The sequence below is a fragment of the Astatotilapia calliptera genome, chromosome 19, assembly GCF_900246225.1.
Source record: "Astatotilapia calliptera chromosome 19, fAstCal1.2, whole genome shotgun sequence".
In the NCBI taxonomy this organism is placed as follows: Eukaryota; Metazoa; Chordata; class Actinopteri; order Cichliformes; family Cichlidae; genus Astatotilapia; species Astatotilapia calliptera.
In genome coordinates this window covers 9,225,819-9,297,907 of record NC_039320.1, presented here as the reverse complement: position 1 = coordinate 9,297,907, position 72,089 = coordinate 9,225,819, and the positions used below count along the sequence as shown (strand labels likewise).

At 42.8% G+C, this 72,089-nt stretch overlaps 2 long non-coding RNA genes across 4 annotated transcripts; both read right to left on the bottom strand.

Annotated features, from left to right (window-relative positions):
• Positions 1-54,096: 54,096 nt before the first annotated feature.
• Positions 54,097-54,827, bottom strand: LOC113012226 (uncharacterized). 2 transcript variants are annotated; one of them, XR_003270666.1, is made up of 3 exons: positions 54,631-54,827; positions 54,351-54,557; positions 54,097-54,271 (listed from the first exon to the last, which is right to left on the bottom strand). It is a non-coding gene; the product is annotated as an uncharacterized LOC113012226 (long non-coding RNA). The 2 variants fall into 2 exon arrangements; XR_003270665.1 differs by lacking the exon at positions 54,631-54,827 and having other exon boundaries at positions 54,351-54,604.
• Positions 54,828-59,251: 4,424 nt separating this feature from the next.
• On the bottom strand, positions 59,252-59,960 carry LOC113012500 (uncharacterized). 2 transcript variants are annotated; one of them, XR_003270703.1, is made up of 3 exons: positions 59,786-59,960; positions 59,506-59,712; positions 59,252-59,426 (listed from the first exon to the last, which is right to left on the bottom strand). It is a non-coding gene; the product is annotated as an uncharacterized LOC113012500 (long non-coding RNA). The 2 variants fall into 2 exon arrangements; XR_003270702.1 differs by lacking the exon at positions 59,786-59,960 and having other exon boundaries at positions 59,506-59,759.
• Between the last annotated feature and the right edge of the window lie 12,129 nt (positions 59,961-72,089).

Sequence of the window (72,089 nt, the reverse complement as noted above, 5' to 3'; positions counted from 1 at the left end):
AAAATACGACTGATAGCTGCAAGATCAGCAGTTTAGTATACTGCATGGTTGAAAACAAAAAACCTTATTAATAGATAGAAACATGAAACTATTCCAGCCTAAAATAGATATGCTTTTAATGTGTTTGTGTAATATTCAGTCTAGTATAGGAAGTGCTGTATTTACAGAGTGTTCAGAATAAACTTTACTTGCTCGTTTGCAAATTTCATGATATTTATTCCAGTAGCTGTTGAAACATTTCACTCAGAACCACAAAATGACTATCTCATGGTGGCACCGGAGATCATTCAAAGTCACCAGTCTCATCTGATAAAACACTAAATTCTGGCTAAAACTTTGTGCCAATCCATTGTTTAGCTACAGAGATGTCACAGTGTCTAATCTTGAAATGCTAATAGAGAAAAGGTTAGAGGATCACCAGATACAATAAATTTTATTCTCCGAGTGGAAAAAAAGTCATGTACAGAATTTTACAGACTGTGTATAAAAAATCAACACAGCCACCTTGATGTCACCAATTGGTTTAATATTCCACACTTTCAGACACAAAATGTTTAACAGACTAATAAAGAAATTCACCCACCAAAACCGGGGCACAAACTTCATGGAGGTGCTATTAGCACAATTAACCACCATATTACCTGTCAGATAATAACATTTAAAATGCTCGAAAACATCAAAGGTGAGGCTCTAGCAGCCTGTGTTCAGACAAATGTCAAGTGCCAGTATCCATTATCCTGATAGGTAAATCCCATCTTGTAGATTTCTTATAAAGCTGAAGATATCCACAGTTTTTGTTTTGTTTTTTTAAGCAGGTTTTAAAAATGCCTTTTAATCTTGTAAAGTTGACCAGCCACAAGTGGCCACTAAAGGAACTACAGTTTATTAAACTGCAAAGGCTTCACTTGTTGGAGTTGTTACTCATTGTTCTGAACCAAAGCCAGTGTTGGCACACCAAGAGCATTTCTCCCACGTAAGGAGGAGATGAGACTGACCACTCCACATAATCTTAATAAAACCACTTTCACTGTTATCTTGGACAGAGATGCAGGTGACAATGAAGATGTTTGATGAAATCAGATCACGTTGGATAGCTCAAATATATGAATGTTGCAGATAATAGTTCAGTGAGTTTACTGTTAGCTTGGGGTGCATCATGTGGAAAATATCCTGACTAGGAAAAGCAAAGGTTTATGAGAAAATAGCTAATTTCCTCTTTTTCTAAAATCTCTGCACGGGCAGTATAAAAAGGGGAAAATAACTAAGGTTGGCAGACAGTTCACTGCATAGTCCAATGACTGCATGCATCATCCTCACTGCTGCAGCGTGCAACAATGTCAAATTTGTTCTAAGCAAGAAGCTAAATTTAGATTCGGATACAGATGCATTATGTAAATAGGCAAATCACCAGATGTTCTTTAAAAGGAACTTTTAATGTAGACGTGACACTGATGGAAATGTTTATTCTTCCTTCCATTACTGAGCTGGTGGTTTCATTTTTCATCATATTCAAGTGGTCAGGCTGTAGCGTGACATTAAATGCACCGTTCTTAATGACATTTGGCATTTCTATAAAATGAGGGCCAGACCACTGTTTTAGAAGCTCAGCATCTTTTACATGTTAAGTTCCAGATCAGAGGTTTAGTCTTCCCAAAAGGTGCCACTGATAGTCACAGTCCGCTATTGTCCCGTATGCTACAGAATCTTTTTTTTTTTTTTTTTTCGTAAAATGGAGTTCAGTGTGAAAGAAATTGGTAACAATTTGAATGCATTACTGGGAAAAGATACGAGCAGAGCTAGAATATGATATGATACACTGAAGCTCAGAGTTTCTGTCATACTCATGAATATTTTGGAAGGTACTGCTCTAAATATGATTTTTTTTGGGCTTTTGGGATTTCAAGCAGCTTATCGAATGGTGAGAGGGAACAATTACGCCCATTTAAAGCTTCTCTTTTCCAACTTGGATTGGACACAAACATGTATATGGGTTTCTGTGGAGTCCTGTGATCTTCAACTAAAACAGTTCTACTCCCTCCTGTGCACAGAGAATCATAAAGAAGCAAAACTTAAAAAAGGTTAATGATGGAGAGATGATGATTAGAGAATGTCTTTGAGAAGGGGATGAAGAAAACTCTTTTTTTCTGTTAAATGTCTTCACTATCCAAATCCCAGCATTCCTCCAGCTTCATCTCAAGATGGAGGAGGACAAGCAGAATCTGTATCAGCTGTTTGTAAACATGCAAAATCCGAGGAATCTGAGTTATGAGAGGTATGAGCGAGGTGCTGTTTAAACATGCATGCAAAACGCGCATAAACTCACCACACCACTGATAACATTGTAGTGCAAACAATCCGACACTTTTTCTGGGTGCCACTTTTCATAGAGGGCATGTGCGTGCCTGACTGCATTCTTCCTCGGGTTTGAGTCAGAATGAGGGTCATTTGTGGCACTTCCTCGCTAAGATTGGAAATCTGTAAACTTCACTTACTCAGTGAGGATTTTCTTTTACAGCAAAGAGGAGTAACCATGTAGTAATTATACTGTCCATCTGTAAGTGCATTCTTTCTTTCTTTGGAGTTGCTGTAGATGACGCCCGAATGAAACACTCACAGTTTGTAAACAGTGGAAAGTGGAAACTCCCTTGACAACCCTGAAATCCTACATCCTACTCTTAATCCCATTAATGTGCAAAAAATCACCTTCATCATTTATTAGTTAGCGACCTTTACCAAAGAAGAAGAAAATGAGGGACAGACCTCGAATCAGTCGGTGAGTTTGCAAGCTTCTAGTTTCGTCTACAGGTGGTAGGGTTCCTTTTCCTTTGGCAGGTTAAACAAAGGAAAAGGAGGGGCAAACTGTAATGTGTCATTATAAGCCACATGAGCATGTTCAGTGTGCTTACTGGTCAGATGTGTCTCTGTGGGGACCAAGTAAAGTAAATACAGGAAATACAAGAAGTTGCTGTGCTCGGGACTTTTGGAGAACATGGAAAATGTAGGTTTTATTTCACCGCTAGTTACTAGACCCTAATGACCTTTGCTATGGGACGGTGTATATAGCTTAAACCTGCAATGTACACCTGGTAGTTGGGTTGGATCGAGGAGTCACACCATACACAAACTGCACCGAGACCCTTCAGAGGAGGAGGTTATTTTGGTCCAGTGCAATTGCCGCACACTAAACTGCACCAAATTCAGTTCAACGCACCAATCATTGCAGGTATGAAAACTCCCTTTGAGTCAAGCCAGGATATGGATCCAGGAATTAGTGCAAGGATCTTTTGTACATTTGGTGCCATGTCTACACATACAGATCAAATAGAAAAATAGAAAAGGTTACAGAGACAAGCGCAGCCCACGGTGCCAGTTAGTGATTACACAAAGAGCAAAGTATATAAGCTTCTTTATCTTAGAGTTAGAGTTGTTGCTGCTTTGCAACCCAGTTCCTCCTTCTCGTGAGTTTGACTAAATCAGTGTTTTGTCTGTTGTCACTGATGCTGTCTTGCTGGGTCGGCCCTTTTTGAACAGTCAGGAGGAAGTCAAATATAAGTTCCTGCTAAAAAATAATTAGTCTTCTCTAAATGAAACTAAATAAAGGTCTAGAGTTAATAAACTTGAGTGAGCAGTTGCTGTTTATTAATTTAGACAAAAGGCACTGATGCATTTTTATTTTAAAATATGTCTATATGTAAAATATTGTCCCCTTATTACTCCATTTCCCAGTGCTTCCTCTGGTAATGGATAACAATCCCACCCAGTGCTGCTCTAATATGACGCACTATATTAGAGCAGCCTGTTTTCCACTGTGATTATAATCTTCTGTTAAACAGTTTTACCTAATCGTCACTCAGCCAGTTACATTTCTGTTCTTTTTGTCATTGCTGAACTTCAGCTGATCCTTTGTTTCCCGTTTACAACTCTCTGTTTATCTTCTGATATTTGCCTCCTGCTTCACCCAGATTTTAGTTTGACAATCAGCTATCAAGTTATGAGAAAAATAATAAAGCTCTAAATCATTTACAACCAGAGATTAGATGAGAGAGCACTATAACATTGTTTATTGTTCTGTTAAAGAAGTCGCCCCGATTTTTATTAGGTTTTCAGGAACACCCCCTGTGCTCATTTTTGATTTATTTAATTTAAGAGAACGAGGAGCTGAAACAGTCACTAGGGAACCGAGGCAGTTTTTCCCCTCAATCATTGCCAAACATAATGGCTGCAGCTGGAGACATGCAAGTGCCGTTTGAGGCTGGTTCTGACTAAGCAGGGGGAAAGGCCTCAGGAGGATGTTTCAGTCATTGATTTTCCCTAAACATGCATTTCATTCCTGGTGTAAATGTTCATCTTGCTGAATAACTATCAGCAGTACACAAACAAAGTTCTCTAAGCAGAAACTAAAATTCCAGCCTTTGAAACAACACGACATGATTACTCCAACTTCCTGGATCATTTTTCATTGTTTAGACACCAAGCTCATAAAAATCCTTCCACCATATTTGCTGCTATTGAACTTATTGTGCTGTTTCTCTCCGATGATGTAAACACAGTTAAAACCCTTCAGTAAACTATCTCCAAATCCTTTAATGGGGCCTGTTATGTTAATTTCCAAGTCGAGATATTTGTTCTTGTCAGAGTAGCTTTGGAGCCTTGGTGTAGCACTTTAGCCATTATATCCCCTCTTTTTTCAGCTAACTTTCTCGCCATTGCTTGTCGAAAACTGCTTGCTTACTTGCTCACCAAGGAAAACTGTGTATCTCCCAGCCAGTGGCAGCAAAGAGTTTGGCAGTAAGCTACACAAAACCTCCTTGCGATGTCTGGTCGTTAGCAGTGTTGCTTTGTAGTGAAACTTGAAAAGCTGAAGGTAAATGGTCTGGTTTGCATCACAAAGTAAAAGTTGCAAAAGAGCAAGATGTTGGTTACATCAAGCATGACAGTTTCTTAAAGTTTAACAGAATCTCACAAAGTAGTTGGCAAATGTTTGGAGTCAGCATCTTCCATGCAAACTATGGGTGAGCTGCTTTCACAAGAAGGGTTTTGGGTCAGCATCCACAGAAATGCAACCAGGTGAAATTGCTTACAACCTGTCAGAGGAAACACATTTTTTCCAGTGACCAGGAGGTTGCCAACTCAACTGTAGGCCAGGGTGACTGAGGCCTTAGAAATATCCGCCCTCTCTGACATCACAAAGCACTCAGATTTGGAAACAGCTGTTTGAACCCAAGCATTCAGGGTGACTGAGTGTTTTGCTCATAGTTATTACATGTATGTATGCTGGCCTCATTATTTAAAACATCGGTCATGATTCATTTAAGGATACACCAATGCAACAGTGTGCATAAGACAGATAATAAGAAACGTATAAAAGGTCCAGTCGAGGCTTTATCATCTGTCTGTGAGTCATGCCCCCACTATATATACATAGACATACTGGATCTGCAAAGCACATTGCAATGTTATTTCAACCCCTGAATGTGGGGAATTACTTTATTATTTTTTCATTTTAACTGGTTATAGCACATTAAGAGGGTACTTAGTCAATTATTACTTGCTAAAATTAGTATTTTTGCTTCAACAGGAAGCAAGTTCTTTCCATTTTAAAATAGCTTCACCGCAGCTACAAAGTGGGACAAAAGCTTTGGATCTGTTCCTGAATGAAAATGAACAACTAATGAGCCACTGCATATTCATTATTTTCCCTCTCAGCCTCTTTGGGGATTTTAAAATGATCCCTTCATCATGTCATAATGAAGATTTATATTTAGGCGCGCACAACACCTGGAACGCTGCTCAAACCTTGAATCACATTTAGATTGTTTTTACCCTCTCAGACACTTTTGGTTCACTTCAGCCCTCTGTGCCCTCAGGTCATGCAGGAAGTGACAGTAACCCGCTGGGCGGCGGAGCACACACAGGATGCTGGGTCAGTCATCTCACAGGAAGTGCCTTTACACGTTTTCCCCAGAGACGTGACTGGATGACACATGTGTAAAAGATTGTCAGAGCGAGATAGGGAGAGATTTGAAGAGTTGGAACGTCACGCTGATAAACTCCCAAAGAATTCACAACGTCGGCAGAATCTGAGAAGACCAGAGAATATTGGGTAATAGTGGATGTGCTGACGCTGAGTCACAAACTGATGAGACTCTGAAGAGCAAACACAGGCCATTTATTCTCTGCGACAAAACACATTAACCACACAGATAAGTAGGGTCAGTGAAGTTGGAGATATGAAAGATGAGGGTATGTGGCTAAGATTGCAGACGCTGCGGCTCCTTAGAGGAAATCCTTTCATGACCAACAAGCTTCCACTTAATACTAACAGCACAGTCTCATACCTGAACGGCAGATTAATCATCTTTCATCATCATTCCTGAGTTCGCAGAGTTACATAAAGCACATAGAACATACAGACTGTCTTAGTATGGATGCTCTCTTGTCTGTACTTTTTTACAGGATATTGACTTTTGTCCCTTCAGGTTTAACACCTCATATAAATCTAGATATTTTTGTGAAAGTGTTAATGGCCCTGTGACACACTCCTCCTGGGGGGATATCCAGTCAGTGTGTTTGTCTGCTCCTACCCCATTAACCCACCCCCAGGAGAGATCAGAGGAGTCTGCGTCATGAATTCGACCCCATCCCGGCTGCCTCCTAAAGGCAGCCTTCAGCCAATTAGGACCTCGTAAATAAGAAGAGGACAGAGGATGGGGGATTGTTAGTCTTTAACACAGCGTGTTAAGGTCCTAGCATGTTACTGCATTCGTAGTCTATAGTTGCCACCAATGACCCAACTCTGCATGTTGTAGCTGTTTACTTTCACGGATCCTGCTCTTGCTTGTTGTGCTGAAGTGGTTGAATCTACACAATCCTTCTCTCAAGGTTCAAGGTTCTTTATTTGTCACATGCATAGTTATACAAGTATAACACACAGTGAAATGTAGCCTGACACGCTCCTCGACATGTGTAAAAATGGGGCGGGGGGGGGGGCGTAGAGGAAGAACATTATATATTCTCTCTGTGTCGTATCAAATACGGGCCATGAATTTCTTTCACTTATCCATTTCAGGGTAGCAGGAGCCAATCCCAGCTGTCATAGGGCAAAATGCAGGGTATACCCCGAACTGGTTTCCAACCAGAAGCAACTTAGAATTGCAAGTTAGCCTTACATGCATGTATTTAGACTGAGGAAGACTTGGAGAGAGCCCATGCAGACACAGCCAAAACATTCTATCTTCACCCAGCCAACCACTGGATTTGAAAACTGAACCTTCTTGCTGTGAGGCAACAGTGCTAACTACCATGTCTCCCAAATCTAGCACGAGGCTAGATTCAAATAATCGAAGTTTTATCACTCGTTTCCAATGAACTGATAGTATCGAACACGGAGACTTAATGTAACGCTTGAAAATCATAAAGCAAAAACTGCACAAGCAAGAAAACCCCAACACTCAGATGATATAATTTTACCCAGTTTTTGTTTTGCACTAATTTATTTATTTTTCACATTTTTAAAATTAGTGTAATTTTTACTTTGCTTTTCACTATAGTTGTTAGACTTTAGATTATTTGGGTTTTGGGGTTTTGTGTTTTTGCTTTTAGACACCTGGAATGTTAACATGTTTGTGTTAACTATAAATCACTCAGTCAGATACTGTTGTTTTAAATGTGCTTAATAAATAAAAGTGACGTGATCTGACTCTTTCAGCTACAACCCCGTCATCATAATCAAGTCAACCAGAAGTATTCTTGAGCCCTGTTGGAAGTCACTTCAGTCTCTCTCCTGAAAGTTGAGAACTTGGGACTCACCCACTTCATGTCTCTAGCAGTTATTTTAACCACAAGTTGCCAAATTCGACCAAATTGCTGCTAATCTCTAACTATGTGGATGCGCTTTTTATTCTTACATATAACTGCATTGATTATGCTTTTCTCTTTTTTCTGATCAGTTGCATTTTTTATTTTATAATATGTTATATAATAACAAGACATTCTTTATGATACAATATAACTGTTCCTAATGCAAAAAAGCCTGTGCATGCACGTACACGCTGGTGTAGAGATCTAAATGTTCAAATATCTGGTCATACGTCACTGCACTCTGTGCTAATAACACTCTGAATCACAAGGTCTGTTGCAAGTACTGCAACAAATGCATGCATAACTTGGCCCTTCATCAGCTTGATCTCTAAAAGGCAGCTATTCATTCTTTCACAGTGAAAATGAGATGACTATCACTCCAGCTATCTCAACACATATACACATCATGTTCTTCGAGTGGGAGCTGCATTTTTTCCTGAAGACGCAACTCTGGGGGAAAGGTGAGAGATCAGGGGGGTGTTTAGTTTAACAGAAGCCTCAAACAAAACAACAGTGCAGCTGAAATTTTTTTATATATTGATATTGGACATATCCATTTAAACTTCTGGAAATTGAGTGGCGTGAAGCTTCGTTGCTTCATACTGAGCTGTTTTGAGAACTGAAGCATTTAAGCCATCTCCATCCTTCATCCTGTGTATCTTTACATTCCTGGAATGCTTCAGTACACCAATGAATGCCATGTGCTTTTGAGAACGCTCTGTCTGTCTTTGTCACGTATCTCCAGGAGTTCCAACAACACATGGAAAACAAGCAGGGTCTTGAAAAGAGAATTAAATGAGGTATCTTTATTTCCTCCTCATGAAGAATTTCTTCAGAACAGGAACGTCAAACTTCATCATATCAAGTGAGTGATTTTTAGCTTCCTGTTAGTATTCCCTATAGCAGAGGGTGTTTTCCCAGATTGCCTCACAGCCTAGCTGTGTGAGCATGGGAAATCACACATCTTTTCACAGGAAGTTCCATCCATCCACACACACACACACACACCAGTGAGACAGGAAACTCTGCCAGGCTTTGGTCCACCAATTCATTCATAAATCTTGCAAACACACAAGAGCAGAGCATAACCAGAGAGCTGGGCAGATGAAGTGCAGTGTTTCAGAGATAGAACAACTTCTGGAAGGATATGTGAAGGTCAGAGGTCAACATAGCGCTAAGTGTAAGTCAGGATCTGTGCGGCTGTTTTTAAAGCTCGACAAAAATATGTACTGGATCATTGTTTGACTTCGGATGAATCCTCTTCATCTTCAGATGGAGCTGAGATAGGCTGTAAGATGGAAAGGAATTTCCTGGAAAGATGCGGATCACATTGTGGGTATCTCAGTTTTTCCTCTTCTTCTGTTCACTCATACACAGAGAAAGAGAGAGAGAGAGTAAATGCTTAAGGTGACCCTGAAGATAAAATACATTTTACTGCACATGCAGGGCAGTTGATTGTAATAATAAAAAGATTCTTATCGCAAGGGCCCTTTCAAAGTTATAGCACATTCGGGAACTCTTCTGCAATTATATTTTGACCAGAATCTGACCGGCTGTTTAGAGAGTCCATAAAGGACACAATAACCTCCAATGTTAGTGAAGAAATATCTTTGAAGAAGTCCTGAACCGGCTGCCTTGTACATCAACACCCACACACAGAACATCATTAAAAGCTCACACAATGTGTTTCACAGAGTTTTGCCCCTGAAGGGAAGAAGCGTAAGACAGACAGCGAGAAGTGTAGCAGAAACATCAAATGAGAGGCCTGCCCGGGCTCGTGCCTGACATTGCCTGTGGGTAATGAACGGGTTAGTGTATGTGGCAGTAGATACAGTATGTGATCATACATGAGTCACATCTGTCCCCCGTCACCAGTTTCCAACTGACAGCTTCCAGGTAAGAAGAGACGTTTGGTGTCAGTTGGAAATCTTCTGACAGAGTTAATGACGGGAAACAAACAGGAAGGTTCACTTCATCATCGTCCTGCCTCATGACCTTTACTCATCCTGATGGGGTTATAGACTGTGGCTGTTCATAAAGGATTCCAGTCATTTCTGGTTATTCAAGAAGTCCTGTGCTGATTCATCATTGCACTTATTGTCATTATCTCTTGGTGTCTGCAATGGTGAAAGAAAAGTGAACATTTGAATGTTTTGCTATTATTGGCTGATGTAACATGGACCCAGTGGCCTTATTCAGTAAGAAAGGTACACAGTACGGTGCAAAAGTCTCAAGCCGCCCAACCTCACATTATATTTTGCTTGGATAATATGAAATAAATTCAGTGATTTAGTGAAACATATTATAAAAAATGAAAAAAAGGAAATAAAGTATAGAAGGCAAAAACTGAGTTTGCACAATTCTAATGAGCTTGGTTAAAAGTCAGTATTTGGAACGACCACCTTTATTCTTCAGTTGTGTTGAACTCTCTTAGGCAGCTTTCTTGTAATTTCTTGTAAGTAGATGAAGGGCCATATCCATCTGTCAGATTCTGTGTTAGATCTTTGCTCACTTTTTCTTTTCCAACATTTCATAAGAACATGACTTTCAGATGAACTATGCTCTTCATCTGTTATCAGTAGTTTTTGCTTAGGCCTGCAGCTTCATTTGTCCAGTCTCCTCAATTTTTAAAAGGATACACTGCACACTATACTGAGATATTTCAAATCTCCAGCTAATAGCTCTTCGTAGAAATGAAATCATCACGTAAGCATGCAGTTAAAGACACATTTAATGTTTTTTATCTACCTGGACATAGACATTGGGACCAAATAAAAACTGTGTCGCACACTACGTGGCACAGTACGTGGTTAGGTCACCTTCATTTAAGCCTTTGTGTTAAACTATTTGAAAATAACATATTCACTCTTATGCAAACAAGCCCTGATTGGGTCTCGCCACTTATCTGAGGTCCTCTCCACTATTTCCTGGGTCATCACCCCCTTCTTCCACCTCACCCAGCTCTTTGTGACCCTTCCCGCCCTGGATGCTCATCCTGTTTCCTATAGTTTCCTCTTCCCTGCGGACAGGAAATGGCTGGAGCCCATGAATACGCACACAACAGGGAGTCGGCAGGAAGTGATCTCACAGCGGCACCTGCAACCAGGAAACAGAACAGCCCCAGCAGGGAGGTGGAGGAACAGGCCACGTACGCTCACACACATGCAGGTTGTGTATATATACACAGACAAGTGCCGAAGCCACAAACACCCTCTGACTTCCCCTACAGCTGTTGGCATTGGAACCACAACACAGGAAACAGAATGTGAGCACATTTCTCAGACGCATAAGCATAGCTCCTCATCACCAGAGTCTGTCAAACATTCACACACAGGAACTAAGATAAGTCAAGAGGCTGTGGTGCATCTTTACGTCTGCTTTGTCTTTGCCTGGCTTTCTCAGGGTTAGACAGACTAGAGGTAAATAACTTCTTCATTAAAGTTCTAATTCAATTTGAGATAACGGGGAGGTCTGGGGGCGGGGAGCGTGCGCATATGCCGGTAATTGTGTTTGTGCTGGGGGGATATTCCCCCAAGTGCTGTTGATAATCTAAAAAGTTTTAAATTTCATTACCTATTGAGGAAATACATTCCAAGGTCTCATTGATCGCACAGACGGCCGGATAATTGGTGGTAACGAGGAGTGGCGTCCCATCTCTGAATCTATGAAATGGGGATGAATGTCCCCTCTGGCTCCAGTGTCAGTGTACAACAGGATGCTCCTTGTTTTTCAATATCCGCTTTGAAATCTGCTCAAGGGTTTGGAACAGTCTGGGAATAAAAATTAAAAGTGAAGGAAATTTTGTTGTCTTAGCATAAATAATGCTTGCATGGCTTTCTATATATTACTTACTAGCTCCTTGTTGTTAGAGTAACCCAGTAACTGCTGCTGGTCAGGAAAAGAGACAGAGCATTACTGAGTCCTGATTCAATGACCTGTTAATGTGTTGCAGTCCCTCAACTGTGTGCTCGAGCAAAAGACATAAAAAGTAAAAGAATGCCCTTAAGTTGGGGCCAGTATGTTAAAGAAACCAGAACTTGGATTTCAGAATTCCTTCAGTTTTCAGTAACTAGCAGACAGAAAAACTGAGCTTTTAATTTGACGGGGCATTCACTAAGAATGGGCCAAACTGTGGGAACCTGGTACTTGGCTGTGGGTGGATGTGGCTCAGGATGTAGACTGGGTTATCCAGTAAGGTTGATGCTTTTGCCTTTAGAACTGCCTTAATTCCTCATGGCACAGAAGGAACAAGATGCTGGAACCATTTCTCAGAGATTTTCTCTGTATGGACATGAGAGCATCACACAGTTTCTCCAGATTTGTGTTGTCAGGTGACAGGTACACTATGGTCATAATGGGATGGACATGGCCAGAAAAATGCTCAGGTAGGCCCATTTGGTACCATGGAGCCCAAGTGGTGCCCAGAGAGACCTCTTCAAATCCATCCATTAGCCAGTCGATGTGAGCGTGCAGTGTGAGCTGTGCAACAGTGTGGAGTACGCACTCTGAATATGAATTGACTGCATTGGCAACAGACTACTGTACTTCACTGCACTGAATCAGTCTTTCTCCCAAAGGCTTAGAAAGTGGAAGCGAGAGATGTGGGCCAGGCAGATAGTGCAGCCTACTGACATACATTCTCCAGATGGAAAAAAAATGGAGATTTACTCCTTTTCTCTCTCTCTTTTTCGCTCTCTGCTTGCCTGCCTCCCCCACCGTTTAATCAGACTTACTACAGTCTGCTCATTCCTGAGTGTGAGTGAACCGTTTAGTATTCTGCGCAGGGAAAGCTTCATCTCTCTTGAGTGTTATTGCTTGTCTTGTATGTTGGAGAACCTCAGTGGAAACAAATCCCAGACTCTTCTTTTTTTCCTAATTTCTTTCTTCCTTCACAATCTGCTGCTTATCTTTCCGATAAATCTCTTCCATTCTCCCCCCGCAGCATATTTATTTTCACCACACAGTATTAAAAAGTGCAACAACGATCCTTCTTCATTGCTGGAATAGTGCATTCTGGTTTCATCCCATCCTCCAAACTCCCATATCCCCTCTGCAGTGCTCTCCTCTGTTATCTCAGGAAGGAAGGAACCATGTGATTCCTGAGATTCCTGCATGGCAAATACAGAAATATTTTTCCACTAGTGCTCTCGTATATTGGTATGTATATATTATAAACATGCCAGTGTTGTTTTTAAACTGCAGGCAGAGGAGGGAGAGAGTACTTTTGTGCTGCCAAATAAACACACTGCAAAATATTTACAAGATGGGTCACCCAGTGTGTTCCCCTTGACGTCGTACGCGGGATTAAATACAAACACACGAGCGATGCCGCATCAGGAGAGTGGGCGATGTACTAATCTGCTGCCTTTGAAGGCTTAGCACGCTGGGGCTCTACTTTACAACACTGTAAATTTGTATTAGCTGCAGTTTTTCTCACAACTGTTTAAATTTAATACCAACTCTCGTTTTGCCGTATTAGCTATGTAAACATATATTGTAGCTCAGCATCAAAGTCTTGCTACTTGATACTTTGGGTCAGACCACCCGAAAGCCCACCCGAACCTGCTGCAGTCTGTCTTTCAGCAGAATGTTGAGTGAAGCAATGCATCTTGGGACTTCTCTTGCAAACCACTCCATGTAATGAAGACTGTCCTCTCAGGAAAACACAGCCCTCCCCAAAAATGGGTGCACGTCTATAAGTCTGCAACCAGTACTGAGTTATTCAACACACACATGGAAACACAGCTATTAATTTCAAATAAAATGCACATGTTTATACATCCATGACAACCATACATTTGCATGCACACTTTGCTCCGCCCCCTCTTTCACGCTCTGATGTGTTTAGTTGTCCTGCAGTCACATGACTCAGCAGCAAAAAGAAACGAACTGATGAGGAAGTAAATCCCTTAGACACACCCAGAGCCCAAGCACAGAGGTAGAGGTCAATGTTACAGAGATCCAAAGATTGACCTCTCTGAAGATATTCTCTGAGAATAAGAATAATGCTTTTTATTATTTGAAAGTACTGAATTGGTATCTGCAATTCTGGCCCTAAATTGCAGCATCAACCACTACTAGCAGTGAGTGGTTGTCTATTTTCATGTTTTTGGTTCTTCATGTGAAGCAGTAAACTGTAGCACCATGCCCTGAAAATGAGCCAAGAAGATGCAAACAGCTGGTTCACATGATTTCTACACCTGAATCTAAATTATTACCATTTAATACTAAATATGCAAATGCTTCTGGAAAAATGCCAGCAGTACATGTCGTTTAATTGGAGGGACTTGTTTTGGGGGATAATGACTTAAATGCAAGGCTTATGCTGTAGTTTTGGACACAAAATCCATCCGGTGATTATTTTATTCTTCCTGTAAACAAACAAAGGTCAATAAAATAGAACAGTGGAGTCAGAGACACTTGACCAGCTCTTCGAGTGCCATGAAACAGGGCCGCCTGCCAAAAGAAGGCAGGGAAAGGGACGGAGGGTCATATGACTTCTTTAAACCACTTCCAGTGTGGCCAAAGGCAAAGGAACTGAATACTGTGAAAAACAGAAAAGAAGTAAAAGTAATCTCTCAAAAGCGAAAGGACAAAAGGTTGCCTGGCACACACTTGCTCATGCAGTTGCTGCGTGTTGCTGCTCCACTCCTTAATGTTATTTATCTGTCACTATTATTGATTTCTTTTGCAACTTCTGCAATGTTGTGCGCAGTCAGAAAGGTGATATTGGAATTTTTGACTTGTGTTGATATGTATTGACCCCCACTCTGCTCGCCCTCCCTCGCTTTCTCCCCGCCGCCATTTATTTTCCCCTCTTTCTCTCTCCCAGCTGTCAGCATTGGCAGAGGGCCACACAGACGCTTGCCGCTCGGCTAGTGACAGATGCAGCAGCAGTCAGGCAAAGAGGAGAAAAGGAACAAGAGTTAAAACAGACAGAGATCGAAAAAGAAAGATGGAGAAAGGGCGAGGTGGATGGGTGGGAGGGGAGCGAGCAAAGAAAAGAGGTAGAAGAAGAGGGATGAGTGACACAATAGAGAACTGGCCCTCCCCATTGTGTGAAAAAGGGACACGGTGCAGGATTAGGCCACGGCCAATAATCACAGCCAGATGGGCTGTGGAGGGGTGTGGACAGAGAGCGAGATTGAAAAACAAGATAGCCTGGGACATTTTCAGAGTTGGGTTACAGAACAACTTTATTCTGACATTTCCATTCACAGCCTTGTGTACAGTCAGGACACAGAGTGAACAGCTTCCAACACAGCCCTGCGGTTGAGAGCACTACAACTCATTTCCTTGCAAGATTGCATCACCGATAGGCCACATCTGTGTGGCATTTAAATCATGTTGCCCTTTTTCTCTCTTATTAACATTCCTGAGCCCATTCCTGAAGCACTCACACTGTGGGATTACCTTGACCAAAACATGGCTGTTTCTCCCCAGCTCCAACGCAAAGGACTGCACTTATTTCTGTTTTTCTAAATAGCAATCTGCTACTCGTATAATGTTTATGTATCAAGTATCTGGGCGCTAGGGTCACTCTGAGCCTTCAAGAACCCCCACAGGACAAGAAAGTTTGCAAAGTGGGATCAGAGGGGAAAAACGTGATATTAGAAACAAGTTTTGGGCGAACACCAGTGCGGTTGTTATTTCTTACTCACATGAGGCACCCTCTCCCTGAGTGCCAGCGGTATCTCCACCTTTTCAACCAGAAAACAAAACACAGTTTAGCATGTTTGACCAGCTTTGCTTTGCACAACACATGTAACATTACCATGAAAATGAGAGGTGTTACACATGAGATCTGGACTCTAAATGAGTCCCCGAATGGGTGTAATCACAGTTGACAGGCTCGTGAACTTGGCCAAGCTCTGCATTGGCCCAACAAAGGCTAAAACACCCACAAGCAAACAAACAAATGAGCCCAGAAGAAATCCTCACTGCCCCATCCCCCTACCCCTCGCTGCCTTTATGCCATTGTTTTTCTCCCCCAGTTTCTTTGTCTCTCCTTCTACCCCCATCTGGTGCATGTGGACGAGGCATCTCGGTGCTAATTCACTTCCTTGGACACCATCTGCTGTGTGACTTTCTTCAGTAAACTGAGCCTGACTGGCCATCTAAGGGAGGGGCCAGGCAGTGTTGTCACCTGTTCTCCACACCGCCTTCTACCACCCGGCATCATTTTTCAGTGAGCAACATTAGAGAGTGTGACGAAAAGGGTGTTTGTCAAGCATTAGCACTTGACTAATCAGATTTTTTCTTTCTTAGTCTTTAATGATTACCTCATTTGTCACAGTCAGCGTCATTTATTAGTGTAAGCTGATATCTTTTCTACTCCTGCATGGACTCTGACTTTAAAGATAAACTTTGGTATAATCGGTCTCATGGGGAGATGGCACTACAACTGGCAGTTCTGTAATTAATGACCCTCTTTACCTGCAGGTGCCACCAATCTTGGGCAAACAAAGAGACTGTATCTGACTAATCAGTAACTAATTCAGACATTCAGAAATGACATTTGGCATGTACATATAAATTTTCATCCATTTATGTTACATAGTTTAATAATAACAGCCTAATAAATTTAATGCTATGATATTTGTTATTAAATAGATACACTTGGTCACATGACTGGCAGTTAGTTACAATTAAATGACAGTTTTTTCTTGCGCGCAAGGAAGGTCCTGTCCTGTTTCACTCCAGGGTGACCGAGCAATTAGAGTGAGAAAGAGACTTTGTGAGACGCTTGGTGCAGGATTAATTGGAACTCCTGGAGACAACCCACACAAGCACCATCAGAAGAACCCTGCCTGGGTTTGAACCCTATACCCTCTTGCTGTGAGGCAACAGTGCTAATCACTGAACCACTGTGCTGCCAAAAAGCTGCATGTACACGCTCAACATAAATTGTAATGGTGCTTTCAGAAGTGAAAATTTAACTTTGGAGGAGTCCAGCCAATGGATGGAGTCAAGTTACAGTAACATATTTTCAAAATGTACCATGAAATCACGCTTCTCCGAGCTCTCTCCGTTTTTCCTTTCACTATGTCCCCGCCCAGATGTGCACGGATATTTTGTTACAGTTTTTTTATGACTTTTGTCCGCATGCAAACTTTTTTTTAGCTTTTAAAAAACTCCTTCCAGGGTAAAGAGTGTCAGAAACGGCATCTCTGTGTGTGGGATGCCATTTTTATCAGATTGTGTGCCGTGTTATTGTGTGAAGGCTTCTTATTGGCCAAGATTGCAGTTAGGGTTATTTTGACGTCCTCTTGGTAGAGCCTCACATAGTTTTTGTTTTCATTTGGAGGGAAATACTTTTTAAAACAAAGGTGGAAAATCCTTCATTCAAACAATACCAGTGCCCTTGTGAACCTATAGCTTTTTTAAAAGCACAGTTGAATCATTCGCCTCCTGCTGCCCTTCATGCCAACAGTGAAGTTTTCCAAATGCACCTCATTCCAAAGACTTTTATGTGAACTTACTGTAACATGGAGAGGTGAGGTTTTGGAGCTGATGGCACTGAAAAGTAATGTATAAACTTTTTTTTATGACTTCCCCAATTTATTGCTTAATTCACTCACACAGGCTTGAGACAGGCCAGACTTTTGACTAGTAGGGTAACTTACTGCTAACACGGCTCAGCACCCTGCCTTTCTTGGATGTGCTTGATTCTAACACCTGGCAAAACAGCTACGCTAATCACTCTGTTGGAGATGAAAGAATTAAGGCACTTTTTAATCCTTAGCGGTGCCTCGGTGTTTGTTTACTTTTGGGATCTGAAGGAGTCTTTGGCTCCGGAAATGGCTCTTACTTCAAACTTAACAAGCAGATACCGAGGGGCCATAGATTAAGACCAAAAGGGATAACAATGAAACTGAGATATTCCTCTCGACTATTCTCTGAGAATTTAATTATATATCAGGTCCCTAATCAGCTGACTTAATTAACAAAGACTTCATTATTAAGCATGTCAGCGTCTCGAAGGTGAACCAGGATAATAATAGAAGAACAGAGACGTTCAATTACCGAGCTCAGCAGGTGATTTTCTCACAGTGCAAAGAGGCCAGACTTTAGTTTAAAAATGTCAGTGGATTAGATGCTTTTCCCCCCTCAAAGGTGCTTTTCATTGCTAAGAAAGATGTCTAGTCTAGGAACGTTTTGATCTTAGTACCACACATCACTGCAAAGTCAACACTGTCAAAACTTGAGCCTGAAAATTATGAATACGCATGAAAATGAATATGCTTTGAAAGAATATCTCATGATCTGCAAAGCAATAAAGATTCTCGCCTAATCCTAATGGATGTGTTCCAGTGTGTGAGCGCTGGGTTGTGGAAACAAACGGCCTGTCTCTGCTCCGTTTCCTCACACATTTCTAGCCAGATCCATTTCTTTTTCCCCTCTCTCTGCCTTTTTGACCTTCTAGCTCTCCAGCTCTGAACAGAGTTGGATTTCTCCAAAGCACGGCCCAAGTTCTGCCATCTGTGGCTTGTGCTTTGACCCTTTTCCATGGCTCAGGAAGTAAAGGATCCGAGCCATAGCTTCGTCTAGGGGAAGAATACTGCTGCTGCTTCGCCGGCTGACTGACTGGCTGTCTTTTGACGTGACAGCTGGGTGAGGAAAACAGAGCTGTTCCCCGGCGAAAGGACTGGCTAAGGACAGACCAGACAGTGCGCTGGATTGTATGATTTGGTACAGGGAGCAAAAATGTGAGTGGCACATGCATATGTTCAGAAATGAATGTATATGCAGTTGCAAACGAGCAGACAGTAGCAACTGGAGTCTTGCAGCTGTTGACACCGATGCATAAGAAGCTTGTGTGCCTGGGAGCATGACCCAGTGGCAACATCCCTGCTGATAGTGAGGACAGAAAGCGACTGTCTGCTGAATATCTATCAGTGGAGGCCTCAGCACTGTCCCCCTAATCCTCCCTCCCTCCTGCTGTCTTTCAGGAGTTGATAGCAGCCCTTCATCCAACCCTTGTCCAAGCAGCCTGTCGCTGGATTGCTCTTCTTTTCCCTTTAATCTTTTTTTTATCGGGGCCAGCAGAGTGCAATTTATGACGCTGCTTTCTTGTTTGGCACTGCTTTGGGCTCTGGCTTGGTTTAAGGACGGGATTGTGAACAACTTCTAATGATGAAGCAATACTTTTGATGCTGTGGATTAAATTGAAATATTTCATTGGCAGTTGTGCTCTGAACTGCTGTGTTTTTATAAGGGACAGTAAAAGTGTGCAAAGTTGTCTTCTCCATCATATGGTACATCTGTATATAAAAGATGGCTGTAGCCACTGTGAAGTCACTGTCATAGTCCTCGGGTTTTGTATGTATCCTAGGGTCTTATAAGAGACCGCAAAGACAGTCAAGATGTCAGTTTCAGTCAATTTAGCGGAAATGAGGTCTTACAGACAGCTGCCTGTGTTGAAACCAAAGTGGCCACAAGCCTATATTGCATGACTCTTAGTACAATTTAAACAGTTATGAATGAGAGTGTTGGCTAGAGAGCAAAACTTTTTGTTTTTTGTGTTGTATCAGGCTGTGATACATGTTTATTTCTCATTTAAACACAACAGTCTGAGGATTGACTCACTTTTGAAGCCAATAGATGAAAAGCAGTTTTTGGCCCTTCCACGTTGGCTTCATTTTTCAGCACCAGTTTGAATATCATAGTATAAAATACTCTTAAGTATTATTGGTTGACCTTCCACAAACCTTGTGCATTTACAAAGAACCGCAGCATCCCGGGGATCTTTAAATAACATCCATTTTCCCTTTTTTTCCACTCATTATACCGCTATCCATGTCTGTCCACATGCTGTGGGTTTGCACAGCGATGTGGAAAATATGCGTCTTTCTTGCTGTGGTAGCACGTGACTGATTTACACAGTAGTCTTGAATAAATGGGAACACTCTTGTCTCTTTTTCTGCTCACTGAGAACAAGTGTATAAAAGTACCACGTGCCTGGCCACATGAGTAATAACTCATTTACCATACCCTCCTCCTGTCGCCAGCGATCGATTCCCAGTGCTCATTTAGCCCAATCAGTTGTTATGGAGAATCAATTGACAACTGATGCTGCACTGATTCAAACTCATCCACATCAGGAATAACAGTAAGGATTCTTTTATGGCCATTTCTCACACATTAAATGGATCGGCTGATCTGACAGACGCTGGCTGGGCCGAGTGGGCCGCCGTATGTGTGTTGAATTTGCGTGATGTTACATGCCTTCTGGGTGGGTGAGGCTTGTTAGGGTTGGGGGGTTCTGATGTGCCCTGGTGTGGTGAGTTAGGAGTCAGGGGAGAGTTAAAGCAGAGGGATGGTCTCCATCTGTCAGCTTGGCTCTCTCTAAAGTGGCCATCACTCAGGATTGATTAGCCACAAGCCCATTAGCCCCCTGGCTTTTTCTCTCTTTTCACTTCTTTCTTTTTTTCATGCTATTTTCTCCCCTGTAACCATCTACCGTTCTCCGTTTCATTCAAAATCATCTATTTCTATTTTAAATATCTCTCTTTATCTTTCCCCTTTGCTTTCTAAAGTCTCTTAGTTCACAGTGGTGCCAGGCCACTTTGTTCATCTGCTCAAGGTTCCAACTTTCTCCCCTTTTCTCACGTTTTCATTTTCACTCCCTGTGTCTGTTCCTCTTTCTTTCTGTCTTGCTATGCTGCAGGGAAATGCTTCTCAATGATTTAGTCTTCACCTCACTTGTTTCATTTTCTCTCTTGAAACCCACTGGTGCCATCGCACCTCTTTTCACCCCTCCCTTCTTCTGCTTTTATATCAATTGCCTCAATCAGTTCAGCAGGCAGACGCACCCCGATAGTCACAACCATTCTGCTGTCATGACAACAAGATGCTGTGGGGCATAGAGACCATTACTAAGTCCACCCATTTAGGTCATGTCCTCTAGGTCGTGGAGGGATGTGGTAGCTGGAGGGGTAGAGGATATTTATATAAACAGAATATTGGGTTGGCGATGGGGGGATTGGGAATGGACAATTTAGTGATGAAAAAAAATGGGTATGGGGTCACTGTGGTACTTCATGTGTGGTTATACAACAAGGCTATGTGTCTGTAAACATTTCCTTTACCGCCTACAAGATTAAAATAATAATTTTAGCTGCATGTATCTGCACCTTTGGGTTAATACGCCCTCACTTGGTCCACCACGCTGTGCCACTCTCAAATATCTCAGCAAATACGACGGACTACCTTATTACTTTTTTATATTTCATGGTCCACAGGGGATTTACCTCTACTAGTTTTTGCTCTTGTTCCTAAATAACTGCAGTGAAGATCAGGACAATTTTTTAATTTGTTCAGTACTCTGGTTTTTGGTCAGATTTTTGCAAACCTACAGAGACACAACCTCTGAAAAATGAAGCCAATGTTGAAGTGCTGAAAACTTCAATTTTGAAAGCAAGTATCCACAGAAAAAATACATACCCAGTTTTAGGGGTAAAAAACGGTTTTGGTGTCTATAAAGTATTTTAGTCTAAATAACCTAAAATGTTATGTCCACATATGTGGATGCCAGGTCCTAGGAGGTTAACACATGCCAGTAGCTTAGCTAATTGTATTATCTGGCTTCATGGAAAAATATAGCAGGGTATCATCTGCATAGCAATGAAAATGTATGCTGTGTTTTTCCATAATTTTGCCTAAGGAACCAGTACTCTGTGAATAACTTTCATGTGGGAAGAAAGCTTCCCATGAGTACAAAGTGCTGAAAAGAAAACTGGGGTTGTCCCTGTCAGTGACAAATCATAAGATGTCCTAGCTTTAGAAATGGATTTTTCATAGAGTGAAAAACTCTGCTTTAAGGCCAAAGATCTTCTAAATGTGTGAAATCCCAATTTCTTTGCAACAGATTGGAATGCTTTGAAGTGTGCATATATCTCATTTACTGTTTGATAAAAGTCAGTTGAGTCTAATAATAAATTAAATACAGTGTTGAGGTTATTATTTTCAACATCTACATGAATGCTCAAATCACTCACTATGATTATTTTATCTGAACTAATCTGATTTGAAAAGTCAGATATATTAGATAGAAACTTTGAGTAAGGGCCAGGTGGACGATCGATAACGACAAACATAACCGGCCCTTGAGATTTCCAGTTAGGCTGTACAAGGCTAAGAGTTAGGCTTTCAAATAAATTAAAACCTCTGTCTGGGTCTTTGGTTGATTAATAAGCTGGAGTGAAAGATTGCTGCCTCTCCTCCTTGGTCTGTGCTTCAGAGATTCTGACAGTGTGACTCAGGGACATTCATTAAAATTAACGTTCATCCTGCTTTAATGAGGATTTTGTAATGCAGAGTAAATCAGTATTTTGATCAGTTATTATTACAGGGAGTTAGAAGAGAGAGAGACCGAATGTTTAATAGTCCACATTTAGCTCGTTTACTCCTCGGTGTAGCTGAGGTTGTTATGTTGCTTTTGATGGTCTGGTAGTAGATGCAGTCACTATGGTTTTGGGAGGAAGAGAGAGCTGTATAAAACGGGTTTTATACTTTCCGAATGAATCTTATGCCACTGGGACCCTGGTGGACCATGACTCATTTGTGGAGAATTTACATTAGAATGCAGAAACTATGCATGACTTCAAAGAAGTGTAACAGGATTGACTACTCGGCTGTGGTGTCTCCAGCTATCCTTATCCATGTCTGCAATCCAGGCTTTAGACTGCAACTCTACTTCAAGGTCTCAACTCTGGAGAGTTACATTTTAAAAGTTACTGTAGCAGTAGAGAGGCATGTAGTTACTAGCAAACTGGAATATTTTTAAAACTCTATGTTAGGGCAGTCCTTTTTTGTTTTTGTGGGTTACTGGTGACACAGAGTGATTCATGCAATCTTATCAGTTAGTGATAACCACAATAATGACAGAAGGTGGTCAGTGCGGTCACAGATAAGGTGATCCTGTGCACACAGGCTTTCTAAGAGAAGATGTGGCCTTGAGAGCTCCTGACCGTGGCTCCACACCAGGCCTCTGATAAGCTGGCAGAGTGCTGATTGAGTCCTTAGTGATCTGTCGTCTACTTCTGCTGGAGTGCTGACGGCCAGCTTCAACTTAAGAAGAAGCTCTTCAAAATCAGACCTTTCAAGCGCATTGTAAAACAATGGCAGCAGACACATAAATATACACACACTCCCCATCATCAACAGTCTACTCACACCAGTGTGGAGGTGGCAGTAGCCTGCGTTTAGACTCGAGGGCACGTCCGAAAAGCCAGTGTTTCCAGGAAAGACCACACTGTGTCGATGGTGTTCCTGCAGGCAGCTTCCACTTCCTGGTACCTCTGAGGACTCCACCAGTAGCCTCCCTTCCCCTGGTGTGGGGTGGAGAAGCTGTGCAGCTCTGGCCACCAGAAACGCCTCACGTACATGGGCTTATACAGGCTCAGCTGAGGCTTCCTTGATTGGGAGGTGGTGGTAGAGAAGAGCAGAAAGAGACGAAGGCAGACAGAAAATCAATACAGCCACAGCATTACCCAGTGTACTCATTTCCTCGCTGTGTGGCCCTAATTAATCACAGACATGATCAGTCTGTACATATTTCAGTCTAGTTTAAAAAGATGGCATATAGATATTTTTTGTTTTTGTATGTAAGTGTGCCCACAGAAAGCAAAAAAATAATTAAACTCCCCTTTTCCCCACCACCCTACACTTCACTTTTTGCTCTTTGTTAGCAGCTTCGTCACAGTTTCAACTCAGCCAAGTGATGAGTGATTTACCTTGTAGCCACCTCACATCTCTCATTAACCACAGTGGAACTGTAATAACCTAGTCTGTGCTCTGGCATGGGAAAGAGGATTAGAGGTGGTAAAAGCAGCTCAAGGAGAAGAGGTGCAAGGATACACAAAGAGGAAGAGTGTATATGTGTGACTGACACAGTATGCATGCTGACCAAAATATGACAGCAATGCAGGACCAGTTAAAGCTATCTAGTTACAGAGAGCCTTTTGTGAATATAGTGATGTGAGACCTGCTGGCTACAGTCACAGACAGTGGGTAACTTTAGAGGGGCCGCTGGGGATAAAATGGCATGGAAGGGGCCCCAGACCCGGACACCCTCTCACCCCCACTCCATCTAAACACCTAGAGGCCTGCATGGCATTAGCCTCAGTATGTTGTTACACACACACACACACACACACACACACACACACACGTAAAACCTCCTTCAAAAAGAAAAAAAATAAAGAATACGGTTTTAACATAAGTAAGTCGTAGATAGAAGTGTCGAAAAGTGACACCTTAAAACGTTTTTTAACGGCCAGCAGGGGACAGCTTCCCAGGTTGCAAGAAGAAGCCACATTGTATAGCAGGGGTAGGCAACTCCAGGCCTCAAGTGCCGGTGTCCTGGAGGTTTTAGATGTGTCCATGATCCATCACAGCTGATTTAAAGGGCTAAATGACTCCTCAGCATTTCTTGAAGTTCTCCAGAGGCCTGGTAATGAACTAATCATTTGATTCAGGTGTGTTAACCCAGGGTGCGATCTAAAACCTGCAGGACACCGGCACTCGAGGCCTGCAGTTGCCTACCCCTGTTGTATAGAAATGCATTAGAAAAAGACTATACTGCTAACTCGATTTATGTCCTCTGCCAACACGTTCCTAATGAGTGTATGGTCTCAATCATTAGGGTTAAACCTAAATAAATACATCATGCTTATTTTGTAAATTATGACCCCTGTTTAGGAAAAAAAGAGTCCACAAACTGAGCTGGTGATGTCACATTGGCTATTTAAGACATTTCACATGTTATTAACTTTAAAATGTTGCCACTTGATGAGCACAGACATACACGTCTCTAGTTGATTTGTCTCTGTGGCGGTTATAGCCTATTTCTCGTGACCCAGTCCCAACCAGCCAGCTATCTGATTTCAGCAGCCTTCAGATGAACTTGCTGATGTGTGCGTAGGTTTTTGTGGGAGAACGTCTCAGCCCTTCCCTCCAGCAGCAGCTGTAATCAGACAGCAATCAAACATACTCTGCAGAGCATCCATCCTTCTTTTCTCTCCCTCTGCTTTGCTACCTGTGCCCCCTTCCTCCTTCCGTCTCACACAAGGTGAAAATGACAGACACTTTCAGAGACAACGTGATGAGCTGCATTTTTTTTCATTTCAGACTGGAAAGAGAAACAGGTATTGACAAGACTGAACAAAGGAATTGTGTCACGAACGAAACTTTATGCAGCAGTGCTGGTTTGTCGTTACATTTTCAAGGAGGAATTTGAGACACAGAAGCAAAACAATCCCATCAAAAGCACAAAAGAAACACATGGTGAGCTTATTGTGCTAGCAATAATTAAAATCTGCTCTTAATTTGTGGTATTCTAAAAAATGTCAACTTGTTTTTTTTATAATTCTTTTTTATTTGAATCAATGTCACCATGATCACAAACCAAACTGTCACACTGTGATTCCTCGCAGCAAGAATGCGAACAAACAAACTGACATTCTTCCTGCAAAAACCTGCTTACTGACATCCAATAAGCAAACATTTGAGTCACCTCGCCACACGCCGCACCCTGGGTCAGTAAAACACGGCTTCCTTGTTGAAAGCAACCCATGTCCTCAATTACAAACACAATGACTTGGTGTAGTGCTAGCATAAAGCATGAGGCTGCAAGTGGTAAATAAGGTCTTGTGTGGGGGAAGGACAAATATGAGCTCTGACCTCCCTCAAGATGTAATTAGACACATATTCAGCTGTTTCTGGATACATGGCTGCCTGTTTTGTCTTGGTTCTGGCGAGTGCTGCCTGCTTGGTAAGTATGTGCATTTGCTGTGAAGTATTTACATTTGTGCCTTTTTGCATCTGGGTGTGTTCCTTAGCCATACCAAAGGGACAATACGTATCTGTTTTAGCATCTAGAATCTCCTCAGGTGAAATCAGCCTGAGCACATCTCTTCTAAAACAGAGTCTCATTCAGAGCTGCATCAGAGAAAGCCATGCAGGTACTAGCACCACAGATCCTCAGGCTGGTTCACCCTGAGGCCAAATGACCATCAAAAAAACCCAAAACTTCTTCTTTGTCACTTTTGTGCTTTATGCTAATTTTAGCCTTTTTCCCACATCCCCAGTGCATCCCAGTTTTTTTCCTCTTGTTTTCCAGATATGAGGAGAATTCTTGAGTTAATGATCTCTGAATAATTGTCAGCGAAAAATAGCATTGTGACTCGAACTAATGCACTTCGGAAATGAAAAGCAGGCTTTGAGATTTAATGCAGGGTAAGCCCACTCAATGGGATTACATTCGGAAAACAATCAAACATGATTGCTGTGACACGCAGTAGATGGGACTCATTTCTCTGGCCTTCATCCCGCTGTTAAGTATCCACAAAATCCACTATGTTTTACAATTGAAAGAAATCGGACGGGTTGGCCTCAATAACGCCGCGTTTCTTCTGTATGTCAGAAGAATGGAGTTTGTCTTTTGAAGAGAGTGTAGCTCTGCTGGAGGAGCAAACATAAGCTTGTCATACAGCGCTTTTTTTGGGGGGGGGCTCATTAAATCTGCAGACGTGCCCTACTTTCCTCTTCCTCCTCCATTGGACTCTCGTGCTAGTGAGGATATTTACTGGAGGATGAGAGTGGGGGTGTTTCATTAAATATCCATACACCCCGAGCCTTTCTGCAGTGTTACTTGACATTACGCAAGCATGTGTGTAAGAGAGAAGCCTGGCAAGAAGGTGCAGTACATATTATGTGTTTATCTCCATGAGCTCCTGCCCTTTGGAGTACTTCCCCATCCTGTTGTGGTTCAGACATCCAGCCTGCTCCCATCTATCTCCACAAACATCCTGATAAGCCTGTCTTTCTAACCTTCCCCCATCCTCCTTTTATTTCCCTGCAGCCCTCCTTCGTGTGACATTGGACAGCCCAGGATTCCTTCTCTGCCACACCCACCCACCTCCCCACACTCCTCTACTCCTTTCCCATCCCCCTCCCCTTTCTCTCCACCATACTCTAAAAGCTGTCAAAACACTGTGCTGCCTTCTCAATATCAAAGCCTGCTGAAAAATATAGGCCCATGTTACTGGAGCTCAAACTGAATTCCAGAAACACGCAGAAACATGTTTTGACTCTAAACTAAAGTTAAAATAAATTATTCACAGAATAACCACACACAAAAAAACGCTGTCACTCTCCAGTATCATGCTCTGCACAGGGCGTGTGTGAAAGTTTCATATGGAGTGAGCAAAGAGATGGTCAAATCCAGGAAAGTGCATGGAAACCCCACAGATTTTTCTCTTCTTTCATCATATTTCAGAATAATTGAAATCCTCAATTGTGCCGCGACTAGTGACCTGGACTTTTTGTAATGAAACTGAAGAACGGAAAGAGGAAGTACCAAGGTCATTTTCTTTTTGCGTATTTCAAAAATGAAAGAAACCACAGAAATTGTCATGATGTCTCAACACAGAAGTGTTGAGCCACAGTTCTGTTTTGTCAGTTATATTTCCCTTTCTTTTCTATTTCGCTTGAATTTCAAAGGGGCATCGATACCGGTTTACATGAAATCCAAACATTACAGATGGAACTGGATTTTACTTGATTTTACATTTGCAGTTTTGATCAGTTGCATCCCAGAAGGAGGAGAGGGCATCGACTTAGACCCCTATGATGAAAGCTCCAACAAAGCTAAAACACTGGGGTCCCACCCTGGAGCCAAGCCTGGGCTCGGGGTGTTTTTGAGAGCACCTTAACCTATGGTGCCAAAATCAGACATTCCTTGAGGCTCACTGACTGTAGGAGGAGCTGTAGTGGTTTGGTGTTTTGTGGATTGGACAGAGGTCAAATCCAGAGGCCTTTGTGGTTCGAACCCTGTCTGTTTAAACTGTCTTTGGCAACATGGAACCTCACCTCTCTGATCTTTCGGTACTGTTCACGAGTGAGAAAGTAGCTGGTTATAGAGTTTCAAAACCTGTTTCTTGTTTATCGCCAGTGAAAATCAATGGCACAGTTGCTAAACAGGAAATGAGGTAATATCTGTGCCACTGTTTCATGTGCTGACACCAAATTAAGTGTGATTTGATCAAGCTGTCAGGATGCCTCTGTCCTGATAAACTGCTTGGTTGTTTCACTGCCTTATATATATGCTATATTCTAATTGGACTTTGGATTAAGAGGGGCCATACAAACCTAACCCTACCTGAACTGTAGTCACCTGTGTAGAACAAATATTTTTTAAAGCTTAAATTAACTGGTACTCCTCACTTATTTTTTGGCATAGGTAGAAAACTGCAGTGCTTCATCAAAACTAAAAAAAAATGCTGGGGCTGCTGTAAGTGCAGCCTCACAGATTTCTTATGGTACATTTGTAGACTCCACTATTTCAAGAAGTTTGACAAAAGGAAATGACAGAGCAGATTTTCAGTTGTAGCCTGAGGCCACCTAACAAGGGCCACATATCCATCCTGTCATGGAGAAAGAAGAAAAAAATCACACTGGCAAGACTCCTGCACTATAGACTCAAACCCATGAATGACTGCTTGTGTGATATTTGCTCAGACTTGATGTACATGCTGGTAGATTCAGAGCCTCTGCAGACCGCAGACCCTCTTTCACTAGAACTAGGGAAAAAAACAGCATACCTAAGAAAGATCCATCACTCTCTTGACTTAAAGAGCATTTGAGGTGAGCGATGACTGTGGTGTATTCTAATAAATTTATACAGTGAAGCTTCACCACGCAGTTAATCTTGGTGGGCAAAATTGTATTAAGGCAGAGATTTTTATCACCAAACAGATAAAAAAAAAAAGTTTATTGTACTTGGAGCCAAAAGCATCAGGTGCACCAACCAGTTTGTAATTTAATGGCCAGTGGAGGCTGGAGGCTATTCCAGTGCTTTATTTAACTCTGGTAAAACAAGTTTTGATAAATGACAGGCACCGGAAAAGTTTTAGGCTTGATTTCAGATCATTATCAATAAGGAAACTATCTCACTCTGAAGGTATCATAAACAAAAAGTTGCAACCAAAATCTGCCGACTACTGTCTGCACTGCAGGTTTGTTTTGAACCAAGGAGCCTGCATATTGTTAAAAAACCCATTAAAACAGATGACAGAGACACAGTGCTATTCTAACAGATGCCATCCATCATATTCCAGCAAGACTTTACTGAGCTGCTAATTATCACACTTAATAGAAGTACTTTTTCATTTTCAGTTAGACCTGTTACAGTTTTGGTGGCAGCGACGAGGCGTAGCGATACATAAAACAGGTGATGTGCAGTAACTTGTTCATTTCTGGCAGAATGAAGCTGCTGTTGACAGGAATATAACTGGAATCAATGCTGCCTTACAGAGTGACATTGGGGAGGGTGAGAAGAACAAATTGAGTTGCCTCATTTGTAGTGATTGATAACGTTCACCCATGTCTCTGCAGGTCTCTATAAAATGAAAGAATGTCTCTGTTTACCAGGAAATAGTGTGAACCTTTAAAATTCCTCACGTTGTGTTTTTCCATCTGTCCAACTGGATACCATTGTATCTATCCAGGTATAACCCTGCATCCATAGTATTAAGATTATGCAAAGTCTAAGCACCACAGACCTCAAGTAAAGCAACACATAACCGCTGCCACTTATTGCAGAGATGTCACTGTTTTACTGGTAATAACAGAAACATGCAGGCTTCTCGCTGTCAGAGGAACATTCTCAAAGGAGCCACCACCAGCCAGATAACTGAGTCAAAGCCCATCCGCCATGCAGACAAGACAGCAAACAGGCACCTCCCCCAGCACTTATCTGTCACTAGGCACACCAGCCTGCACAAGAAGGGCACATGACTGTATTTATCTATGAATGTGTGTGAGATATAATTGTACACTCTGATGGGATTTCATGCTGATTCTCGTACAGCGGTTTCAGTGCCAGGTTGTCAGATGCATTAACTGTAATGTACAATGACTAACACAAGCCTGTTCTTATGCCCTGTCACCGACTTACCACACGTGGTGTTTCCCTCAGCCGTCAACAATGACTTCTCTTGTGAAATGTGGGGCAGAACGTCTGTCACCACCTCAATAACAAAGTGTCTTTCGCTTTAAAGGTTTGTTTTACACTCACTCATTGTGTAACGCACTGCTAGACCAGGGGAAAAAAGGAAACTGAAAGCAAAAAGAAGAAGTGCTTTTCTTTTCCACCTTTACTGAGGAATTTACAAATAGGTGCAGTAAAAGGCGCTAAAAAATCCCCTACCTTTCCCAGCCTCACAGAGAAAAGGAACTGGGTAATCCAGCTACATCTATGAGTAAAGAGTCCCTAATTTAACAAAGATTTACAGACAGTTTACTCTTTCTTTGTCGTATGAAAAGAGGGGACAGACAAGGACAAAAAAGCACACAGTGGCTTACGAAAATCCCCAAATCCCAAATGCCACTTTTTTTTAACACAACAGCCGAAAGGTCTGGTGTTAGAAGGACTTAAGGATTTCCTCACTCTCAGGTCACCGATGTCACAATTTAAAAATGAGAATCTCAGGCACAGAAAATGATGATCCCCTCTTTGCATTCAAGTACGAGCTTTATATAGCGAACAGTAGATTATAGACTTAAGCCACGCTCCCCATCATCATCATCAGTCAGTAAAACGGTGTAGCTGAGCAGCATCAGGGTCTTTGTTCCAAACACAGTCAAGTTTAGGGAAGGTTTAAGCCCAGGAGAGTATGTGGAGTCTCACAGCTGCTGCTGGGACCAGCTTTTATCCACTTCGCTAAAGCAGTAAATGCGGCCTCCTGTTGTGCTCCCTGTGAGTCTTTGTGGGAAGCTCTCCAGGAGTCTGGTTAGTCAAAGATTGTTAAACATAGTTTCAAAGCTAACTGATTCATCAGTGTCATGTTGAGGGGGGAGTTTAAGTTTTTTGTTTCCTAATGAAAAATCAAACAGCAATGACTGGAAAACAGACCTACTTTGTGCTGATAAAGGACTTTCTTCCTGGAACTGGCTTGTAGGGACCAAAGCTTGTGAAGGGCAGTCCATCAAGAGGTGACTCACTTATAAAGCTTCTTTTGGAGATTTTGCCTTTTTTCAATCAGTTTGGAGCACACTGGACATAAACACACAAACACAAATCTGCATATGTGGTGTTTTTATGGATAAAAACCCCCAAAACAAAACAGATAATGTAATTTGGAGCTGTCACGTGTATCGGCTGATATTTATGATATAAATCCCGCTAGTTAATTTATAAGCACATTTAAAAACTGCAAGAGTTGACCAAAGTATTACACAACTAAAAGAAAAGGAATAAAAGCAAAACAGTCAAAATAACACACTATAAATAAACAGACACAAATAAAAAGCAGAAGCCGACACTCAGTCTGGTTTAAATGCCAAATAATAAAAATGAGATTTCAGGCAGGTTTTGAAAATGTCGAGTATTGATGAGGTCCTAATGTGAAGGGGCTGCTTGTTCCAACTCTACTTGGTGTGGGATATTATAGCAACATAGATAAAAGTTCAATAACGTAATTTGTATGCACTACAAGCACAACAATGAAAGACGTTGAGGCGGTGATAGACCTGCTGTGTGGTCTGTGGCTTTTTGTCGGACTCGGGACCACGGTGTTGGTTTTCTGGAGTCATTTCCCTCATTGGTCTGGATTTTTGTGAAGGAGTCGCTCTCATGACTCATTGAGTGACACCTCTTAAAGGCCAATTGGTCGCATGTGGTATGCTGACGTGACATTTTTTGATTGACCAACATTGCTTGGAAACCTGTCTGAGTAGGTACTAAACAAGTTCCTACCACCTAATGGAAACCCCAAAAAACCGAGTTGAGCCAAGCAGGTACTGGGATGCGCTCAACTTGGGAATGACGTCATACCCAGCTCCAGCATCTGACTTCCAAGACAAATGAAACGCACGATTAACCTTCACAAACTGGCTTTGACGACAGCATTTGTTTATTTATCAAATATGAAGGTGTCAAAAATCACCCCTAGGGTGTTATAAAACTTTCCAAAGGGCCAAGATCACTGTAAGGCAGGCGTGAAGGTCAAAGGGTCTGAAATGGACAACTTCAACTTTTAAAAAAAAAATTCAGGCTCAGAAAATTTAACACCATTTGTGACTTTATATCATCAAAGGGGTTCTAGTTTTACAGTGCTGACTTCCTGTGGCAAGTAGGTTGTGGTTTGACTCGTTTCGTAGCGACACATCTAAATTCTCTGTAAAACATCCTAGGACATAGCGCCAGCATCTTGGAGAGTAGCACATGTGTCCCAAATTTCATACATGTATGTGAAACAGTGGTCAGGCTCCTTTAGTGCAATTTTGTAAGAGGCATTATGGAGTTTTTCACACCCCTGTGTGCAGTACCCATAATATATATACATTTTAATCATGCTTGACATGTGTTCAAGATTTAATTAATTTTTTAGCATCGGGCCCTAAAAAAGCATAAAAGCGTCTTTTAAAAGGAGCCAGGTGATGTGATTCAACATCTGACTTTGTGGTTGCCTCCTCGCTGTGGTGTTTTGGGCATGTCCAACAGGGAGGACCCCCCCCAGGTCTGTCCCAGGACACGCTTGAGAGATTACATCTTTCAGATAATTTGGGAACATATGGATGGGAGGTCTGAGTGTCATTGCTTTGATGGCAACAGAAAATGAATGGATGGATGAATGAAGACAGATAATAAAAAGGAATTCTAACAGGCCCTTTGCATTGTCATTACTGTGGGCCTGGAAAACAGTACGTGAATATAACAGTAGTCGGTTGCGATTCACAAGTACATCTGATGAGACAAATTACAACACATTTCATACATTATTACTCACCGGACGGACAAAAGTTAGTTAAGGGTGTGTGTCTGTGTGTGTGTGTGTGTGTGTGGGGGGGGGGGGGGGGGTGTATGTGATTCAATAAGAAACAGCGATCCAAAGCACAACCACAGCACGTTTTTTGATTTAATCTCAGCTGCTTCACATCCTTTTCATCTGCTGGATGGAATGAAGGTCCACATCCCCACATCGTATGTTGTGTGTTGTTTTAGAGTCCAACAGGCATCTCTCGGTCACTGGCTAAGCTCCACACGCTGATGTCACCTCTTGGCACTACTTTGTGATCTTTGGACCCGATCAGCAATTTTGCTGCAGCTGACCAATCGGCTGGAGGGGTTTTGACCCCAGGCGGTGATGTCATGCAGCAGGCAATGCAAACAAATGGTGCGGTGGAGTGCACGAGCTGGGGCAGGGGCAGTACAGAGGCATTGTTTATAGAGCCTGACGGTTGTCTGGGCAGCGCAAACAGGCTGCCAGCTGTGACACTGTTGATTTTGCACTGGACAGGCTGTATATTTAGTGCACTCACCGGTGGCTGTGTGTGAAGTTATTGTGCCAAAGTTTGTTATGGTTACTGCCAAAGCTCTTCAAACTCTCCTGGATCTTATCTCTCATTCATTGCCCAGTTAAATTACGTTTTTCAAAAAATTATAATTTTAAAGAAGCTTCTGTGCATAATAAAAATCTCCACAGCAAAAATATCAGTGAAGCGTGAACACCAATAAACTTTATTACACTTTAAGTAAGCGCTGAGTACGCTGCCACTTCCTGTCTCGAAGCTGTTGCACAAATGTGAGTCACTTGCTCAGCAGCAATGCAAAGTGGCATGAAGTGGCATAGTTTTGAGCTGAATGTGTGAAACATCCCCTGTATCCTGAGGGTGGGTGGGAGGTTGGATGTAGCTGAAAGGTGGAAGAAGTGAAGTAATTTGAAGATTAAAACTGTTGATATCGAGCCGCTGACATCGCGAACCTGGCGGGGGAAAGCACTTCTCAAGTTACGCTGTTTATCTAATGGCTTCTTTATACGTGACACCCTGTGTGTGTGTGTGTTGACTCGTGGCTAAACAAACGAGCTGTGAGGTAGGGAAACCAAGCCACTGAGGTAACCAGATGACAGAGGACTCAGGGAAACACCCAAATAAAATAGAAGAACCATATGTTGTTTGTATGTAATCTCTTCACACAGAAACCACTTCACTTTATTTTTCCTGCCTGCTTTGGGTTACTTGAGGTTACAATAAATGAAAAAAAAAATGCTTCCTGACAAAGCCGCGGTCTCCCCCTTACACTTCTCAAAAAGAATAATTAGCTCTGTGAGTAATCACTCTTGTTATGCATCATAAAATACAAGCTATTTATCACAGCTCTACACTGAGAATTTGCAGCTTCTTGGAGAGAGCAGAGATTAGCGGGGTGGGGTTGCAAAATGGGACCCCAGGGCCTCTGAGCCCCTCAGGAGACAGACGAGAACCACAGTCTTTGGGTTTGAACACCAAGACTGTCTGTACCTTCTCCTCCTTTGTGGTTATTCTGTGTAAGTGGCGCTCAGCTTTGGAAAGTCCTGCTGCCTGCAGTCTTTGATTCTTGGAAGGATTAGTAGACCAGAATCATGTGACCTCCAGTTTGTGTTGGTTGGCAGTTGCAACGTGCTATCTGTGGTATTCAAAGTACAGCTTTATAGGCTGTGCTGTATTTAACAAAGTGCTTGTAAAAGCTGTGGATCACAGTAAACATTAATAGCACTGTGTTAATATTTGATACACACTCAGGTGCCAGTTTATGAGGAACAGTGTTGCTTCATTCGCGTATAGAGCTGTGGTGCTATTAAATCAACCTGAATAGTGCTCTACTGAAGCCAAGGAGACAACTGGGGTCCACAGACTCCTTGGTGAATGGACTTACTCCCCATGCATGTTCGACTCTACCAAGACTGCCCTTTGGCACCAAATTGAACAAAATATTAGTGGGAATTAGTGCTAATTGTACGACCACTGGTTTGAAGTATAGATGAAGGACAGATGTTCGAAATCCTCAAATGAAAAATAGTTGAGTAGAAAGTTAGCAAATGGAATTTGGGATTCTTGTGACGTTAGCAGCGCTGTAGGGTAAAAAGGGCAAAATTAAATATTTTATGACATAACTTAAGTAGAAAGGAAAAAGAATGGAAAAGAAGACAGAGAAATTCATATGCATCAGTCAAAAGGAAAACCCCGTTAGTGTCAGATGATCAATGGGAATGTGGAGTTAGATGGACTGATTCGTTCTGCAGTGGGCCGCAGACATTTCCCCTGTTTGTATGAAATGTGGCATTCATAGCAGTAGAAGTAATCTGATCTTCTGATGTAAATCACATTTTATAGTTGATGAAATTATATGACTTATGGATAACCTTAAAAGCAGAAATGAAGGAGTTTGAATCTTTTTTTTTTTTTAATATTTTTATTGAGAGACAAGTGTACAGTAGTTTACAATGACAACACAATCTGTTCCCCTCACATATTTTTTAGTTTTTCTTACATGAACAGACACAATAACACACACACAGGCACACCTACACACACGCTTAAGTAAACAAACAAAACAAAACCTAATAAGAAACCCAAAACAAACACAAACCCCAAAAGGGGGGAAAAAAAAAAAAAAAAAAAAAAAAAAAAAAAGGGGGGGGGGGGGGGGGGGGGAAAGAGACATGATATTAATCAGCTGGTAGAGCGTTTAATGACTTGCAATAGTCCACGAAGGGGCCCCAGATAGAATAAAATTCTTTGTATTTGCCCTTCGCCACAAGGCCTATCTTTTGCAATTTAAGAGATGACATCACATCTCTAAACCAAAAAGAAACTGAAGGTGGCTTTGAAGATTTCCAAAGGAGTAAGATGCAACGTCTAGCCAAAAGTGATGTAAAGGCTAATATTTTGAAGTGTGTAGGGTCGGTTAGACCAGTGTTGACTGGAAGCCCAAAAACAGCTAGAAAAGGGTCCATGCAGATTTGGGTCCCAAGAGCTTTGGAAAGAATAACTGAATACTGACTCCAGAAGCCATGGAGTCTTGGGCACAGAAAGAACATATGGCCTAGGTCACATGGGGTGGCATGACATCTCTCACACTGATCCATCACTTGTGGGTAAATCTCAGACAGACGAGACTTTGAATAGTAAACCCTGTACAACACCTTGAACTGGATGAGTTGTAACCTGGCACAGGACGTACTATAACGGACATTGGATACTGCTTTCTCCCATTGCTGATCCGAAAAAATTATTCCTAACTCCTGCTCCCAAGCCCTCCTAATTTTAGCAACGGAATGGACATTTAAATCCATAAGTTGTTTATATATTAAAGATATAATTGACTTCTTATTGGGTTTAAGGGATAAGAATTCCTCCCATGGTTGGACATTTGGGAGAAGAGGGTAGGAGGGGAAGAGAGCAGAAGTGCAATGCCGTGCCTGAAAATAACGGAATAGATTGGTAGCCGGAAGATTTGTTTCTGAACACAGGTCTAAAAAAGTTAAGAAAGTGCCATCTTTATAGAGATCCTTAAATGTATTAATACCATGACGCTTCCACTGTACATAGGTACCATCAATGAGGCCAGGAGTAAACAGATGGTTCTGCGTGATGGGCATGTGTACTGATGCAGAGATGTACTTAAAATGACTCCTGAATTGTGACCAGACCCTTAGGCTAGACTGTACCACGGGATTTTGGGTGAAATGAGAAGGCTTAAGTGGTAGTGGAGAGAATAATAAAGCTTCTAAGGATGAGGAAGTGCACGACAGGCGTTCCAGTTTGCACCACAGCAGGTCTTGAGATTCAAGCCAATGGGTCAATTTGTGAACATGAGAGGACCAATAGTAAAATAAAAAGTTAGGCAAGGCAAGACCACCATCAAATGTCAGTCTCTGTAATAATGATTTCCTCACCCTGGGGTGTTTCCCTCCCCACAAAAACGATGTAACTAGCTGGTCTAACTTTTTGAAAAAAGCTTTAGGTAAAAATATAGGAATACTCTGAAACAGAAATAACAATCGAGGCAAAATGTTCATCTTTACAGCATTGATCCGACCAATTAGGGACAAAGGTAGCGATTTCCATCTCTGAAAATCTGATTGAATTTGAGTCATTAAAGGGGAGAAATTGGAAGAGTATAGAGAAGACAAAGTACGAGTCATGTTAACTCCCAAATATTTAAAGCCAGCAGGGCTAAGTCTAAAAGGAATGTCAGATTGTTTAAGTGTAAGACTTAAAGAATTTATGGGGAAACATTCACTTTTAAGAAGATTTATTTTGTAACCTGACAGAGAGCCGAACTTATTTAGTAGAGACACAATCGATGGTATGCTAGATAAGGGATCAGAAACATATAGAAGCAGGTCATCTGCATATAAAGACAATTTTACGTCAAGGCCTGACCGGGAAATACCACGAAAATGAGGAAGGGCCTTCAAAGCTACAGATAGGGGTTCAATTACAATAGCAAAAAGTAGGGGGGACAGGGGGCAACCCTGTCTCGTCCCGCGTGACAATGAGAAGTAGCCAGAGGAAACACCATTTGTATAGACACTGGCTTGGGGTGCCCTGTACAACAGTCGAATCCATGAAATGAATCTGTCCTTGAAACCAAATCTTTGCAAGACCGCAAAGAGAAAGCTCCACTCTACACGATCGAAAGCTTTCTCAGCATCAAGTGAGATAACTACTTCTGGATTAGTGGTTGAGTGTTGGGAAAGAATGACATTCAAAAGCGTGCGGACATTAAAGAACAGCTGGCGGCCTTTAATAAAGCCATTCTGTTCATCTGAAATAATAGTAGGAAGAACCTTTTCAAGGCGAATTGCTAAAATTTTAGCCAAGACTTTAACATCAACATTCAGCAGTGAAATAGGCCTATACGAGGTGCAAGACGTAGGATCCTTACCCTTCTTTAAGAGAACAGTAATTAGTGCTTGAGACAATGTAGGGGGCAATAGACCACGTTCAAAAGATTCATTATACACTGAAAGAAGTAGTGGGGCTAACTTGTCTATAAAAGTTTTTAAAAATTCAACTGAAAACCCGTCAGGTCCTGGTGCCTTACCATTGTGCATGGTCTTGATTGCATGCACAATTTCATCCAGCCTAAGAGGGGCATCTAATTGTTCAGCTATAACAGGATCGACAGTGGGCATTGTAAGACCGTTAAAAAAAGAATCCATCTCTGAGGCGTCAGCAGCAGATTCAGATTCATATAGGGAGGAATAGTACGTCTTAAACACCTCGTTTACTTCCTTTGAATCAGAGACCGAGTTGCCTGCCGCATCTTTAATCTGGGAAATTAATCGAGACGAGGCCTGACGTTTTAACTGATGGGCCAAAAGCCTTCTGGGCTTATCACCATATTCATAATAAGTCGCACGCGCACGAAGTAAAAGACGTTCAGCATCTGCCGTAGAAAGTAAATCAAATTCAGTCTGCAAGTCAAGTCGTCTTTTATGCAAATCGGGAGTGGGACTGTCAACAACCTGTCTATCTATGTCACAAATTTGTGTAGTCAAAGTTTGAAGTTTGGCTTTGTGGCTTTTAGTGGAATGGGCAGAGAAAGAAATTATTTGCCCACGCACATATGCCTTAAGAGATTCCCAAAGCAATGACCTCGTAACAGTATTGCTGTCGTTAAACACCATAAATTCATCAATTGCGGATTTGATAAAGGTAACAAACCCCTCATCCGAAAGCAACAAAGAGTTAAATCTCCAGGGTGAGGAAAAAGAGGACTGGGCTATGAGCTTGATGTCAACGCTAAGTGGTGCGTGATCGGAAATGACAATAGGATGATATGTAGATGACAGTACTTTTGGAATAAGGGAACCGTCCACAAAAAAATAATCAATCCGCGAAAAGGACTGATGTACCTGAGAAAAGAAAGAGTACGCTCTGGCAGTAGGGTTAGAAAACCTCCAGGGATCTACAAAACCATTCTGAGACATAAACTCAGAAATAGACTTGGACATAGAGGATTGGGTCAGGGTCCGAGGATTCGAACGATCTAAGGCAGGATCAATAACACAGTTTAGGTCACCACCCAATATCAAAAGATGAGTATCAAGGGAAGGGAGACTACTCAAAAGTGCATCTGTAAAACCTGGATTATCAAAATTTGGCGCATACACATTGACTAAGAGGACGGGTACATTGTACATGGTGCCTACAACAACCAAATACCTCCCGTTTTTGTCAGCTTTAATCTCAGAGGCTGTAAACTGTACCCTTCTGTTTATTAAGATCGCCACCCCCCTGGCTTTTGAATTAAACATTGAATGGAAAGTATGACCCACCCATGGGCACCTGAGCCTAAGATGATCCCGATCTCGCAAATGGGTCTCTTGCAAAAACATTACATCACTCTTTAAACGTTTAAGATGCGTAAATATTTTAGATCGTTTAATTGGGCTATTCATACCTTTGACATTCCAAGTTAAAAATCTAATACCACTATTGCCTAAGGACTGACCTGAAGTGCTGATCATTGCAGAAAGACAAAAGAGAAAATACTTATTTCTTCACCCCCAAAGAAAGAACAAGTGGGAAAAACACACTCACACAAACACACAACGCAAACCCACAACAACAAAAGTACAGCTTCAGAATAAAAATAATAATAACACGTCAAACACACCCACCCGCCTCCCCCCTGCACAGCAAAAGCCCCCATCCCCAAACGACGGAGACGGCAGTGCACGCTCCCACCCGGAGCAATCTGAACAAAAACGCTCCCGACTACGAAACGAACCGTGTCAAACCAAAGCTCCAACAGAGTCTTTTCTCAATAGATTAAAAGGCACAAATAAAATAAAAATAACCCAATTATATTTTACTATTAGACAGGTAAAACAAAACAAGTGTTTGGCAGAGTAACAAACTTAGCTTACCACAATGATGTTTGGATTAGGATCATACGCTATTTCAAACAGACAAACATTGTCCTGCTATATCTTTTATCTTGTGGTTATTGTCTTAATATATTCCTTGGCCTCATCTGGCGAGACGAAGTCGCGCTGCATTCCTTGATAAGTGATCCGTAGTCTTGCCGGATAGAGGATCCCAAATCGGACTCCCTGAATGCCGCGAAGCTGGCGACGGACCTCATTGAAAGCCGCACGGGCCCGCGCTGTCTTAGCGGTGTGGTCGGGGAACACAGAAATGGTCATATTATTTATCTGCACTCTCTGCAGCTCCCTGGCCTTCTGGAGAATCCTAGCACAGTCCGCGTAATAGTGCAGCCTCACAACCACAGCACGGGGACGTTCACCGGTGTTAGGTTTGGGGGCCAAAGTTCGGTGGGCTCTGTCTACAAGCGGCTCCTTCCCAAGCTGAAATGCCTCCATCAACAGCACGGACACATCTGTAGCGGACAGGACGTTCTCCTCTGGCACACCAACAATGCGTATATTATTGCGGCGAGACCTGGACTCCAAATCCTCGCATTTATTCTCCAATTTGGCCAACTCCTTTGACATCGCATCAACTTTGGCTTGGAGGTGGACAATATCATCTGTACATGTGGAGAGAGACTGCTCCATCCCCGTAACCGTGCTCCTGAGGCCAGCGAATTCCTGCCGCATGGTAGTTATATCTGAGGAAAGATCCGTTTTTAGTTGCTGTATGTCGGACCTGATAGACGTGAGATTCTCCGCAAACGCTGCCGTCAGTTCCTTTTTAAACAGTGATGAAATTTCTTCACGAAGTTCAGAGAGGAGTTCAGCCTTCGTGAATTTTTCCGTATCGACGAGCGGCGTGTCGGGTGACCCAGGCCGTGGCGAAGTTTTACCACGAGGCGGGGATGCAGTGTTAGCAGCAGGCCGCAAGTTCGGCTGAGAGGTGCTTGCGCTCTTATTAACCTTACGCGACATTGTAAACACAAAAGGCAAAAACAGTCTTGTCTCGGAACTATACAAAAAGAAAAAAACCCGTCAAAAAGTGCCTGGAAATGCTAGATAATAACTAGACTCTGCAGGAGCTACGCTCGGTGCGACCTACGCCATAGTCACATAAACCGGAAGTCGGAGTTTGAATCTTTTAATTAGATTGTACACAATATCATTTCAATTATGCCTGCGCGACTAGTTACACAAAGCAGTCACGGCTGTATTGGAGCTGATTAAGCCAAATTTAATGGGCATCTAAACCTGGCTTCGCAGTGACTTCTCCTACTGCACTCAACAGCGACAAGTAAAGTAAAAGGGGAAATGCACACCAGAGAAGTTGGCACCTGGCATCCCAAATATTAAAAAGGTTATTAATGTTTTATTTTTCCCTATAAAGATGCACGCTTCCTGTTTTTCCAACCATAGGAAAAGTATACTAATGATTGCTTTGTGTTTTTCTCCCCTCTGTGTGTAAAAATGTCCTGAATCATTAGGATGAGCAAAGTGGAAATAAACTCATCGGCGTTTACAGCCTGTCTCTAAAAGCAGCAGGGACTGGACTCTTTTGTCGCTTTTATGGACTCTCTTTACCTCGTACACCCGACGGTTCAGCCAAGGGGAAAGCACTGCTTGTTGGTGCATTTTCAAAGCTGCCACCGATTGTGCTTTTATAATGGATACTTACAGGATCAGAGATATCCAGAAGAACAGGGAGCCATTACGGTTAGAGACTGCCACTGCCATCGAATCAAACGTGCACTGAGCGCTAAGTAAAATATCTATAAAAACTGCCATAAAAAGAATAGCATGCATGAAATGAATAATACATGCACAGTCCAAACACCTAGATATATACTCATTTTCACTTTTCTTTCTCCTAAGAGAGTAAATAATAAGATGTGAAACTAGAATAAACACCAAATATTACCTCAAAGATGAGAAGAAATGCAACAAAATCACTCGCACTTCCTCTTAAAGATATGAAACTCAGATAATGCTATCTGGTCCAGCAGAAGAAAGAAAACAATTTTGAGCAACCCCAGTTTGATGTCCCTGATCATTGTGGCCTCTTTCATCAGCAAATAAAAGCCCCATTTATTCGATTAGACCTCCTAGTCAAACAGATTTCCACTTTCTCCAAAGACATACTATATATGCCAACTACTGGTTTAAATAAGTTGGTCCAAAATAGCTTCTGAAGTAGTAGTTCTCTTTTCCCATTAACTGAAAATATAATAATTAAGAGGCACATCCCCCCCAAGACCCAGATTCTTTTATTTGTTACCAAAAATACACAAACCCCCAACAGACTGGCCAATCCCAGGGAAATGCCCACTAATACGCCCAATCATCTCAGATTGTGGCAGCGAATCATACGGATCAGCGGAATACCTGGACCACTTCCGTAAAACACAGGAGCTGTATCAAGGACACAAATTACTTCATTGAAAAAGTGAAATTCCTAACACAAATACCTGAATCGTATTTTCTGTTTTCCATGGATGTAGGAGATCTCTACACAAACATCGACACACACGGGCATGACAAACTCTGCAAAACAACCCAGATGAGAAAAGACCAGATGAACACATATTGGACCTGCTACACATGAATCTAACCTGTAATGACTTTGTATTCAACCAAAAGACCTACCTACATATCAAGGGAACGGCCATGGGCAAACGTTTCTCGCTGGCCTATGTAAATACGCCTATGGCAGAATGAGAGGAATCTGCCTTTCTCAAATGTTCCAGACTCCCTCTAATCTACCTCAGATACTGTATCTGGATGATATCTGGGGTATCTGGACCCACTCTGCCAAGGACTTTGAGGGATTTGTCCAAACCCTAAACAACCACCACCCTTCAATAAAACTCAAACCAACCCTAGACCCAACAGAAATCAACTTCTTGGACACCACCACATTCAGAACACGTAAATTGGACATCAAAATATACTTCAAACTCACAGACTCCAATGCACTATTACACAAAACAAGCTTCCATCCGAAACATACATTCAAGGGCATTGTCTACTCTCAACTCAGAGTTCATTCTGAACATGGAATGAAGAGTGAGAACAATCAACCGCCACATTGTTTCGAGCCCTAAGAAGCAGGGGCTACCCCCAATCCCTACTGAGGCAGATAAAGAAAAAGTCTAACACAGAGAACGGTCAATGAATCCCGGATAAGGGAGAAACAAAAACTAATCCTGATCGTCTCAAATTATTCTTCCTACGCAGTGAAAGCACATCAGGTCTTGAAGCAGAACTTTCATAGGACACTTCAAGGGTCGGTCATGCAGGAAAACTGCAAAATAATTTCAGCATAGAAGAAAAACCCTAATCTCCAGGATCTACTGGTAAGGGCCAAACTATCGGAATGGGATAAGTAGATCCCACTGGCAAAATACCCCACAGTGGTAAGAAATTACCAAAATCGAACGGCCTTTCAACAGAGAGCGGGTAATCTATCAAACTCTGTGCACCTGCTGCAATGTCGGAAGTGACCCATAAGCGACACGTGTAAGCCCGCGCATTACCTAGTAGCCATCCACTCCAAACCAATATCTGGCTACTATGCCAAATTTGGGGGGAAAATTTCCCAAACCCTAATCCCCCCTAACCCTAACTCCAGTAGGATGAAGGGGTTAAAAATTGAAAATTAAAAATTTATAAATTTGGAGAATATGTAGGGTTGATAAAATTGTTGGAGGGGATTAGAAATTTGGTCTGTTAAAGTCTTTAAATATTCAAAATTTAGAATGAAAAATTTGCAATATTTACAAAGATAAAATTTTATGATTAAAATTTTTTCATGTAAATATGATGAGCAAACATGATTTGGGGGTATAAAAATTTGCAAGTACAAAATACATATTAAAACATGTGTAAAAGTTTGGGAAGAAAATTTTCCATATTAAAAAATTCATTACAAATTTGTAATGCCAATATGATGTGTAAACATGAGGGGGTATAAAAATCTACTACAAATAAAAATATATTGTAATCCATGGGGAATCTATTATTTAAAATTGAATGAAAGGGGCCACATACACAATAATGGGCTTCTGTGACTTGTGAATGAGAAAGGAAAAAGCAAAGGTGAAACTTTACTGAACAGTGATTATAAAAGGAGCATGACAGAGAGCGAGGGCATTTCGCTTAAAACACCGAAGCAGCAACACAGAGACAAAGGCTACGTTCACACTGCAGGCTCAAGCGCATCAAATCCGACTTTTTTGACCCTATGCGACCCATATCCGATCATGGTATGACAGTGTGAACAGCACAAATCAGATATTTTCAAATCTGACCTGGGTCACTTTCGTATGTGGTACTGAATACAATACATACCTGATGTTTTAGAAAGCGACTGCTGTTTGAACGGTCATGTCGCATTAAATACATCTTTTACGTCACTGACACAAGACAGACGCCAATTATCAGTGCCAGAGAAACGCATTTTTGATCAAAAAATCGGAATTGAGCATTAAGACCTGCAGTGTGAACGTAGCCTTAGAGACACAAAGTATTATTTTTTTAATTGTTTTTGTGCCATAGCCTGAAGAAGCCTCTTTTCACAGCCGAAACGTCACGACGGCACAAATTTAAACTTAATTACATTTAATTTAATTTTACTGAACTTTTATTTCTGTTGGTTTATTTTATTTCAATTTATTATAAAAACAATTAAAAACATTTAATTTCATTTAAAATTGTTTTATTTATCATTACTAGATAACATAGGCGGCATTAAAAATATTTCAAAAATCAACAGAATAAAAATTAAAAAACAACAACAAATAAGTGTAAAGTCACAAACCCGGATGGGTTATTTTGATAATGAGGATGGATGGATGTTGGTGCGTTATTGGAAAAGCCAGTGTCGCTCAGGGCGCGCCAGCGGGTCACCTGAGGGATGGACTGTGCACGTCTTCCTGCCTTCGACTGAGGGGGGAAGAGTCAGTCTTCATTCCCTAACCATTTAGTAAACCATATAGTAAAAAACATTTACCAAACCTACATAAAAATCACAAATAACACTTATTTAAAAACCTTTTAGTAATAGGATAAAAACACAAAAAATACAAAAAATACAAAAAAAAAAATAATATTAAGGCAATTCTTCATAAACAATAAGCATTTTACTTACAAACATCATTTAAAAAAAAATAGAATTCACGTAGGTATTCATGTTGCTCTCCAAAACATTGGCTGTTATGGTTATGAAGTCCATGCTTTTGAAAATGTCTTAATAGTGTGGTGTTCGTCTTTGGGCCCCGCTTTGTGTGGTGTTGGTGGGCATACAGTTTTGTCCCTAGGGTGTTTCCCGTTTCCCCCACAGAGTGTTTGTGACATTTCCAACATAGTAATAGATATAGTCACAGGTGGTCGAAGATAGATTTCCACTCCATTTTTGGAAGAAGGTCCTTTGATCCTGGTGATTCCTTAGTACTGGTGGATACTTTGGGGGTGGGAATGAGGGAAAGCAGAATAGTTAATAGTTAATCCTTAAGGAAACAAATATCATTCTGTGTTTGCTTTCATCTTTACATCTGAGAAACCTTGCCTCTCTTAGATACCCTTTTTATAACCAGTCATGTTACCGATCTGTTGATAATTAACTAAATGTTACTCCTGCTTTTTTTTAAAGCACTCGCGTTTCCAGCTTTTTGCTGACTCTGCCCCAAGTTTTTTGAGACATACTGCTGCCATTAAATTCAAAATGACTTCATCATTTCCATGAAACAGTAAAATACCTTTGCTCAAACATTTGATTTGGGGTTTTTTTTATGTTTTATTGTGAACAAAATACGGGTTTGTGAGATTTGTGAATCACTGGATTCTGTTTTCATTTTATTATTACTATAATTTTTACATTTCAGCATCCCAACACTTTTGAAATTTGGGTTATATTCCTACAACTTAAATTTCCCCTTAATGTTTCCCAAGTGCCAGGCCTTTTTGGAACATTAGATGGTGACATCCTGAGAATGGTGCCGTGTTTGTAGTGATGCAGATGGTGTACCGGTGTGAAAATGAAGCTGTCAGTTTACCACCCCCACCTGTGGCCAAAAGAATGAGATCAGAGATGAAGAGTACGTGCCTGGGCTATCCTTGACAGGTAGGGTGAGGAATTCTGTAATTCCGGAGAGACTTTGAGTAAAGCTGCTACTACTTCACATTGAAAGGAGCCAGCTGATGTGGTTTAGGCTTCTCCATCTTCAAGACAAAGTGTTTTGGGCATGTCAAACTCAGAGAACAAAGCCAGGGCACGCTGGAGAGATTATATCTCTTGGCTCGCATAGGAACACCTCAGTGTCCCCCTGGAGGAGGCAGCTGGAGAGTAGGGATATGATGATATGAAGCAGAGGATGGGTGGATGGATGGGATAGCTTTTCCATTATTTACAGTTTGAAATAACTCTTATTCATCTTTTACTGCCCCTCAGTTCATCCTGTCTTAAACAAGTCATTTTGGCTCTCTTTCCTCTCCCTTTTTCCCATTTTCAGCTTTGGATTGGCTGTTCCTTACACACAGAAGGATTATCAGGCATGGAGCCATCTGCTGCGACCAGTTGGGGTGAGAGAAGGAAGAGAGGACTAAATAGGGAAAGCAGAGTAATTCTGTTTGAAAGAAAGGTGATGGTCTTTGTTAATAACGTTTGAACAAAGTGACTTAAGGCACATGAAAACGTTTTTCTAAACCTTTAGGAAAGTAAACTATCTTTTGTGTTTGTTTTAAATCTGATTATTCCTTCTCGGGTTACCTGCATTTTCTCCTCTTGCCACCGACCTTGCCAACTTTAGAGTGTAATGTCATTTTAGCAGGCTGGGTTACAACCTAACCGGGCGACTGTTGCTTATGTCCACCAGTAAGGAAGTTTGCTTGTCGGTGTGGTAATTCAGCTGCCACCAGCAAACCTCTGCATTTGATCAGTTTATCAAATAAAGTGTTTTTGGATCGAGCAGTTGATCTGATTCTTTCTGTTCTCTTTATAACATTAGACAGAAAGCGGAAAGAACACTGTAACAACATCTGGAGTCAAAAGGAAGGTAAAGTTGTAGTGAAACCTCGAACTAAAACATCAGGACTTCCACCCAACAGCATCCTTAATGCTTTCCTTCTCTTCCTTATTGTCTGCTCCCTTCTTCCCATGCACACTGACAATTTCTGTAAGGAGGCACCACAAAGCAGAAGAAAGAATCTTTCTGTAAAGTCTAATCCTGGGGAGCTGGAGAAAAGGGTCGGCTGAGGTTTCTCTCTCTTTCTCTCTTTGTGCCTGTCCAACAGCCCTGTTTCTTGATGAAAATGTCCCGCTGGATGAGAGCATTAGACGCCCGCTCTAATCCCGTGTAATTTCCCACAATCCCCTTTGCTTGCATCCTGCCAAGGAGGCCTTCGGCGCCCCGCTGAGCCCCTAGCTGTTGGCTTTGGCGTTCCCACACCCCTGCTCAATCAGTTTCCTCCACTGGCAGAGAGGAAACAAGACACTCAGTCTCTCCTTCCCTCCTCCCTTTCATCTTTCTTTTCATCAGAGTCAAAGCAGAGGCAACTAGCAGCCTACTGATGAGTGCGTCCTCAGATGGTGACCTTTGGCAGAAGCGAGCCATGCTAAAGAGACAGACAGATTTTAGTCATTAGCAGAATTAAAACCTTGGTCCACTGCTGGTTGACCCAAATCACATCTGCGTGTGTGTGATCTTGTGCCATTGTTCTCGTCCACTGCTAACCATGTGTTTATGTGCAAGGCTGTGTACATTTGCCATCGTCATAATCCTGCTCAATCTCTTTCTTACGTAAAATGCTTTATGATCATCTTTTGTTTCTTTTTTTGTCGCAGCAGGGGAAAGAAGTGAGCGACACTCTGCTTGTCTATTTTAGAAATATGGAGCACTGGAGATGAATCTATTATACATGCTAGTAGTTGTGTAAGTTGGAGATGAAAGGGGCTTTGAACAAAAGCACATGACTGTGTAAATAGCACATTGGTTGCTCATCAATGACCCATTCAGGGGATGTTATCCATGCACGCTGCAGAGATTTCTACTTAAGCGCACTTATTAAAGTCAGCACTTTTAATCTAGTCCCAGACTGATGTGTCTGCTTGGTGCTTAGTTACTGGATTTGGCATCCTATTGTGAACTTTGCTCTTACTAGACATGGTTAAAAAAAGCTCACTGTGAAATGACCCATTATTAAAGTGTGTGTACAGTGTACTACGGTGGGTTTATGCATTTATGCAAGTGTAGCAAGGGGCTGCACCCATGTTGCAGTTCAGTGTACCCGCTAAAAGGCAACATCTTTATACCAGAGGAATTATGAGAGAGACATGGCACACAAACAATCCTAAATTGAATTCTACAACAGCAAATATGGTGTCCAACTTATTAAACTTTATTTATCCTGATTCTACACATGCAGCATCTCAGGATTCCTTCTGTGGCCAAAATGGAGCCAAATGTATTGGAAATCATCTGAAAACCACCTGTAGTGTGGTATATGCTAAAGATATATGCTAAAAGCTTTCTTTGGGTGCCCCCCAAAAATAAAAACATAACAAAGGGTGGGTGTTAAAGTCAAACCCTAACCCTCAAATAGGTTGCCAGTGAGCTGCCTGATGTCAAGAAGTCAAAAAATTTAAAGAAAGCAAATGGATTGGCTCACAAATTAATAAGGGAAATTACTTCTCTAAATATCATGACTATACAGTACAGATGACAATAAAATCCATCCAGATCTCTTCAACCTCATAGTGATGCAAACTGAAAACGGCTGGAATATAATAACTGCTATGCAGGGATTGCTTTTATATCATTAAAATAATCGTGCATTGGTTGGTTAGACTGAAGAACAATCCTCTATTGTAAGAGCTCTCTGTGCATTTGTTCGTGATGCCTCATCATATGTGCGAATGCCACAAGAAGTGTGAACGCGTGAATGCGCTTTATGTAGTCTAATATAAGTGCTGACACCTACAGTACATGCGCACATGCCATTTATTTACTCTCATACATCTCCAAAACATTATTTATTTTTCTAAATGTCTTTGGTGTTGTTGTTTTTTTCCAAATGAGCATTGCTTTGTTGGCACTAAATTTCAGTTGTGTGTCCCTCTCTATGTAAGCAAGGGGCTATTTGTGCATGTGTTTTAATCTTGGTGGCAGGAAGTGACACCTCTGCTGCCTCTCAGCTGCTCAGCTCCTGTAAACACAGGGGTGACTGCTTAGTGTCGCACAGGAAAGGGGAAGGACACACACAGGCCTCACCCAACTTCCCATCAGCACTCTAGTCATCTACTAATGCATGCAGTGAGTGTACACACACACACACACGCACACGCACACGCACACACACACACACACACACACACACAAAAGACCGTTAGCTTCCCTCCAGCTGTTTTCAGTACTGACTGAAAACAATGCTTTCAAAGCTCAGTGCAAACAGAAAAACAATGCCTGCAAGTTATTATTTGTCTCATATTCAGCTTGTTCCAGTTCCTAATTAGTTCTTTAATCACAGAAAGTAATCCTGTGAATGTAATTAAGTAGTTCTATACATCAGAATCCTTCCAAAGGCCTTCATTGCAGCTCTGTTAAACTTTTAACCTTCATTTAATTTTCAGCCCCAGGCTGAGTGTAAATAAACTGCAAGAAATAGTTGAAATGGTGTTGCTGGTGAGTGTTGACGTACCAGTGTGTAGCCTTCTGTTTCCCATGGATATGACGCTTTAATTATGGTAGCAAAATTAAACAAAATAGTGGGTACTGGGTTTAAAAAGCCTGCTAACTGTTTCTCTCCTTTGTGGCATTGGGGTTTTGTTTGACATAAGAGCTGGGACAGGAATGATTCACTATTGTTAAGAACGTGTGGTTGTTGGTGTTTGTTTTGATCAAAACTGTAATTAAACGAGGTGGAGAAGTAAGTTTGATTTATTTTACGGCTGTGGGAGCGCCCCATTTGTCACACACTAATTTGTTATGTTGACATGATGCAACGATGCACTTCCATGCCTTGCAATCTGTGGCCTTGACCTTACCTTGCTCGAAGGTTTAAGAACGTCTTCACTTTGCTTGATCCAAGTCGTCTTGGGCGCGTCATGCTTGATTCTCCAGTGGGCGGGGTGCTGCTGCAGGCAGAAGGTGCTACGGCGGGCATTGGTTGCTCATGCAGCAGACATGGCCAGACCATTGCTGTCGTCGCTTCTGGATCAACTCTTCCATTGAGGGCTGTTGGTGACATTGACTACGTATTGTGCCCTAAAGTCTGGCGCATATGAAGTGGCAAACAAAATGAAGTGACAGTATTTGACAAATAAGTTTTATCTTTTCTGGCTGAAAAGATTTTTCTTTTTTAGATGCAGGGAATAAAATATGGCATTAAGAATGTGTGTATGAAACACTAAAAACTGTTAAAATTGCACCAATCTATAAATGTATCCCAACTGAAACCCAAAGTTAATTACAAGACTGAACAGCATGTGAAATAACAACTACCATCAGCTTAAGGGCCTTTATACACTGGGTGCATCGCAAAGAAGCGACATAAAATTCAGAATTTTTAAGTTCCAAACTTTGGTGTGTATATGCATTATACAACAAAGTGTTGCATTTTTATAGAAAATGTGTCCTCAGAAAACACTCAGTTGAAAAAAATGAAGTCGGCATTGAGCCGTGATGAGCCGGTCCTGATGTGTCTGAACAAGAAAGGGAAGAAACAGAAACTCTGGGTTCATCCAATTCTCAGGAGATGACAGCACAAGGGAGAATTTCATGGTTTGATCCAGAAGTTAAAGACGTATCACAAGCACTTTCATACATATTTCAGGATGTCAGGGGGCAGTTTGAGCTCTTGTAGGCAGAATTGGGACCACAACTGAGGAGGCAGACAAATCATTTTAGAGCTGACTGACCTGGAACAGAGTCCAGCTGTGTCTCCATATCACTGCATATTCAGTACTGGTGCACGTTTTGACCTATGAGTGCACTTGTTGCCAAATGCAGTGATCTGATGATCAGATGTGTGGATTCACATCAAAAAAAGGGAAAAAATGAAGCTTTGTTTGAAAAAAATTAATGCCTCAAATTTATCTAGCAACATGACACGATTTGTGTGAACGACTGCACTGAGTCTGAACGCATGAAATAGAGCTTACACATTCACAACATGATTACATGATGTGACACCCTAAGGACTAGCTTTTGACCTTAAAATGACTCGTTAAATAGTTTTACATCTTCATAAGGCCCATTTTAGTTACAGGAGATGAGAGTTCTGAAGGCTCATTGGAGGAAATTACTTTGAAGTCTCTTTTCATGCATCTGTACCATCAGCCCTCTGGCCAGTGGTGCAAAGGGTGGGAAGAGTATTTCATTACTTTTCTTGCCCCGCTGAGACACCAGGAGCTGCCCACTGCCCTGCTGATGGATCTCTGGGTGGAGTCAGTGACCCTGTGCGCAGCTTTCCTGCCTGGCACTGAGCAGCTGGCAAACCACTCACAATGGTGGAGCAGTAGTACTCCAACAACAGCCTCTGCTATATGTGATTTCTCCACAGCACTCTCAGGAAATCTAGTCACTGTTGGGCTAATTTATTTATTTATTTCACTAGGTGGGCCCACGTCCTCATTTTAGGTTTGACAGTGTTTTAGTAGGTAAAGGTGAATGCTTGGACATGAATTGAGCTGCGGTTTGGGGAAGGCCTCGAAGTGGACTGGCAGCAGCTCCCGGGCCTGGCAGATCCCCATGCACTAAATAGAAGTGAAGAAGTTAAAAATTGTAAATGAGAATGACAGCTTGCAGAACTGGGGGAACCTATATAGATGAGAACCGGAAGGAGTGTGTTTGGAGGTGTGGTCCCACTCCTGACATTCCGATACATAATCTCCAATTTTGTTACCAACGCCTTTGTGTTGGCAGACCAAAAGAGATCCTACCGGATAAGGGATTTAAAGGAGGAAGCCCTCCTGATGTTGGCTCCATTGATGTACAGTAGCGCACCTCTTGTAGGCAATCTCCTTGGTTTCACTGGTGTTGTGAATCTAGTTAACCTAGTTTTTATGGACATTTATGCAGACAGTGTATGATAATTCATACCTTTTTAGAACTACTGACCCTAAAAAAATTATAGTATATAGTAAATATGGTCGTACATCTGGAAACACTGAAAAGACCAGTGAGTAGTAAGAATTGTGCTATAAACTTGCTGGATTAATGCAACAGTAGGAAAGTAGCATTAATTGTAAGTGTTTGCTAAGATGATGGCGTTAAAAGCCCAGTGTGTTAGTTCACAGTGTTAGCTCTGCTATGCAGAGACGTGCATGCATATTTTGCTTTACTGCTCTTGATATTATTTTGCTGACACTCCTTTGAATTTGATGAAATTGATGAAACATGAAAAGGAAAAAGGATTTATATAGTGCACCATTGAAAAGCTATTTCCTTTTAACTTTTAAAATTTGCATGTAGTCACTTTCAAGAATTGTTCAGTGTATTAGTGAAGAGCTTGATTTTAAAAACACCACATGGAGCTAAACGCTTCCCCTGTGCTTGGATTCATTGAACAACCCTACATGATAGTCATCTGTAGATCAATAGAGGATAACTGTGTCTCGTCTGGACTCTCTCTGCAATACCAATCAACACAGCCAGGCCAAGTGAGGACAGTCTAAAATGGATAACATTCAGTAGAAATTCATTCAAATGATGCTGCACTGGCTGAGCCAGGCAAAGAAAGTTTACTATAGAGCAAACTCACTGTCATCACTTCCCTCTTATCTTGAGATTCTGTGTCTTTCTTTAGAAGTGTTGGAAAATCATGAGCTCAGCAAAAACTAAATGTGGCGCTCTCATTTCCTTCGAGACTGACTGCAATGGTCAAACAGGACTGCACCACGGGGCCCTGGTGGTTTGAGAGTCAGTATTTTAATTCTGGTTTAATGCAAGGCAGGCGATTCAGGTGTATTTTATTTACAGCTGAAGTAAGGACCCTTTCAGTGTTTTCACCATGTAAAATGGATTTTTCTCCACTTGAAACTTCCAGCCATATGTGCCAGCTGCTAATGGGGATATTCCAGTGCCACGTGAGGCTTCAACCCCGTGAGATAACTCGGAGCGCTGTTGGAAGAAGATCTAATCACACAGCCGTCGAGTCTTCTGTGTGACTCAAATCACTGAAACCATCTGAGAATTGTGACTGCAGTAGACTCCACATGTGGCTCTTTCTCAGTGACAGTGGCGCAGCGAGCGACTGGAACAACCTCCTTCTAAACGTCAGTAAGACAAAGGAGCTGATAGTGGACTTCAGCACTAAGCAGGAGAGGAACTACCAGACCCCCGTCATCAACGAGTGCCCAGTGGAGAGAGTGGACAGCTTCAAATACCTCGGAGTTCACATCACGCAGGACCTGTCATGGTCCTGTCACATCAACACCGTGGTGAAAAAGGCCCGACAGCGTCTCTACCACCTCAGACGCTTGAGAGACTTCCAACTGCCCTCCAAGGTGCTCAGGAACTTTTACTCGTGCACCATAGAGAGCATCCTGGCGGGAAACATCTTAACCTGGTTCGGGAACAGCACCATGCAGGACAGACGAGCTCTACAGAGGGTTGTGCGGTCAGCTGAGCGCACCATCCGCTCCGAGCTCCCTGACCTGCACTCAATCTACAGCAGGCGGTGCTGGACCAAGGCCAGGAAGATCGTGAAGGACCTCAGCCATCCCAACAACAGACTGTTCTCTCTGTTGAGGTCAGGAAAGCGATTCCGCTCCCTGAAGACCAACACAGAGAGACTGAGGAGGAGCTTCTTCCCGCAGGCGATACGGTCTCTCAATCACACCACCACACAGTACTGACCCACACATACAGTTCTTACACACACACTGGACTTTCTGGACTTTGGTTTTGCACAACACTGGTCACTATATTCTTCATTTCCGGTTAATACTTGTACAGCTGCTGTTATTGTGTATATATTTATTTATATTTAGATTTCTTCATACATTCTTATATAGTTCTATATTGTGTATTGTGTATTTTGTTGTACAGTTATTTTATTTTCAACTTTAATTTATATATTTATCTTTATCTTATTCTTCCCAGTTAAATTTACCCTTCATTCTAATTTGTGTTGTATAGTTATTTCATTTTTAACCTTAATTTATATTCTATTCCTTCCTAGTTAAATTTACCCTTTTTAATTTTTCATATTTATTTCCTATCTTATTCATAGCCTTTTCCTTTTTTTGTTTTCTTTAGGTCACGAGCAGTTGTCCAAGCATTTCACTACATATCGTACTGTGTATGACTGTGTACGTGACAAATAAAAATTTGAATTTGAACTCCCTAAACATGTTTGCACTCGTGCACTGCACTGCAGCCTGAATGTTTTTAGATGTGAGAATGAAAATGTCTGAATGAATAAGAGCTGGATATTAAATGGTCTTTACCCTGCCAGCTTCTGTCACGGCGACGGATGGCCGGTACTGAATAGGACCCAGGTGCAGGAACCCAGAGCGGAGACGGTAGATGATTTAATAGTTTATTACGGTTAAGTGCAAGGGGAACAAAAAAAAGGGAAACGTGGCAAAGACAGAAAATGACGAGACGTGGAGCCTTGGTGTGGCGTGCCCAGGGGAACGTGGCTAGGGCGAGGGAACGAGGCCTGAGAAGTGGAACGGAGCTGAGTGGGGAACAGTCACACTGAGGGGAGAGGATATAGAAGTTAGGCAGGTAGTGAAGGCAGCTCAGAAGTGGCCAGTATAAGAGCAGCAATTCTTACTTTGCAGTTAGGGACCTGGAGTGTTTGAGAGGGGGATGATGAAGATCCAGGGGAGGCTGAGTGGCGTGGAAAGGCTGACCTGAGATCCGGGGCTCCAGATGGAGTGTGATGGCAGGAGGGCAGGCAGGTGAGGCACAGAGGGATTTCCAAAATGATCACTAGGTATTCCGAGTCCGGAGGTGGAGTGAGCCAGGGTGGGTACAGCGACTGTAGCACAAAAGAGTCTTAGTTAGTAAGATGAAGCACAGCGAGAACTTGAAACACAAGACCTGTTACCAACATGGGTTGATGACGAACTGGCAGTGAGTGAACATCGATGTGTGGTTTAAATCCCTCTGGCTTGATAGCCTGCAATAGGCTCCAGGTGTGCAGGAGCTGGAGTTGGCCCTGCCCAGGGGCGGATCCCAGGTCAGTTCAGGAGCCTAATGGAAACTCCAGCCACCCACCGTAGACCATGACAGTACCCCCCCCTCAAGGGACGCCACCTGGCGGCCGACCGGTCCCCAGCCCGCGACGTGACCTGAAAAAATCAGAGACAAGAGCAGGATCAAGGATAAACGAGCGAGGAACCCAGGCACGTTCCTCAGGCCCATACCCCTCCCAGTCCACCAAAAACTGGCGACCCCGACCACGGCGACGGACGTCAACGATCCGCTGAACCGTATAGGCCGGATGACCATCGATGAGCCGGGCGGGCGGAGGGGGGTCGGAAGGCGGGCACAGCACGCTGGACAGCACAGGCCTGACTTGGGAAACATGAAAAACCGGGTGAATCCGCAGACTGGGAGGAAGCTCGAGCTTCACAGCAGAGGGCGAGATGACCGAGTGGATGACATACAGCCCAATAAACCGAGGAGCCAGCTTGCGGGAGGAAACTTTAAGGGGAACATCCTTAGCCGACAGCCACACCTTCTGCCCTGGAGCGTACCGAGGAGCTGGCGACCGTAGACGATCTGCATAGCGGCAGTGGCGGGCAGCAGCTTTCTTCAGTGCCTCCTGGGTCCGAATCCAGACGCGGCGGCAGCGCTGGAGATGGTGCTGGACGGAAGGCACAGCCAAATCAGCCTCTTCCTCAGGGAAGAGGGGAGGCTGATAGCCCAGGGACGCTTCAAATGGAGAGAGACCAGTGGATGCGGAAACATGAGAATTGTGCGCATACTCCACCCATGGGAGATGTGCTGACCAGGTAGCCGGGTTATGGGAAACCATGCAGCGGAGCATGGACTCCAGCTCTTGGTTGAGCCTCTCAGTCTGCCCGTTGGTTTGAGGGTGGTAACCAGAACTGAGGTTGGCTCGAGCACCCAGGGCAGAGCAGAAAGATTTCCAAACCTGGGATGTAAACTGAGGTCCCCTGTCAGAAGTGACCTCGGCAGGAATCCCGTGGAGTTTGAAGACGTGGTCAACCATCAGTCTTGCAGTTTCCGTGGCAGTGGGTAGTTTCTCCAGGGCAACGAAGTGAGCTGCTTTTGAAAACCTGTCGATCACGGAGAGTATCACTGTTTTACCTGCTGACCTAGGCATTCCAGTGACAAAGTCCAGGGAAATGTGGGACCAAGGACGAGAAGGTACGGCTAGAGGTTGCAGAAGACCGGATGGTCACTGATTTCGGGTCTTGTTCCTGGCGCACACGTCACAGGCAGAGACGTAGTCCCGCACATCATGTTCCAGAGTTGCCCACCAGAAGTGACGACGTAGTAGTGCGATGGTGCGGCCGATTCCAGGATGGCAGGAAAACCGGGAGGTATGAGCCCACTTAATTACAGCCGAACGGGTTGCTGTGGGAACGAAGCGGCGGCCCGGAGGACCTGTGCCAGGGTCTGGTTCATCCAGTAAAGCACGCTGGATGGATTCCTCTATGTCCCAGGATAAAAACGCTACGCGGCAGGAGGCAGGAAGCACAGGAGCTGGTTCGGTGGGTTCAGCGTCTGGGTCGTAAAGACGAGACAGGGCATCAGCCTTGGCGTTCTTGGAACCTGGACGGAAAGAGATGGCAAACTTGAAGCGATCAAAGAACAGAGACCAACGGGCCTGGCGGGCGTTTAGACGCTTAGCTGTTTTGAGGTAAGTAAGGTTTTTATGATCTGTGAAGATGGTGAATGGGTGTTCAGCTCCTTCCAATAGGTGACGCCACTCTTCCAGGGCTAACTTAATAGCCAGCAACTCTCTGTCTCCTACATCATAGTTGCGTTCAGCTGACGAGAGTCGACGTGAAAAAAAGGCACATGGGTGTAACTTGGCCTTGGAACCTGAATGCTGTGAAAGGACCGCTCCGACGCCGACGTCGGACGCGTCTACCTCTAGAACAAATGGCTTGGAGTGATCTGGGTGACACAATACTGGAGCTGAAGTAAATAGGCGCTTGAGCCTCCTGAATGCTACCTCAGCTTCAGGTGTCCAGATGAACTGTCTTTTGGTGGATGTGAGTGTAGTGAGAGGAGTGGCTACCTGGCTGTAGTTGCGAATAAACCTCCGGTAGAAATTGGCAAAGCCGAGGAAACATTGTAAGTGCTTGCGTGACGTGGGCGTGGGCCACTCTAGGATCGTGCGGATCTTGGCTGGATCTGTCTTCACCTGCCCTCCTGCGAGTATATAGCCAAGAAAAGTGACAGATTGTGCATGAAACTCACATTTCTCGGCTTTGACGTAAAGTCGGTTTTCCAGGAGGCGTTGGAGGACTGCTCGGACGTGGACATGGTGTTCCTGGGGGGTCTTGGAGAAAATGAGTATGTCATCAAGATAAACAAAGACAAACTGGTTCAGGAAATCACGGAGCACGTCGTTGACCAGGTTCTGAAAGACAGCGGGGGCATTGGTTAACCCAAACGGCATGACCAAATACTCAAAATGACCTAGGGGCGTATTAAAAGCCGTTTTCCATTCGTCCCCTTCCCTGATGCGGACAAGGTGGTAGGCATTGCGGAGATCCAGTTTGGTGAATACGGTGACTTCATGGAGGGGTTCGAAGGCTGAGCTGATAAGGGGTAAAGGATATTTGTTTTTAATGGTGATGTCGTTTAACCCTCTGTAGTCTATGCATGGATGGAGTGATTTATCCTTCTTTTCCACAAAAAAGAAGCCGGCGGCCACTGGAGAGGAGGATGGGCGGATGATACCTGCAGCTAATGACTCATGGATGTACTTTTCCATGGACTCTCTTTCTGGTCTGGAGATGTTGAATAGCCGGCTAGAGGGAAGCGGAGCACCAGGTAGAAGGTCGATAGCGCAGTCATAAGGCCTGTGGGGTGGTAAGGACGACGCTCTGTCTTTACTGAAAACTTCCTGGAGGTCATGGTACTCAGGTGGGACGAGTGTGAGGTCAACCGGATCAACGCCCGAGGTGTTAGTGTCAGGGGCCCCCGGTGGTAGGGCAGACTTGAGGCAGTGGGCTAGACAAAAGGGGCTCCAACTAGCGATTTTACTTCCAGACCAGTCTATATGAGGGTTATGTTTCTGTAGCCAGGGGTAGCCTAGGATGAGTGGTGAATCAGGAGAAGAGAAGGTGAATAAGGTAATGGCTTCATGGTGGTTTCCAGAGGTGACGAGGGTTACGGGGCCAGCCTGATGGGTTATCTGAGAGAATATTTGATCATTTAATGCGGTAACAGGGATGGGAGGATCGAGAGTCTTGAGTGGCAAATGAAGGCGTCTAGCGAGAGCTAAATCTATTAAATTTTGCTCTGCTCCGGAATCAACGAGAGCATGGAGGGGGTGAGAAACCTTATTTAGACACAGGGTGACTGGTAGAATTAACCGGGGTTTGGAACTGAAAGAGGATCCGCCCACCTGTATCCCCGAAATTACCGGCGGGCGTAGCCTTTTGGCCGAACCGAACACTGCGCTAACCTATGCTCCACTGAGCCACAGTAAAAACACGCGCCCGACCGAAGCCGTCGTTCTCGCTCCTCTGGTGTGAGACGAGAGCGGCCGATTAACATAGGCTCCGGAGCGGCGTCCGTTTCCACGGAAACGGGAGCGGATGTTGACACCGGACGTGACGGTGGAGGAAGTGAAAACATACGAGGCGCAGGTTTACGATGTTTCTGGTTCTTTTCTGCCTCCCTTTCCCTCAGGCGATTATCTATCCGAAGGGAAAGGGAGACCAAGTCTTCAAAGGATTTGGGCTCATCGCGGGAAGCGAGCTGGTCTTTGAGCTCGTCGTTTAAGGCGCGACGGAACACTCCACGAAGGGCATGATCGGGCCAATTGGCCTCGGCGGCTTCAGTACGGAAGTCGATAATGAACTCCGCGACACTCCGGCTCCCCTGTTGCAACCCGAGCAACCTTTCATCAGAACTACCCTCCGATACTGGGTGAGTAAAGGTCTTTTTAAACTCGCACAGAAAATCATCAAACGAGCAGGTTGGGAGCGGGTGAGCCGACAGGTACGCCTCGGCCCATAACAGCGCCTTGCCCTGTAGCTTGGCCACCAGATATGCTACCCGAGCTGATTCGCTAGTAAATGAACGGGGTGAATGCGTGAACGCGAGAGAACATTTCAGTAGAAAGGCCGTACAGCGGCCCCGCTCCCCAGAGTACGGCTCGGGTTCTGGGAATGCAGCATCGCGAAACACGGAGCCCGAAGGGGTCGGAGCTGGGGAAGACTGGGGAGGTTCTGCCACGGGCGCAGGGGACGCGCAGGATGGGCCTGGAGGAGGGGAAAGAGCCGACTGAATCTCCTGCAGGGAAGCTAAGATCCTAGCCTGGGTCTTGCCTATGGCTTGACACCGGGTGTCGAGAACCTGCAACGCTTGCTCATGAGCCCCTAAAATGGCTCCCTGCTTGAAGACTGCTGCATGTACTGGGTCTGCTGAGTCCATTTGTTGGCCAGTTCGTACTGTCACGGCGACGGATGGCCGGTACTGAATAGGACCCAGGTGCAGGAACCCAGAGCGGAGACGGTAGATGATTTAATAGTTTATTACGGTTAAGTGCAAGGGGAACAAAAAAAAGGGAAACGTGGCAAAGACAGAAAATGACGAGACGTGGAGCCTTGGTGTGGCGTGCCCAGGGGAACGTGGCTAGGGCGAGGGAACGAGGCCTGAGAAGTGGAACGGAGCTGAGTGGGGAACAGTCACACTGAGGGGAGAGGATATAGAAGTTAGGCAGGTAGTGAAGGCAGCTCAGAAGTGGCCAGTATAAGAGCAGCAATTCTTACTTTGCAGTTAGGGACCTGGAGTGTTTGAGAGGGGGATGATGAAGATCCAGGGGAGGCTGAGTGGCGTGGAAAGGCTGACCTGAGATCCGGGGCTCCAGATGGAGTGTGATGGCAGGAGGGCAGGCAGGTGAGGCACAGAGGGATTTCCAAAATGATCACTAGGTATTCCGAGTCCGGAGGTGGAGTGAGCCAGGGTGGGTACAGCGACTGTAGCACAAAAGAGTCTTAGTTAGTAAGATGAAGCACAGCGAGAACTTGAAACACAAGACCTGTTACCAACATGGGTTGATGACGAACTGGCAGTGAGTGAACATCGATGTGTGGTTTAAATCCCTCTGGCTTGATAGCCTGCAATAGGCTCCAGGTGTGCAGGAGCTGGAGTTGGCCCTGCCCAGGGGCGGATCCCAGGTCAGTTCAGGAGCCTAATGGAAACTCCAGCCACCCACCGTAGACCATGACAGCTTCCTCCTACACAGCTTATGTAATTTCTAATTGAACCACTGTGTGAATAGCAGAAGGAACACCCAAGCGTGTGCCCTGCCTCTCGTGTGCTCTACCTAAATGTACAGTTATAATATTGGTACCAATATTATAAGTTATGGTCAATGTTCCTGTTGTCATTAATGTGCTATATAAATAAATAAACTACAAACTATAAGCACTAAACCAAGACATTATCCTGATAAAACATCTGAACATCTAAAGATTAGGCATGTAGTGCGACATCTTTCACTACAAATTGGTCATACAAGGACTTATGTCTGGGAAACGCTAACTGTCCTTACATCTTATAAACCCTAACCCTAACCCAAAATCAGAGTCTCTTGGAAATTATAAATAAAGTGAAAAAGAAAGAAACAAAAAAATGGTACACAAACCTCACCGACTGGTTGACGGACTTCTTCCTGTTACCACCTCGCTCGTAAGACCAGGACAGAAAGGCAGACAGATCGCCCTCGATCTGATGCTGTTGGTTCATGATGCAGACAAGAGCAAAATTATAGCAAGCAAAGTGATGAAGTGAACCAAGTGTTAAAAACAATCAAACATTGTCTGTACCTTTCATTCTGTCTTTTTTGATCTTTAAAGTTTTTGTGTGACTCTTACATTCCTAATAAACTCGACTGTTGCTCCCTTCATTATTTCGGACCATGCGTCAGTTGTGCAGCGTTTGGCAGATGCATAAGACACGCCCCCACTCCATCCTAAACATGATGCTCCCGTGGCTCATACATCAAGCTACCAGCCCTAAAAGAGACTTTGTGTGTGCATGTATGAAGCCAGCAGGAACACTAACGCCCTGAGATGGGAATGCATTTCTGTTTCATCCAGCACTGACAGTGAAGTTGTGAAAATGGCCGGATTAACAGTGGTCTGTGCAGAGTTGCATGGGAACCTTTTCCCAGAGGAGTGGGAGTAGGATAGGAGCACTGGTGCTCTGTGATCATGACTCCTCTGTGTCCCAATTATGTTTTCCTGTGGAATGCATTATGGTGGCAGTTGGGATGGAGGCCACCATGGGGCTGTCTCTGTGGTATGCCGCAGCGAGATCAACAGAGAAACATTATGAAACATGAGCTGGTCACATCAACACATCTCGAGGGGTGGCTGCTTTTCCTCCAGCATCTGATCTGAATGGACAAACAGCATTTGGTGGGATTTCGCTGTGACCAGCGCTCTGTATTGTGAGAAACGCACATTTCATTGCATAGCTCTCGCAGCTGGAGTGGCTATAGATTGATTGAAGATCACTTAATCAGTGTCACATTTTAGAGTAAATCCCAGCATCTGTCATAAGGCCACCTTTTATCTTCTCCACCACTTAGTTTCAGTCACTCATCCTCCTCCAAGTTTTTTATCCCTTCATCTGGTCGCCCTCTCAGAGCAGTTGCTCCTACCTGACCCTATAGAGAACAGCTGAATTAAATTGGTGCCTCTTGTCCCAAAGCTCTGAGATGCTATTTGCTGTCTGAGCTGCTCCCCGTTCTGTGAGTCGGACTGTAAGAGGTCACTGAGTTCATAAAGCTCTCAGCAGCAGCATCCATTACCTGGCTCCTGGCTGCCAGGCTTGCAGCGTGATTAATGGACTCTACATACACATGGGAACATGCAAATGCTAAAACACTCCTCCAACAACCTCATCATGGCCTCACTGTAACCTCATAAAACACACATGTGTCAAAGTGTTAGGACACATCAGTGCAGCAAAGAAATGTCTGATTTCCTTTTGGAGGAGATGAATTCTTAAAAACAATCACATGCTAAATATTTACTGAACTATACTTGCAGTGGAATGAACAGGTCTCTCCTCTGATCAGTGCCATCTCTTTACAGGGAGACCCAGTGTCTTCATTACGATGAATCAATGCCTGCCAGAGAGGATTCCTCCTCTCTAAAAACATCAAGGACACAGTGATGGTGTACTGTAACAGCTATTAAAGTGCCAATGCTTCAAACGGTTAGCACTGTAACCATTATTTAACATAACCCTTTTTTTTAATCATCTAAAGCTGTAAATGTCCACAGATAATGTGTTTGCATGACTGTGAATGAGGGATGTTGTTCTGTTGGCACGCAGTTGCACACAAGGTGTTATTAAACGTGTGCACCTTGGTGCACGGACCATCCTGGTAGATAAAAATACAGCCACTTTTCATCGTTAACCCTTCACAATGTATGCTAACAGCTCCCTATAACTTTGACTTCGCTATTGCCATAACACAGGCATAGGAGGTATTGTGCATATCTGTGAGTTACCAGCAGCTTTGACAGAACATTTTCCAGCTGTTTATCATGTCGAACATGTTTAAAGCTACAAGGAAAAAGCTGTTTGGTTTAGGCGAGGCTTGGTGCACACCTGAGGAAAGTGTGCAGGATGCTACACACATCTGCCGACTTTGGAAATCTCAGTTTAACCTTTTGCTGCTCACTCTTAGACGATACGTGGACTAAAGATGATCTTACATCACGTATATTTTTTTTACCTCAAAAATATATAACTGCCACCTGGGAAATGATAAGAGGCGGAACTAGTTAATGACAAAAAAGATATCATTAAAATGTTCATTTTATTTTATTTATGCAGTACATTATGTTTTGCCTACAATTGTTCCCTGAAAATGAACCCGTGCTGTCAAAGTTTCACTTAACTTTTTTTAATTTATTGCAGAGGCAGCTGCAGGATAAGTCCACTAACAGAAGCCAAACTGTCTGCAGGAAAACGAAGAGCATATTTCAAGGCTGAATTTTGGTGGCTTCAGAGAGGGCTGAGATTAATAGCACTTCAGGAAGGAGAAATAAGTGCCCCTGAATTTCAATTTCAAGAAATAATGACATTCATATCCAAAGCACCGTACTGTACATCCATTCAATTTTTTAAAATTGGGAAGTATCTAATTATGCTCAGACGCTTATAAGAGAGGCTGCAAAAAGTTCACTGATTTTGGTTTTGAAACTGCTGTTTCACTCAGTATTTTTGTGCTCCATCCAAACGATCATATAACTCCAGGCTTCAGGTTTTCACCAAGGCTGCAGCTGGAATAATGCTTCAGACACATGGACTCACATTTATCTAGCATTGTACTTTTACTGACCACTCAAAACACCTCATGCTGCAAGAGAGCAACATTAAATTCTGTGCATTCACACCTATTGTCAGTGTGGATTCACCAAACCTAGCATGCATGTTCTTGGACTGTGTGAGGAAGCTGGAGTAGCTGGTGAAACCCAACATAGGTACAAGGAGAGCACGCAAACTCACCACAGAAACTAACCTAACAACATATCGGAGAATAAAAATAGAATCTGTTTTTCAATAAAAGTTAAATGGAGTCTGTGAGTCATAAGATAATAAAGATTTTGTGTTTAATTTTAGAAATTGCATCATTTCTAAGCTTACAGGGGGGTTACAGCCTGCTCATGTTTGTTTGCAAAGAAACTTTGCAGAGTGTGAAAGAGCACAGCTACATGCCAGGGTAGAAAACATACACCTACTAACACCTGATGACATTACATGTTTATTACATGTTTTGGCTTTGCGCAGTGCCCAGGTAGCCAGCAGATACTTCCCAGCAAGCAAATAATCCAAACAGAAACCATCATCCAAATAAGCATTTTTAACTAAAATTAAATAGTTTCCTTTTGCATCCACAGAAGTACAAATTTAAATATATATATATATCATGTGCACACATATAAACTCTTAAAAGGTTGCAGACGTTTTATATTAGGAAGTTTACCTAATGATGATTGTTCCCGGCAGATTTGGAAATTGCTGGCTAAATTGACTCTATTGTGATTGAATTTACAGTTTTCCATTGGATGAGCTCAGACTCTGTTCATGGAAATACGTGACATGTTATCTTTTTATTGGCCTCATTGCTATTTATTTATTATAACCTATTAATTCTCAGCCATTTATCAAATCTCATTTCACCCTCAACCAGTGCAAAAGTGCTTTGCCTCCATGTTGGGGCCTAATCTTAATTGGAAACTGCTGTAAGGGCGATGGGAGAGTGAGAGAAGAGAGGGAGGGAAAGGCAGAGAAAACATAGAGTCAGATAGACGGAGAGATGACAACACAATAAATCAAATGTGAAAGTCCCGTGTTAAAATCAGACAAGCAGCAAATCATTCAGTCCCCAGCTCTCTCTGCTTTCGGTCCATCTATTATTTTCCTCTTTAGCACGACTGTAGCTGCATCCTGGACTGCTCAACAGATTGTCAAGGTGGAGTTCTGGTCTGGTGTCGGAGTGTGAACGCATATATGGAAGGCCACAGGTCATCCAGTCACAGAAGGTCAGAGAGGAATCCCTGTTTCTTGACATGGCAGGGGCTGGAACCAGGGCAAACTGAGACAGACGGCAATGTAAACACAGATTAAAGAGGGGAGAGGCCCCCACAGCATGATAGCAGGAAACCGAGGGTAAGCAAGCACACACGACACGGTGGGTAACGAGGCCTGGAATTTCGTGCTGGAATGCTTTGATTTGGGCTGATACCCATCTTTTAATCCATATCTGGAATTTTAGCTTTTAAGCTCTATTCAGAAAAACATCGCAGATGTTTATGAACAGTGGTAGGAAACCAGCTAAGACTTCAAAACTGTCACACTCGCTTAGATAGCAGCCTTCAGCTCCCCTGGATTCTGGATTCCTCAAAAAGTCTCTTTGGGCTTCATGTCAGGCGAATTTTCAAGCTGATTGCATCTGGCAGCAGCTTTGGACACTGTGGACAGGTGCTCAGTCCTGCTGGGAAAGGAAATCAGGAAATCTCCATAAAACTTGTCAACAGATGGGAGCATGAAATGCTCTAAAATGGATTTTAGAGCATCAGCAACCAACATCAGCACCAGCAGATGACACGGCACAACAAATCATCACAGACTGGCGAAACGTCACACCAAACTTCAAATATCTCAGATTTTCTGCCTCTCCCCTGTTCGTCTTGGCTCTAGGATCTTGATTTCTATGAAAGACAAAATTTATTTTCATCTAAAAGGAGGATTTTGGACGACTGAGCAAGAGTCCAGTTCCTTTTCTCCTTGCGCCATGTCAAACCCTTCTGATGCTGGTCCCTGCCTTAATATTAGGAAAGTGACAGTTCCAGCTCCTCTCCTGAAGACATCTGTGTGTCACATGGCTCTTGATGCACTGACACCAGCGGCCACAGTCATCCCTGATGCTTGTGGGCCTTCCTTATAATACACTTCGATAAAATAACTATCGAGCCTTTCCAGCAATGAGCTTCTGCAGCTTCCTCTCCTTGTGGATGTCGATGATCATCATCTGAACCTCTGTCAAGTCAGCAGTCTTTCGTATTTTGCCACTGACCAGGACTGTGAGATGCTCTATAATTGTTCTGTCTGAATAACAATTTACCCAAATTGGAAATGAAATATTCTATATTTCTTATGATACTGCTGTTTTTGTTGGTTGCTGAGCTTTAACAATGTAACAGGGACAGAAAGAGAAGAAAAGGAGCACACCTGCTCTTCATCAGACAACAGAGCTCACAGCTGCATCTTAAAGCACCTACTACCTGCCGCATGGATGTTATTTCCAGAACATGAGGACTGAACTGCAAATAAATCTGCCTGACAACAGAGAAGCTGCCTCCTTTTTGGTGTGTGTGTGTGTGTGTGTGTGTGTGTGTGTGTGTGTGTGTGTGTGTGTGTGTGTGTGTGTGTGTGTGTGTGTGTGTGTGTGTGTGTGTGTGTGTCATTTTCTAGTTTTTCAACAGTGAGCGAGTGTCACTGTGCGCAGCTCAGGTGTTCACAGTTTTCTTGGAGGTGCAACAACTGAAGAACAAGCAAAAAAACAAGTGCAAGCTCTTTAATTTCTGTAAACTAAAAATATTTAAACAGCAATAGAAATCAAATAAAAGAGGTGCCAAAGAAACACTGGCCCTCAACACTTTCAAGTGAAGACTGAGAAAAATAAACCGGTATCTTGTATAACCAAGGAAGAGGCCTCGGAGAAAACATACGAGACATAAAATGAAGTGTTTTAGGAGTGTGTGACGTGTTGTGAACCTTGTCTTTGGATTGTGCGGGTGTAATGATGTGTGTTTTAAGGGAGGGGTCTCATCAGTCTTCTGTTTCATATTCTGTTTCTCGGACGTTTATGAGATCATGCCTCAGTGTCATCCTGACTGACACTTTTTGCTGCGCAAAAGGAAAACAGCATTTAGGATCAATGTTTTTAAATCAAACGATTATTCCGGTATATGAGCTTCAGCTCGGCTTAACAGCCGCTGACATTCCATCACGCTCCCTTTAATGGAAGAGAATTTGCAAGCTAGCTAACACGGGCTCATCTTGTCTCGGCGCAACAGCTTCAGATGGAGGCTTTGGCCAGCTCTAGCCACCATCTGCTTTGAATTGTTGAGACAGGGTCGGTCAGAAGGAGGAGGCCTGGGTCTCATCTGGATCTAATAGGTGATAAGATGAAACAGCCATCTTGAAAAGCCCCAGAGGGCACCTTGCCAGAAACGGTCAGCGGAGGAATGAAAACAGAGGGTTATTTTCATAACATGAGCCCATGCCTGATATGTTTCTATATGAAATATTAAAACCACAGAATTCCTCTTTAATGTCACGGCCCGAAGCTCGGCAAATATTGGTAATTGAGTGTATTGTCAACTCATATAAAAGGAGACTTCTGTTTGCATCCAATATTGCTTTTCAGTCATCTCATTAACAAAGCGCTTACTGCAGGAAAAACAATCTCGCTGCTACAATGAGGTAAATACACACAAATTAATTCGCTGTCTGGTTTATACAGTCTAATAGATTCACACTTTAATAGCTGGCGAGCATATACACTCTCCCTTTCTATTCAACAACAACTTATCTACAGCTCTATGCCAACTAATTTTCCTTTTAACGGTCATTGCTGTGAAAACGAACAAATAAGCAGCAGCAAACGGGGACAGAGGCTGTTGCTGAGCCTCATCGGCGGGGTATACTATTCATCAGCCGAAAAGTTAATCTCCATTAGTCAGCATTACCCTGCTGCCTCAGCTGAGTCCATAGAGTAATGGCCCGTAGATACAGCCCATTCACAGTCATTACCAAAGGCAGCTCACCCACAGCTGTAGTGCAATACCTCACTCTGCAGCTGGCAGCGGGCCACGGGGACAGATAGGCCTCTCTCTGAGCCTGCTAGGCTCCGTGTCGCATCAAATCATAGGTATCCTCTTCCTGACTTTTGTTAACACTTTGTGAGAGGATGCACACAGCTAGTTATGTGATTAGATCAGAAAATGAGTGGAGATAAGAATGAGGCATTTCTCTGTAAACCGCACACGTAGGGGTGCGTAAGCGGATGGATGGGCAGGGCAGGAGGTGACGGTGTTGTTTCATAGGCTCCACTCTATCAGCTTGTGACCGGCTTGACCGTCAGGGGCGACCGGGACGGAGGAGGAAAACATTCCTTACAGGTCAAAGGGCACACGCCCCATTTCCTGCCACAAGGAATGATGGGACTGGAGGAGTGTGATGAGGAAGGGGGAGTCAGGGGGAAAGGGAGGAACGCTGCTCCTGCATTCTTTCAGTCCTCTCCACCCATCCTGCAGTTGCTGTTTTCTTTTCCCCTTCTTCTAAGGGTAAGGCGAGTACCCTGCACCTCTTCCAGCAGCAGCGATGCCTCGCTAAATCCATTTTCACACATGCACCGCAGCTCTGAACTTTTCTGGACATTTCCTGGTGAGCTGTATGTGAGGACGCGTGCGCTGCCATCAATTGGGCTGAAAGTCAAACAGTCAAATGTTCAAAATCCATGAAATGGCCAATCTCGCTCCCGCGGTGTGAGTTAATGCTGTTTTGTCGCAGCATGGCTCATTTACAGTTTCCTTTGGCAGAATAGCTCAACACTTCGAGTTATGGCATTAGTGAGACGGCCCATCAATCCCAGCCCGTCTTGTTTTAGTGTTTTAACATAACCACAGTTATGTTTTCCAAAACCTAAGTAGGTTTTTTTTTATTCTGAGTGAAAGGAAAATGAAACAGATCATTGGGTGAAATCAAAGTGAAACACTATGAAAAACACTAAGGTCTCAGTGAGATACAAACCACTGTCGCCTGGCTCGCAAAGATCTCTGTCAAACCTCCAAACAGGGTCTTGAAAATGGGACAGGTGTGTCTGGGCTGCCAATATTTCCAACGAGAATAGGGTGACACAGGTGGCATCCAGCAAAATGGCATTATATTACACCCTGGGATGAGAACATATTGGGTTAGAGCAAGTCATTGTCCTGGGAATTCACAGTGAGCCAGTGGGTGTCGTGTCATATCACCCACTGCCAAAACTAAAAGGATTATTTCCAGCAGTGATATTGCAGAAAATCCCATGTTGTGTGAAACAGGGAGGTCCACAAATTTGGGATTTTTATTTTGTAATTTTGCCTCTGTACACATCCATGGTGGTTTTTAAAACAATAAATTACAGTTATTTTTATACATAATCTCCCATCTTCAGAGGCACCAAATACACCAAACTAATTAACATTATTTTAAATGTACGGATTGTTTTTAATATTGATGAAAGTCCTTTGGCCCATCCCACTCCGGCCCTGCACTGGAGCCACCTGTATTCACAGCTTGTTTGTGGGTCTCTCTGCCTTCAGTTTGGTCTCCAGTAACTAAGAGCGTGCTCGGTCAGACTGACATAGGTGACTGATTTGGTTATTGAACATCCCATTTCCTCACCTTGAGAAACTTGGTTTGCTTTTGCAGTTTGCTTTTGGGTCATTATGCATTTGCAAGGTGAGGCAATGCCTGATCAGTTTGCAGCATTTCTCTGAGTCTGAGCAGAGAGTATTGCCCTGCACACCTTCTGTAAGCAGTCACATCATCACCAGGCACCTCCACTTGCATCAACACCTTGAGAGATACTGATGGACCGTGCGACTTCAACACATTTAACCAACTTCAGATCTTTTATCTGTTTAGTTTGCCATGAAATAATTGTTCAATTACTTTTCAGTCTCTGAAAATGGGGGACTTTGTCTAAAAAAGGTTATAATGCCTTAAACAGTTTTGTTAAACCCCTTAAAATATTAAGGTTTGGACTTCAGTTGCATCTTGGCTGTTTTAAAATCCACTTTCATGGTGTACAGAGGCAAAACTATAAAAACCAAATATGTATGGACTGAACGCGCATGAAAAGCTAACATGACAACAAACTGACTGACAATAAGCCCCCCCCCCCTTCATTTCCCAACACTGCAGATTTCTTGGGACTGATTATCAGCACTGTGCCTCCTCACAGAGCTTCCCAGTAACACACAGTTGTGGATGGAGGTGATTTAATGCTGACCCCTTTGTTTTCCCTTCTTCTGCTGTTGGTTCAGCTAAGCACCTGGTTAGCTATTTAGCTGCCATTTTGAGTGAATGTATGTGCGCGAATGTGTCTGTGCTGCACGGCTATTCCACCCATGAGGAAACCTTTTGGGTACATGTCACTAATGTGCAATAAACTTAAGCACCAGTTTTTCCAGAACGGCCACGGTGGGAGGTACTCAGGTTTTATTGAAATAGCCTGTTATAATAGAAGATCCATGGAGCGCAACAAATTTGATTTAGCTGACAAAGCTGGCTCACACACACACTCTGACAGCGCAGACCTAAGGCTGTGTATCTGTTATAGAGTGCCAGGGCTCTAATAAAACTCCTAATGTCATAATTTGACACAGGCTGCCCTAAAAACGTTCCCGGAGCAGGTGGTGAGGGCTTGGCCTCCATCACGGTGAGCAAAAATAAAGCACACACACACAAGAACACGAACGTAACCTATCCTATCTATTATCCAGATGAACAACGCCAATGCAGTCATTACCTAGTGTTCATCTAATTGGCAACATAGCCAGAGGGGAGGGGCCGTGAGGTCACACTTCTCTCGCCAGGCGGCCATTATTCGCTCAGTTAAGCCCGGCTCCACGTGGCATGGCCTGGGAAGGATGCATATACACTTGTCACTGAGACAGTTTAATTAGAAGCAGCCATCCAGCACCTGACCCCCCCGACACCACCTGAGAGACAGCGCTCGGACCCACCTGTTCCCTGTGGACGCCCGTCAAGAATTAACAGCTCTTCTGTCTCTCTGAGTCTGACTCATTATTATTCCCCATGATCAAAGTCAGGTTGATGTATTCACACTGAGAACTTTTTTTTAATGACTCATTCTTTGTGAAGACTTGTTTTGAATGTGATACGCTTCATAGATGAGTAATGACAGGTTGCATGAGTCACTGTGTTTCGTATCAGCTGTTTGATACATCTTAATTGCCTATCACGAACAGTGATGATCTAATGTGCCACAAAGTTACCATTTTTTCTTGCTGTTGGTGTTTTTTAACCATATTTTTCAGTTTCTTTTGCTGCAACAAGTCAAAAAGTAACATTTGTACCAGTTCATACTAGCATTTCTATATAGTCGTATACAGTGGTAGTCAGAAGTTTCCATCCAGGCATGAACATCGTGGTAATTTTGAGCTTTTAATGATTAATTTGAACTGTTCTTTTTCCAGGGTGGAATGATTGAAAAGTACAAATGTTGACTTTAAAATGACATTAAAAAAAAAACAAAGTTTGAGGGCACAAGTCTGAATTTATTTTGGATTTTCATGTCTGAGTTGTTGTGGTTCCCAAAGGCCTTCACTTCGCAGTAACACCACTTACAGCTGATCAGGGTGAAGACATTCAGTGAGCTCTTTGGAACGACCCGTTCTTTCCTTTGTGCGAGTCTGAGCTGTGTTGGTTTTGAAGCTTTGGTTTCTAATTTCATTGCAGTGCTCAGTTTTAGTTTTGTTTTAGCTCACATTTTGTTTCAGGTAAATTAGGAGTAGCATTTGTAGTAGTTTATTTGTGCCTTCCTCTACTTCATTTCTGTGTTTGTGTCTAGGCTCAGTTTTAGTTTAGTTCTGATTGTAGTGTCCTGCATTTGGTTTCTCTACTCAACTCCACATCATAGCAGGATGCATGCAGGGAACTGTCACCCACTGGATGTTATCAGTCCACTGATAACATTTACAGAATTGTGAGAGCTGTTCACTTGTGGTAGAGAAAAATAACTTTAATGGGCTGCTCGTCTCAACTGGTAATCCTCTGAAATAATAGATTCAATAATGGATTCAATATACTTGTAATTTAAATTAATTTTAAGGTTTTTAAAGGTAACTTGACCCAAACTGTTCCGAAAGTGAAAATATGTCATTTTAATGACCAATTTATTGATTTCAAGGTAAAACAACATCAATTTAGTGGTTTTTACACATCTGCTGATTTTTCTCTGTTTAATATTGGCTGAATAGCTTTCTGTTTTGGACTGATCAGGAGAAGAAAAACAAGGTGACGATATGTCCTAGGATGTCTTTGATCATTAGTCTGAAATGTCAGAGTGTCAGTAAATACTGAGAATAAGAATATTCCAAACTATATAGACAATTAGTTTCTGGTATCATCAGAGAGTTTAAAGATTAGTAAATCATTAATAATGCATCCTTCCTGTGCACTTATTTTTAGATCACCAACTTAATCTCTAAATGAAATATCAACTAGTAATGCTACAACTAAACTTATATTGATTTAAGCTGAAATTGGAAGGTCATTTGCTTTAGGTTTAACTTTTTAAGCTAACATGATAAAGAAGATTGTGTTGGGTGTTTAGAAGCTCCTGAAGTGCTACCCATGAGATTCTTTTGCCAACTGTTTACAGCTGAACTTGTACTTGATCAATACAATGTTTTATTCAGTATTCAGCAACAAAATATAGTAACCACTTTTTTTGCTTTGGGATTTAAAGCTTTCGTGTTCTCCTCTGAGTTTATTACAAAAGGCAACTTTGCCTGACAAACTTTGCACATGCAGCCCTTCAGTCTGCGATAATAGTGCAGCAGCACACTCCCAAGCATTGTTTTTTGCAATACATCATATGGGGCACAATCGGTCAAACTCGCCGCCGCCACAGAGCCACGCTCTGAGGACTGCCAATTACTGATGCATGAGTTATTTCTAAAGGAGCACTTTGACATAATGCCAAACATGAAAACTTTCCCCTGCTCAGTGGAGCGCGCTCGACACAGAG